General features: G+C 36.4%; 3 protein-coding genes and 2 pseudogenes across 3 annotated transcripts; 2 read left to right on the top strand and 3 right to left on the bottom strand.

The window, feature by feature from the left end:
- The first annotated feature begins 44,007 nt into the window (after nucleotides 1–44,007).
- LOC125821205 (probable serine/threonine-protein kinase PBL11) lies at nucleotides 44,008–47,892 on the top strand. The gene is made up of 5 exons (XM_049500625.1): nucleotides 44,008–44,207; nucleotides 44,695–45,370; nucleotides 45,773–46,030; nucleotides 46,199–46,318; nucleotides 47,077–47,892. Exons 2-5 carry the CDS (start codon nucleotides 44,714–44,716, stop codon nucleotides 47,698–47,700), a joined length of 1,659 nt encoding a protein of 552 aa, XP_049356582.1. The 5' UTR covers nucleotides 44,008–44,207; nucleotides 44,695–44,713; the 3' UTR covers nucleotides 47,701–47,892.
- Nucleotides 47,893–48,575: 683 nt separating this feature from the next.
- On the bottom strand, nucleotides 48,576–50,009 carry LOC125821196 (pentatricopeptide repeat-containing protein At5g41170, mitochondrial-like). The gene has a single exon (XM_049500612.1). It carries the CDS (start codon nucleotides 50,007–50,009, stop codon nucleotides 48,576–48,578), a length of 1,434 nt encoding a protein of 477 aa, XP_049356569.1.
- Nucleotides 50,010–50,903: 894 nt separating this feature from the next.
- LOC125821185 (uncharacterized) lies at nucleotides 50,904–55,281 on the top strand (annotated as a pseudogene).
- An 822-nt stretch (nucleotides 55,282–56,103) lies between these two features.
- LOC125821176 (uncharacterized) lies at nucleotides 56,104–57,011 on the bottom strand. Its single transcript, XM_049500592.1, has 2 exons — nucleotides 56,661–57,011; nucleotides 56,104–56,544 (listed from the first exon to the last, which is right to left on the bottom strand). The coding sequence occupies exons 1-2, from the start codon at nucleotides 57,009–57,011 to the stop codon at nucleotides 56,104–56,106; spliced, it is 792 nt and encodes a 263-aa protein (XP_049356549.1).
- Nucleotides 57,012–57,626: 615 nt separating this feature from the next.
- LOC125821166 (uncharacterized) lies at nucleotides 57,627–59,062 on the bottom strand (annotated as a pseudogene).
- Between the last annotated feature and the right edge of the window lie 13,027 nt (nucleotides 59,063–72,089).

The raw sequence follows: 72,089 nt of genomic DNA, 5'->3' as shown, positions 1-72,089 counted from the left end.
GGGGTTAGGAGTTCCAAAACCCACATCAATGAGGTTGATGATGGTAGATAGGTGATGAGTCCACGATTTGTATTAATTTAGGGCTTTATTTTAATAGATTTAGTGTCCTCAAATGCACATTTTGTCTCAATAACTAATGTAAATCCTTGAATTTCAGGTACATGGATTGAGGGACAAAACATGGACACTATTGAGCAAAAAGAAACAAGGCAGCTGAAAGAACGAAGAAAATAAGGTCTGAGGATCGCGTAACCCATTAGGCGAGTCGCCAAATGGCCTTGGTCTTGCCTAATGTTCCAGTGTGACAAGCCCTCAAGGAGAAAATAAAGTCGGCGATAAAAAGGAGCAGTCGGCGAGTCGCCGAATAGTTATGCGATGTAGTGCCTTATTGCCCAAAGTTACAGAACTTCAAGGATGCTGAAGGCAAAAGCAAAACGGCGATACAAATGACCAAAGGGTAGATCGCTGAGAGGATCGGTGATCTCGACTTATTGTGCTGACTGGTCCTTCGCAGCACAATTTTTTGACAACTATAAATACTTGTTTGAATTTTTAGTTTAGTATGCAACTTTAGAATATCAAGTTTATTATTCAGTTTTAGAACTTAGAACCTTTTTTTGGAGACATTTCTCCTTAGCTTTGAAGATTTGAACAATTTTGAAGGACAAAGCATGGACACTATTGAGCAAAAAGGAACAAGGCAGCTGAAAGAACGAAGAAAAGAAGGCCTGAGGATCACCTAACACATTAGGCTAGTTTTCGAATGGCCTTGGTCTCACCTAATGTTCCAGTGTGACAAGCCCTGAAGGATAAAATCAAGTCGGTGAGTCACCGAATAGTTCCGCGATGCAGTGCCTTATCGCCCAAATTTACAGAACTTCAAGGATGTTGAAGGCAAAAGCAAAATAGCGATACAAATGACCAAAGGGTGGATCACCGAGAGGATCAACGATACCGACTTATTGCGCTGACTAGTCCTTCGCAACACAATTTTTTGACAACTATAAATACTTGTTTGAATTTTTAGTTTTGTATGCAATTTTAGAATATCAAGTTTATTATTCAGTTTTAGAACTTAGAACTTTTTTTGGAGACATTTTTCCTTAGCTTTGAAGATTTCCATTTCTAAGAAATTGGAAGTGGGTGTTGAAGATTATTCATCTTAGACATTTGTAAAGACAATATTAATCGTACCCAGTTGATGAAAACACATTTTGGTATCAATTTCTATCTTTTTACAATGTCTAGCTAAAACCCCAATTTTTGGGCTGTGATTATGTGATTATGGGTTGAATTAATAGTTGGATATTGCTAATTCATAGTTTATTTTCTATTTCAAAGTTATTTCGTTCAGTAGTTGTGGTTGAATTTAATGGGATTGTAGTTGCAAATACAATCTTAACTTTGTGTTTTTGGCTTGCTCAAGAGAGAAGTTTTAAAACCAAAATTATTGAATCGATGGTCTGTGGGTATTGGGTTGTCATGGGTCCAGCTCGAGAGAGTGAACCCTAAACCCTTTTCCACACATTTAGCTCGGGAGAGTTAATGGACTAAAGAGAAGGTTGTGCTTCATTGCGATTTATTGGTGTTCGAGAGAAACCAATTTGATTCACGGTAAATTGTTCGAGAGAAAGTTTACCCCCACTAAAGTCTAGCTTATTCACTTATTTGCAGCGGTTTACTATTAATTGCAATTACCCGGTTGTTTACCTTAACCCATAATCCTTTCACATCCCAAGAATCCCATCTCCATATTCGTATTTCCATATTATTTGTTGCTTTTTAGTTGCTAGTTGACTACAAACCCCCCATTTGATAATTGACACTTGTTTCAACCTTTAATGTATCATGTTTTTCTTCGTAAATATTTTTAGCTATGATTGACTTGAGCATGTTTATGCTTTTTTATTGATTCTCAATTACGAACAGCTCCCTTGGGACTCGACCCCAACTCACTAGTTGGGTTATATTACTACTTAATGATCGTTGGCACTTCGTATTGGATGAAGTGACTTTGATACGTTAATCAATAGGTCGGTGAAGCGATCTGTGGGAATCTTATGTGATGTGCTTGTAAAGGTGGACACTTTCATCTTTCCGGTGGACTTCGTGATCTTGGATTGAAAAGTTGATCTTGAGGTCCCCGTAATTTTGGGAAGACCATTTCTAGCCATAGGACGAGCATTGGTAGATGTTGAGAGTGTAGAACTGAAATTCAGACTCAACATGGAAGAGGTAAGGTTTAAAATTTACAGGTCGATGAAACAGCCGCAAGACATGAATGTGGTGTCTGCGATAGAGGCCTTTGATGAAGAAGGGATGGGAGCAACTATTGAGGAAAGGCTAGCTGTTGAATCATTAGCAGTTGTATTGATGAACTTTGAAGCTAATTTCCAAACTGACTATGTGGAGACCGTGAATCCTTTACAAGGCATGGGAGCACACTCTTGTGCTCCAAAGAAACTGGATCTGGATCTGAAAAATAGGCCAAGTCCCCCAGAAAAACCATCCATTGAGGAACCACCTGTACTTGAACTGAAACAATTACCCAGCTACCTGAGGTATGTATTTTTAGGCACTAACAACACTTTGACTGTGATCTTAGCTGCATATTGAATGATGAACATATTAAAGTTGTGATCAAAGTGCTGATAAGATATAAAAGGGCAATTGGGTGGACCATTACTGACATCATTGGCATACCTCCGGGTGTATGCACTCATATGATCCAACTTGAGGAGGACTGCAACCCAATCATTAAGAACCAGAGGAGGTTAAATCAACCAACGCAAGAGGTGGTCAAAAAGGAGATAATCAAGTGGTTAGACGCTGGGGTGGTGTACCCCATTTTTGATAGTCATTGGGTCAGCCCAGTGCAATGTGTTCCTAAAAAGGGTTGTATAATAGTGGTTGCCAATGCAAAGAATGAGTTGATCCCACAGAGACCAATCACGGGATGGCGAGTGTGCATGGACTACAGAAATCTAAACAAGTGGACCTTGAAGGATCACTTTCCAATGCCATTCATGGACTAGATGCTTGATAGGTTGGCTGAAAAAAGGGTGGTACTGTTTCTTAGATGGATACTTTGGCTACAACTAGATATCAATTGTGCCTGAGGATTAGGAAAATACCATTTTTACATGTCCTTATGACACCTTTGCATTTAAATGCATGCCATTTGGACTATGTAATGCACCATCAACTTTCCAGAGGTGTATGATGTTTATCTTCTCGGACATGGTGGAGGATACTCTGGAGGTATTCATGGACGACTTTTCAGTGGTAGGTGATACTTTTGATGACTGTTTGTTCAATCTTAGCAGGGCTTTATAGAGATTGGAGGAGGCCAATCTAGTGCTGAACTGGGAGAAGTGCCATTTTATGATCAAGGAAGGTATAGTCCTTGGTCACAAGGTGTTGCAAAAGAGATTGGAGGTTGACAAATCCAAAATTTAGGTGATTGAAAAGTTGCCTCCACCTATCTGTGTTAAGGGTGTTCGAAGCTTTGTAGGCCATGCCGGATTTTTAGGCACTTCATCAAGAACTTCTAAAAAATTGCACATCCCTTGTGCAAGGTTTTGCAGAAAGAGGTGAAATTTTCTTTTGATGAAGCATGCCTAAAAGCCTTTGAATGCCTGAAGGAGAAGATGATTTCTGCACCAGGGATTATTTGCCCAGATTGGGCTGAGCCATTTGAGGTAATGTGCGATGCTAGTGGTACTGCCCTCAGAGTTGTGTTGGGGCAGAAGCGCAACAAGATGTTCCATCGGATCTACTAAGCTAGCAAGTCACTAAATCGAGCACAATGAAACTACACAGTCACTAAACAAGAACTAGTGGTTGTGGTGTATGCTTTCAAGAAATTTAGAGCCTTCTTGATGGGTACTAGAGTGATAGTCCATATGGATCATGCAACTCTGAGATATCTTATGTCAAAGAAAGATGCCAAGCCAAGATTGATCAGATGGGCGTTACTGCTTCATGAGTTTTATTTTGAGGTTAAGGATAACAGAGGGTGTGAAAACTAAGTGGTTGATCACCTGTCTAGGTTGGAGGCTGAAAAGAAGGAGGAACTTGAGTTAGAAATCAATGATTCGTTCCCAGATAAGCAGGTATTAGCTGCAACTCTTGATCTTATTCCTTGAGTTTCTGATTTTTCTAACTTTCTTATTAGTTACTTGATGCTTGAGGGACTAACATTTTAGCAAATGAAGAAGTTCCTGCATGTATTTTTGGGATGAACCTTATTTGTACAGGGCGTGTGCTGATAATATCATTAGGTGATGCATCCCTGAAGCTGAGATGTTGCATATTCTAGAGGCCTGCCACTCATCTCTAGTGGATGGCTATCATGGAGGCGCTCAGACAGCCCACAAGGTACTTTAGAGTGGGTACTACTGGCCTACAATTCATCAGGATGCAATGGATATAATAAGGAGTTGTGATGTGTGCAGTGGCAATGAGCTATCTCTCAACGTAATGAGCTACCCATGACACCTATTCTGGAGGTAGAGCTATTTGATATGTGGAGAGTTGATTTCATGGGCCCATTTGTGAGCTCCTATGGGAAGAAGTATATACTGGTGGCAGTGGACTATGTGTCCAAATGGGTTGAGACAGTTGCTCTGCCTTAGAATGATGGCAAAAGTGTTGCTGGCTTTCTGAAGAAGAATATCTTCTCAAGGTTTGGCACACCTAGACTTATTATCAGTGATGGCGGTTCTCATTTTTGCAATAAAGTTTACAGTGCTCTTCTGGCCAAATATGGGGTTAAACAACACAAGGTGGCCACACCTTATCACCCACAGACCAGTGGCCAAGTGAAGGTGTCCAATAGGGAAATAAAGGCGATTCTAGCAAAAAGAGTGAATGCCAACAGAACTGATTGGGCACGAAAGTTAGATGATGCTCTATGGGCATATCAGACAGCTTTCAAGACACCTATTGGTATGTATCCATATCAATTGGTGTTTGGAAAGGCATGTCATTTTCTAGTTGAGCTTAAGCATAAGACACTCTGGGCTTTGAAGAAGCTGAACCTTAGTTGGAGTGAAACTGCAAACCTGAGACTGGATCAAATCAATGAAATGGATGAGTTCCATTTAAGAGCGTATGAGAGGTTTGCACTGTATAAGGAAAGGTTGAAGTTGTATCATTATAAGCATATTGATAAAAGAACCTTCACTTCTGGTGACTTTGCGTTACTTTTTAACTCTAGACTTCGTTTATTTCTAGTGAAGTTGAGATCCAAATGGTTCGGACCTTTTAAGGTAACTCATGTGTTCTCATCGGGTGCTATTGAGCTTGAGAATGACAAGGGTGACAGGTTCAAGGGAAATGGTCAGCGAATCAAGGCGTACTTGGGTATTCCTGAAGAAGTTAAACTAGTGGAGGAATGTAAGCTTGATGAAGTCTAAGTAATCAAGTAACCTGCGTTGCGTCATGACGTTAAATTGTGCGCTGCTTGGTAGGCAACCCAAGATTGTAATTGTAATAGGTAGTTTACTTTTTCTCATTTTTCTTTGTTTTTATAGAGTCAATGTGTGTTGATGTGTGCCGGAAGAATTTGGACTAAGAATTGCAGAACTGAGTGAAGATCTTCACAAGATGTCCCACGGGCCGTGGTGCCCTTCACGGGAAACTTCACTGCCCGTCATCCTCAACAACAACCAAAGGAGGCTACTGGAACTTGACATAAATTGGTTCATAGAAGGGTTGACGGTCCGTCAAGCTTTGTACGAACCGTTTTGCCTCTCGTGAACCTCAGGTAAGTTAACTCTCCCTAAGTCATGTTCACGGACTCCTCTATGCACCGTGGTGCCCTTAACGGGCAACTTCATGTTCCGTCATCTCTGACCCAACAGTTTTGAAACCCGACCCACGCGCATAAGAGAAGGTAAGTTTAAACGTTTATAAGCTATCCTAAGTGCCAAGGGTTAGGTTCTTTCTTTTTCCTCTCCTCTATAACAGTTCTTAAAGGCATAAAAAGGGTTCTTAATCTCTATAATCTCCATTCTTTATATAGGATTCAAAACCCTAGTAATTGGTTGTCAAGTCATCGAAGTGTTGTTCATTATTTTTCTTTGTGGGCGAAATTTTTTGTTCTCATTCAAAGTAAGTTTCCTAATTCACTTGTTATAAGTTTAATCTTATCTATAAACAAATTAAAACTACTTCTAGTTGATTGAATTTGAACAATATTTTGTGATAAATGATCTTTGAATGTATTTGCTTATGAGGGCTGATGAATTGTTTTGGGGTGGCTTAAAATTGGGTTAATTTTATAGGTGTTTTGTATGGGTTGATGAAATTGATGAGTAATTAGTGCTAAATATTGACATTAATATGAAGTTCTGCCCATCTTATAGATAAGCAAGCACCACCATGTGTATTCTACAATTTAAATTGTGGATCATGAGAAGTTGAAATCATTTACATATGGGTATGCTTGAATTGGGTAAGAGGTGGTCGTATGCGAGTGATTACGATTCGATATTGATATACATGCGCTAAATTGCCATGTTAGGCTGTGATCGTGTGCTAAACTTGTATGACATGTTGCATGATTTGAATATAGGGGGAATGGGTGCTGTAAATGTGTTAAGTGTAAGTTCACGATGGGATTCACGGACCGTGATGTCAATCACGGATCGTGAAACCACTCGTGGTCCACACTTAACATACGTCATATATATTGTCTTCGTTCACGAGGGCCATCACAAACTATGGTTCACTCCACGGCCCGTGAAGCCCTTCATGAACCTTAACCAGTGTGGTTCCCTGCTGCACCACATGCCAAGTCTTGTTCACGATGGTCTCCACAGATCGTGGTAACTGATTAACGTTTCAAAGCCAATTCATCCAATTCTAAGTGTCAACGATAGCTAGTCAGTATAATAACCCAATTAAATGAGTTAGGGTCGAATCCCACAGGGAGTGATACATGTTTAAGATTCAAGAGTAAAGTACGACTATGTTCAAGTCAATCATAGGAATAGACATTTTCGAAAGAAAAACATACTTCAAATGAAAGGGTGACACGAATGTCAAATAACAGGGGGGTTTTGGTAGTAATTACCAACTACAACAACAGCAAATAACAAAAAATAAACAATAATGAGACGGGTTCTTGGGATGTGATTCAATCATAGGCTAATATAGGCAAATGGGTAATTGCAACTATTAGTAAATAACTGTAAATCAGTGAATAAGCTAGACTTTAGTGGGGATAAACTTTCTCTCGAACAATTTACCCTGAATCAAGTTGGTTTCTCTCAAACACCAACAAGCAAACAAATAAGAACAGCCTATGCTTTAGTCCATTCACTCTCTCGAGCTGAATGTGTGACTAAGGGTTTAGGATTCACACTCTCGAGCTGAACATATGACAACCCAATACCCATAGACCATCAATTGAATAATCTTGGGTAGAACTACATTTGCAACTACAATCCTTTAATTTTAACCATAATTACTGATTGAAATCACTTCTAAACAATATTTAAACTAACAATTAGCAACACCCATCAACTAAATCAACCCATAATCACACCCCAAGAGTTGTGGTTTTAGTATCATAAAAAGATAAGAATCGTTACCAAATTGTGTTTCCATCAACTGGATAAGATTAATTTTGTCTTTACAAAGGTCCAACTTGAAGAACTCAAAGACCCACTTCCAATTTCTCAAAAATGGAAAACTTCAATTCTTCAAAGCTAAGGAAAATAGTGTTGTCTCAATACTCTGAGTTCTCAATCTCCAAAACTCATTAAAAAAATCTATATTTTGAAAACTGATGCTAAACTAAATATTCAAAAATGTATTTACAGTCGCCAAAAATATGTTAAAAAGGGCCATTCGGCGCAGTATGTCGGGATCACTGATCCACTCGCTGATTCGCCAAATGGTCAGTTCCCTCGGCTTTTTGCTTTGGCATTCAACATCCTCAAGTTCTATAACTTTGGGTGATCTAACAATGCATCACAGAACCACTCGGCGACACGCCTACTGCTCTTTTCTATCACCAAATTGATTTTCTCATTTAGGGCTTGGCGCATTGCAACTTTAGGCGTTCAAGAATCCATTAGGTGACTCGCCAAAGGGACTCTGCGATCGCTAGGCCTTCATTTCTTCGTTCTTTCAGCTCACTTCGTTCCTTTTTGCAAATTAGTGTCCATGCTTTGTTCCTCAATCTAAATACCTAGAAATCAAGAATTTTACATCAGTTATTGGCACAAAATAAACATTTGAGTACACTAAATCTATCCAATTAAAGCCTTAAATGTGTCCAAATTGTGGACTCATCAATACCCCCAACTTAAACTTTTGCTTATCCTCGAGTAAAACTCAAGTTCAACAGTTCAAAAAAGATGTCTCAAATAGTGCTACACAAGACTCAATCATGAATGCACACAAAAGGACTCAACTTACTCATGTAAGGATCAATTTTGCACTCAAAGATTCAAGTTGTGACTCACCATTATCAAAGATTGTCAAGTTCACAATACTTGCTTCAAATGCAAGTTTAAGTTCAACAAAAGTACTCAAATGTCCTCACACAGAATGATTCCACATTCACACACAATGGTTCAACAATTTATAGTTCCGGAATCACATACTACACTCACACTCACAAAGATGAACACAATGCATGATTTCACCTATAGGTTTGCCCTTATTTTCCAATCAACACTTGTTTCAGCTCACTCAAGATCACAAAAGTCTTTTGAAGGCTTGTAAAGGGCTTAGTGCAAAGGTTTGGTCATTTAGGCTCAATGGTTGTAATCCTCATGAAATGTGGTATGAACAATCATTTCTTCCGCTTTCTTCATCATTTTCCACTCATGCTCAAAAGTCACCCCATTATTCACTTTACATGGACTATTGGAGACCCCATTTTTTTTTTGCATTTTCACAACTTTTTCATTCTTTTTCTTTTTCATTCTTCTTTTCTTTTTCTCCTTTTTTTTGTAAGGAGGGGTTCCATCTTTTTCACAACAATGGCTCAAAAGGGGGCTTATTTGCATTTCTTAATTTGCCTTCTCTTTTCACCACACCCCTAACTTAGGGTTTTGGCTTAAGCTGGCTATTCAAACAAACCACAACTCATGAGGATTATGGGTGAAGGGATAAAGAAAGGTAACAATTGTATTAAGTTTCTTCCAAGAAAAGGGTTAAGGTTCAAAGAGTGTTCAAGCACGGTTCACACATCTCACAAGATAGGCCACAAAAGAGGTATAATGTCAAATTGTTTCACTTTTTAAAATTGTTGCCTAAGATCATTTCAAGAGCTTGCATCACTTAGTTAACTGGACCAACGGGGCAAATTCTAGGTGTCATCACACATGGTTCACGGTAAGCTCATCACCAAAGCATTGACAGCAATGTCAAACAAGACTCCACACTTTCGCTAGTGTGCAATGTTCATTACAAGAGACTCCATTTAATAATTGGCTAGTCACAACGAGATGCAAAAGGTTCACATATTGCCTATGCAACTTCATTTGGCCTCATTGTAGCTGCACATTCATTTTTGTTCGATTATGAACACTATTCAAGTCATCGGTATTGATCAAAACCGATACTCAAATTTGCAAAAGAACAGCAACATTCAAACACAATCAAGAGGTGGCACAAAATTTTCAAAATGGATAAAAAATCATTTACAGTTAAAACAAAGAGCCACAAGCTCAAATATCCACAAGATAGTGCCAAAACATAATTTATAGCACAAAAACCAATATATACAGAAAATGTCATCAAAACAAAAGGTAGGTATCAAAATACCTCGCCCCACAACAAACAAAAGCAATTTGTCTTCAAATGTAAGAAAATATCCAAAAGTCAATAAAAGAAAATAGAGAGAGAGGTAAAGAGGGATCATGTCTAAGCAGTCGCTCCATCTGTCTGGGCATCAATGCCCGGTGTAGCACTCTGATCTTGGGCATCAATGCCCGGAGTCACCTCAGAAGGACCGGCTCCACTGGTCCTACCCATGGTGGTGTATCTCAAAGAAGTCTGGCTTACAGTCTCAAACATCGCATCCTCAAGGTCAGCCAGATCATCATCATAAACCTCAACATCTCTCAAATCTATCTGCTCCTCGTCAGTCTCTCCATCCAACTCCTCAGCAGCCATAACATCCCGATGTACATCTCCGGTGGTGGCTGGAGGAATCTCAGAAGTCATCGGGGCATCAACATTATCAACTGTCTCTAATAGGGAAGTGAAGTCAGTGGACTTCAAGTAGTCCACTTCCTTCCTCAGATCCGCAACCTCGGCTTTCAAAGCCGTAACCTCAAAAGTCTCCCCATGTCTGCTCTCGCAAGCCTCAATTCTCGCAGTGAGAGTGTCGATGGAAGTCTGGAGGGGGGTCAGTGCAGTAAGGATGGCACTCTCAATCATCCATGGGATAGATGTCTCTAGTCGGGTGGCCCTCACATCAATCGAATGGTCCAGGTGCCCGATCTTCAGGATCATCGCCTGAGTAATCTTGGCTGACTGGGAAGAGGTAGAAGCACCCAGATCCTGGGAAGAAGAAGTAAGAGCAGATGTACCTGAAGAACCGAAGGCTGGAGTAGGCAAAAATCCCTTTGCAGGTATGGAGTCAATGTCCACCTCCATAGATGTATCCACCAGAGCTGCTCTCCTCCTATCGGCCTCCTCCCGAGTGTACTCAGCCTCAATAAGCCGAATGTCAGTGGAGGATTAAGGGGTAACCTCAATATCTCTAGTCGCAGCCCGAGGAACTCTAGCACAACTCAGTGATCAAGACTGGGAAATGGAGGGATGTCTGATGATGTTTGGCCCGCATGGCCATCTCCTGCTCTATGATCAGTCCCATGCCAATACTTTTACTGGATATGATTGACCCAAGGCAGGCCTCCTTAGGATGGCATAGGATGGACTCGTTCTCGAACGGTATGATGGAGCTGCTAATGATTCCAAACCAATATCGTACAGCTACGCTCAAGTCCTTCTCGATCGGAACTCTTACTTTAATCTACCTCGGGGTGGTATCAGAAATGAGGGGAGCCAACTAGCCTTTGAGCTCTTCCAATGATGCCGTAGTGGTAGCCACATTTGGGTAGTCATAGACTAACCCTCTATTAAGTACCGCGTTGATGTGGTCACGACTACAATGCACTACTTTTCCCCGTACTATGATGGACCCCATCGGTCTGAAAGAGCTGGCCTTCTTGTTGCCTTTAGGAACCAGATCACCATATGCCGAGCAAAACTCCCGAACCCATGTAGGTATCTATAGGCATCGGGGTCTAGTGAACTGCTCAAAACGGTGATCCTGGAGAGTGTCCTTCACTGAGGAGTATTTGCCCTCAAAACCTTATATGGAGAGTAGTTTCTCTTCAAGGATAGTCCATAACCCATCATCTTTTAGTCTGTTGAGAAGCCTGGGAGGAGGGACCACAGGTGGCACTGGAGCCACAAGAGGTGTCGGAGCTGACACTGTATCTGCTGGAGAATAGGCTACTGAGACTTAAGCTGAGTCAGGACGAGATCTAGCACGGATCTCCACTCTCCGGGACTATAAAGGTTGGTCATCTTCTGGCTCAGATAACATAGCTGGGGAGTTACGGGCTTCTCCCTCACTGTCAGAGTTTCTCACTATAGTCTCAGATACGGGCATCTTGCCCTTGCCTTTTCCTCTCTTTGGAGGCTCTTACCTTCCCTTTTTAGGAGGGTTGGCTCCTCCTTCATATATAGTTATACCCCGTGTTCTTTTACATAGCGGCATATCAATGTTGGTTCGTGCCATTTGTTCAAAAACATAAGAAAAAGTTAGAAATAATTCAAGCTAAGTTGCAGAAAATAATTGCAGACAGACTCGCCGATCCAATCGGCGAGTCGCCGAAACCTTTTGTCGAGCCAGATTAGGCTCGCCAAAAGGATTGGCTCAAAATTTCCCAGAAAATTTGGCATGTCGGTGATGGGATGGACCTTTCGGCAAATCATCGACAGCATCCGGCGAGTAAGGATTAGCCCACTGAAAGTTACAATACATTTTAGGGGTTAGGGGCGCAGAAAAGGGCAATCAAGGAACACCTTCGGCGAGTCACCGAGTGCACTCGGTGAAATCAGGCTTCTCACTAAAAGTTACAGAACCTAACTAAAGATTAAGCATGAAATTAAAGGCGATGAGGGGAGATCGGTGAACCGTCGAGTGGTTCGGTGAGATCGACCCAGCTCGCCAAACGGTCCAACGTGCCTACTTTCAACCCCAACTTCAAAATTCAACCCTACAGCCCTCGAAAACAAAATCAAAACATGCACTATTTCAAATAAACTAAGACCCATACTACCCATGCCCCCGGAATACTTAGACTTCTCCCGATTTGGCCAAATTTGGCCATTTGACGACTTTTGCCCTTAAGAATGACGTCAACTACTCCATCATTGGGTAAAATACGTCATTTGGCACAAATGTAGGTTACTAAGACTTCACCTGACTAGACCCAACAACAATTACGCAACACCCAACAATTTTAAGCACTTTTAAGCATGAAAAATTTGGGAATTTAACATTAAAGGCACTATAAGCGTGATATTCAAATTTAAATAGGCACACAAGCATACAATTATGATCAGAGAGGCCCAACACACATCACTAAGATAAGAAATCATTGCATAAGAGTAAAAGTTGCTAGATATAAATTTGGGGTTCGGAAAACCAACCTTATAAGCCGAATGAACAAGTTGTAAAGCTGGGCAGCAATGATATCCAACATCGAACACAAGCTTGACGACTAAAGTGCGATAATAAAGCAAAAAATATGGAAAATATTGTGCGGGTGTGAGTTTGGAAAGTTCAAAAGTGATGGAAAGTGAAAGATTTTGAAAGTTTAAACCTTTGGCCTTTAAAAACCGTCCATTTCTTGCCCATTCGGCGACATACATTTTACTCGCCGAACCACTTGGTGACACGCCAAGTGGGTACTTACCTCGCCGAGTTTTACAGGACCTCCAGTTAATATGGGGGTCCAAACGGCAGACTAAGTCATGATCGCCGACCTGGTCGGTGATGATTATTGTGACTAACGATACTAACCTACAGTACGAGTGTCTACGATCATCGATAATATAGTAACCCAACCAAGGGTTGGGGTCGTGTCCCAAGGAAGTGGTTTTGAGAATTAGTAGAAAAATAAAATTAAGTTCAAACTAGTCGTAGCTAAAGACATTAACGATTAAAAACATTGTACATTAGAAAGGGTGACACAAAGGTGTCAAATATCAAATGGGGGTTTTGTCACAAGTAGTAAAAACACAACAAAAGTAATAAGAAGATCAAGTATGGGGACAAGTTCTTGGGGTGTGACCGCAATACAAGTTGAGATAAATCGTTGGGTACATGCTTTCGATAAGAAATTTGCAAGATAATAGTGACTAGGCTAAGCTTTAGATGGAAATAAGTTCCCTCTTGGGTAACTTACCTCGTTTCAAATGTGTTTCTCGCGGACACCCATTTGCCGCATAAAGGCCAGCCTACGCCTTACCCCACTCACTCTCTCGAGCTGAGTGTTAGGATATAGGACTAGGTCTCACCCTCTCGGGATGAACCTCATGTCGACCCAGTCCTTAGGTCATCAGTCTAGTGGTATTGGTTTCGTGACCTCCCTCTTGGGCAAGCCAAAAACACATGGGTGGTTTGGTATTTGCAACTACAAACCCATTAAATTAAAACACAACCACTAGGTGAAATTACCATTAAAATACATCTATCCTATCAGAAAGCAAGACCCAACAATAATATCAACACATATTTGCTAAATCACACCCCAAGAATGAGGGTTTAGCCAGACATCAAGAAATAACAAAATACACCTAAAATGTTACTAAACTCAAATGGGTATAAGGAATTAAACCTTGATTTAAGAAAAGGAAGAAGAATGGAGAAGACCCACTTCCAATTTGGGGAAGATGGAATCCTTCTTTCTTAAAGTCTCCCAAAAACCCTCTCCAAACTTGAGAGAAATATCCCAAAAAGTACTATTCTATTCTGGAAATTAAAATAAATGTTTGACTCTCAAAAAATTAATAACAAGTTTAGTAATATATACTTCAGAAAATAGTGCTGGCGGATCTTTTGTCAAGGTTAGTCGGAATCGTTGATTAACTCGACGATTCTCCCTCTGGTGTAGTTCGTCACCGTCTTGCACTAGCCTTCAACATCATCGTGCTCTGTGTCATTGGGCGACCTAGTACTGCTTCGTGGAATTATTTGGCGAAATGCCGACTGCTCCTTTCATCACCTTTTTGATCCTGCTCCTTCAAGGCTTCGCGTACTGGGAAAAGGGCAGAGTGCGTCCCTTCAGCGAATCGCCAAGCGTCCTTGGTGATGCGCAGGCTTCAACTTCTTCGTTCTTTTCAGCCTTTTTGTTCATTTTTACGCCTAAGTGTCCATGCTTCCACTAAAACATCAAATACCTGAAACTTAAGAGTTTTCATCAGATATTAAGACAAAATAAGCATTTGAGGACACTATTCTTATCAAAATAAAGCCCTAAATGAGTCAAATTTGTGGACTCATCAGTCGGCGATTCGCCAATTTGCTCATGGGCTCGCCGAGTTTTACAAACTCCAATTTCAAATTGTCTTGAGTCCAACGACAGTCCAAGTCGGACCTTCCACACTTTAACCTTTGCAATCAACACACCATTATTTCAAAATAAAAAAGAAAGAAAATAAAACTTTGGTTGCCTCCCAAGAAGCACCTTAGTTAACGTCGCGACACAACGCAAGTCCCCACTTAATTTTCATTTGTGGGATTTGCCTTATTTCACAAGGCAACCCCTCTTCTGGCTCTGCGTAGAGGCAAGACAACACTTGGTCCATTTGGGACTCTAATAGCTAAATGAACATGGAATGAGAGGTTGTCATCTGATTTAGCATCAAGACATTCTCTTTTATCTCCATCAACACTCTGTCGTGTTCTTCGACTTTGCGTAGAATGAGTGAGAGAACCTCTTCAATTTACCCACCCTCTTGCTTCTTCATCCTTCGATACTCGTGTGGGGGAATATACCTATCCTTCCTTTTGGACACTACCTCCAATTCCATGACTTTCTTACCCAAGACATCCAGCTGAGTCAATAATGTGGCCAATTCTTGGTCTTTTTCCGTCTCCTTGTTGGTCTTTCCCATGTGATCAAGGAGTTGGGCTGCTATTGCATAAGGTAGTCGGATGAGACCACGTTGAGAAATTTGGTCAGCCACTATTCTATTTTTTGGGCCAAGACCCCTCTAGAAGCATTTCAGAAGCATCTTATCTGGAATTCCATGAGTTGGGCACTGCTGCAATAGGGCCTTGAATCTCAGCCACAACTCATGGATTGACTCACCTTTCATTTGCCTGAAACTTAGGATGTTGTCCCTAAGAATCATCATTCTCAAAGGAGAGTGGCCCATTTGGTCACCGTCATTACAAGACATGCCCCGGTAGAGGCTTTATTCTGCTATAAACAAGCAACGTGAATACCAAAACTAGAAATAAGTAGATTCAACTATAACTAACAAGAACAAAATTCAACTTAACTAAAGAATCTTAACCAACACCACGCCCTGACAGCGGCGCCATTTTGATTAATATTTCAAGACACTTCATCCAATTCTAAGTGTCAACGATCGCTAGTCAGTTTAATAACCCAACTAAATGAGTTGGGGTCGAATCCCACAGGGAGTGGTACGTGTTTAAGATTCAAGAGTAAAGTACGATTATGTTCAGCTCAATCACAGGAATTGATATTTTCGAAAGAATATAATTCAAATTAAGGGGTGACACAAATGTCAAATAACTGAGGGGGTTTTGGCTGTAATTATCAACTATAACTGCAGTAAATAACAAAAATTTAACAATAATAAGACGAGTTCTTGGGATGTGATTTGATTATAGGCTAATATAGACAAATGAGCTCAAAGGTTTTAAAGATGATGTTAGCTTGCATTGACCATGTTTTATGAAGGATATTTTCTAACTCCTAATATGTTATGTTTTAACTTGGTCAATTGCATGTAATGAAATGAAATGTCCCTTTTAGCATGTTTTAAATGTTTTTATGCATAGCTATCATACTTCGTGCATTTTTGTACTAACTCATACTCTTGCCTACATTTCCCCATATGTAGGGTGCAACAGACAGGGTTCCAGTTTTGTGGCTAGAGCTTGGATTTGATTGATTCCTGAGCTTGGTGAGTCCTCATGGTTCGAGGACGAATTTCCATGGTTTAGTTTCGTTCATGTATTTCTCTTTGGACATAATGTATGGGCTAGGACTAATTTCATTCGATTGTAATAGATGTCTATGATGAGACAAAGTGCCTAGACTTCCGCTTTTCATTTTATAAAAATGTTTGGACTTGAAATGTTGTTTTACTCTTGTTGTTCTATTTCTTATGTTATTAGAGTTAAGTGGCTTGTATGGAGTCCTTCGGGGTTCTATATGCCATGTTACATCTAGGGTGTACCCTTGGGTCATGACACCAAGCCAACCTATGTTCTTAACTGTGCCATCTCCTCACGAATATATCCATCGAATTGGTTCTATGTGGCTTGTATTTAAAAAGTACTGCCTGCAGTAGCCGACGTTCTAGTGCTCCATACTTTATTATTCTTGAAGATCTTTTCAAGTTTCTCAGCAATCTCTTGAAACGTGTTTGCTCCATAAGATCCTCCAACAATAGTATCTAGAACAATTTTCCCATTGTCATCTAGCCCTCGGTAAAAGTAATCCTTGAGCGACTCACCATCAATGTAGCGGTTCACCACACTTCTCATTAACCCAGTAAATCTATCCCCTAGAGTCACTGACTTACTCCCAAGCTAAGGCTACGATGTTCTTGAGTTTATCCTTGAGCTTCAACTTCTTTGACAGTGGAAAGTATTTCTCCAAAAACATTTTATGCAGCTCTTCCCATGTAGAAATCAAATTATATGGCAGCTCAGACAACCACATGGTAGCATCACTTTTTAACGATAGTGGGAATACACGCAAGCCGATTGCATTCATATCTAAGTCTGGTCTCCCCACATTGCTTTTGCACACACTGATGACTTCGCTCAGATGAGCAAAGGCATCCTCCAAAGGTAACCCAACAAACGACCCTCTGGATGTAAGCATTTGCATCATGTTGTTGGTCATCACAAAAGTATGTCCAGGAGGTAGTGGAGGAACAACTATAGCACCAGTCAATCCCACAACATCAAAATTTACTCTGTAGTTATCATACACATCAGGTGCTTACTGATTTCACACTCTTTCGGCATGTTCAACTTGAGGGTTCTCTTGAAAATGTCTAGGAACTTCCACTACTCTAGGAGGTTGCACTCCAGCAACAACCCTATGACCCTCTCTAATTGGATCATCATGTAGTCCTAGATTTTGGCCTCTTCCAGTCATTCTTGTCATGACCCAGGGGTACACCCTAGATGTAAATGGAGTACAAGACCCCGAGAGACCTCATACATCCACTTAGCATATCATAACATAAAGTTGTAGAAATGAGCGGGAATTTAAAACATTTTCAACAACATCAAAGTTTTCATAAAACGAAGCGGAAGTCTATTACACTTGTCTCAAACCATCTAAAACATGAATATCTTTGGGACACAGCCCATATAATAGTTCAAAGCATAAAATAAAAGACATAAGGAAATGGTGGTTAAATCCTTGAATGTTATGAGGACTCACCAATTTTCAAATCTTGCCTCTACTAAGATCCTATCCACAGGGATGAGAATTGATATCGCCAGACACTATTTTTTGAAAAGAAATATAGGCAAGAGTATGCGTACAAAAATGTACTAAATATGATAGCAGGCATAAACATCAGCATAGCATTACTCAACATAAGACATATACCATAAGCATAAGAGATAACAACATAAGTCATAAGCATCATCAATGCATATAAATCATCATACCATAAGAGGTTACACTTCTTAAACTAACCTCAACATATCCTTAGTCAAGACTTGGGTAATCCACATCTAGTCATACATATCAACGAAGGCAACTCAAGAAACAATCCATGCTAAACTATCATCATAATAAGTAAATCTCATATTAAAACATACTTACGATACTTCTTTGAAGTAACCGTGTTTCATCATAACTATGCTACTTTGATTAGGGACTAGTCCCTCTTTAGCTATTTCTACAATCCATGGAAGGCATAGCATCTTACCAATCCAAAATAATCATTATACATTGAAGAGTACTACTTTACTAATCCAAGCTAAGTCATTCTCCATGAATGGTTACTATTTACCAATTCAAGTATACCAAGGAAAATCACTTTATTATGCTAGACCAAGCTATCATGGAAAGAACCTTACTATGAAAGTCCAATCTATCCAGGGAAGGGTACTATTTCTCAATCCAAGCTTACAATGAATTGGTATGGCCTTACCAATTCAAGCTACCATGCAAGTATCTCATCATGCTAGTTCAAACTATCCAAGGAAGGTTACTATTTCTCAATCCAGGCTACCATGAATTGGTATGGCCTTGCCAATACAAGCTACCATGTAAAGCACCTTATTGTGCTTAGTTCAAGCTAACCATTAGAAGCACACTATTTCACAATCCAAAGCTATCTATGAGATCTACTAACTCATACTACCATGAAATGGTCTTGTCTTACCAATTCAAGCTTCATGAAGGGATCTCATATCACTACTTCAAGCCACCATGGATAGCATCTCATTATGCTCACCCAAGCTAAGTCTTATCTATCCTAGTTCATAAATTATTTGATTCATTTTAGGAGAGCAAGCCCTTCAACCTAGAATCATTCTATGTGAAAAACCTTTCACATTTATACATTCATACATTCATAGAGCAAATCATGTGGGTAAACCCCTTCCACAACAATTCTATCTAATAATCAATATTCATCATATAAGCTTTACTCTAAAAGCCCTACTAATCATACTTCCTCATATAAGCTTTACTCTCAAAGCCCTAATAACCATAATTCGTCAAACATGCCTTGGTCTCAAGATAATTCTAATTTTAAAGCCTACAAGCCCTAATTCACCATGTATACTTGATCTCAATCAATTCATGTCTATAAGCTTTACTTTCAAGCAATTCATGTATATATGCTTCACTCTCAAGCAATTCATGTTTATATGCTTCACTCTAAAGCATTTTACAATGTATCTCATCAATCCTAGAAGAATACATCTAAATCCTCAATTTCCCCTTTCATGGAATAAAACTCACTTACATCAATTTTATCTTTCTAGACATGGGTTATGCATGGGTACATGTAAATTTATCCTATAAACATGTAATTCTATCAATTCAATCATAAACAATCATAATTGATGACTCCACAAATTGGACTCATTTAGGGCTATATTTTGATAGAATTAGTGTCCTCAACTGCATATTTTGTTTCAATATCTTATGAAAACCCTTAAGTTTCAGGTATTTGGAGTTTGAGGTAAAGGATGGACACTACTTGACAAGAAGAAACAAGACGGCTGAAAAGAATGAAGTAATGAAGGCCTGAAGATCGCCAAGCCTAGTTGGCGAGTCGCCAATCGGCCTGGAGATTGCCTTTTGTTCCAGTGTGCTGAGCCCTGAAGGGAAAGATCAAGTTGGCGATGAAATGGAGAAGTCGGCATGTCGCCGAGTAGTTCCGTGAAGCAGTATCAAATCGTCGAACGACTCAAAGTGCGAGGAGGCTGAAGGCTAAATCAAAAAGGCGATTAAATCGACCAAAAGGGGGATCGCCGAGTGTATCGGCGATCCCGACTAACTGCGCCGAGTGATCCGCTGCAGCACAAATTTTCAAACACTATAAAGACTTGCTTAAATTGTTAACTTAGTATCAAGTCATACACAATTTTTATTCAGACTTAGAATATTTTCAGTTTCAAGTTTTAGAGGGTTTTGGAGATTTTGTTCTAAGACCTTGAAGATTCAAAGGGTTTCAACTCCAAGAAATTGGACATGGGTCTGGAAGATTCTTCACTCTTAACGTGTTTTTAAGACTTAATTCTTCATACCTAGTTGATGGAAACTAATATTGGTATAAATTTTTATCTCTTTTACATGTCTAGCTAAAACCCCAATTCTTGGGGTGTGATTTTGTAAATATGGGTTAGATTATCTGTTGGGTCTTGCTTGTTGATGGTTTATTTGTTGTTTAAATGCGATTTTGTTTATTAGTTGTGTATGAACTTAATGGAATTGTAGTTGCAAATACGATTTCATCTTAGTATTTTTGGCTTGGTCGAGAGAGAGTTCGTAAAACTAAGCCTACTAAATTGATAGTTGGTGGTATTCGATCGACATGGTTTCAGCTCGAGAGAGTGAATCCTAGTCCTTCTCCCACACATTCAGCTCGAGAGAGTGAATGGGCTAAGGCGAAGGCCGTGCTTTATGTGGCAACTCGGTGTTCGAGAGAAACCGAGTTGATTCGGGGTAAGTTGCTCGAGAGAAAATTTACCCCCACTATAGTCTAGCCTAGTCACAAATACTCAACAATTTACTATCAAAAGCATGTACCCGATAATTTAGTCTATCCCATATTCCTATCACATCCCAAGAATCCCATCTCCCTATCTCGTTTTCTTATATTTTTACTATTTTTGTTATTAGCATAATACAAACCCCCATTGATAATTGACGTTTGCATCACCCTTTTTAGATTTAGTATGTTTATATTCGATAATGTCTATAGCTATGACTAATTAAAACTTAATTTTATTTTTCTATTAATGCTCAAAACCACTCCCTTGGGACTTGACCCCAACCCTTGGTTGGGTTACTTTACTATTGTACGATCATAGACACTTGAATTGGAAGTTGTGTCTTGATTACGCAAACATCAAAATGGCGCCACTGCCGGAGAGTGGTGTTATTTGAGAATTCTTAGTTTAGTAAAATTTTTGTTCTTCTTAATCATAGTTTACTTAATTTTTAGTTTTGTTTTCTTTGGTTTTGTAACTATTTCAGGAAAAAAGAGTGAGAATGAAAGCTATGGGAATCAAACGGATCACCCTCTCCTGAAATTGTTGAATCTCAGGAACAATCTCCTGACATTCAAGTAAGTGGGTGATGAAACCATCCAAGAGATGTGGCTGAAATTCCAGGCAGTGCTACATCCATGCCCAAATCATGGGATGTCTGATAAAGTGCTACTAGAGTGCTTTTATAGGGGTCTTGGACCCAAAAATAGAAGTACCGCTTTTAGAGGGTTGCTTGCTACAGCAACCCTACGAAACAGTAGCCAAACTCCTCAACGGCATGGTTGAGACCAATGAGGAAACAAAAAGAAAATAAGAGTGGGCTACAATGTTAACTCAGCTGAATTTCTTAAACAAGAATGTCACGGAATTGGAAGAGTAGTCCACGAAAAAGGATAAGCACTTTCCCTTTTACAAGTGTGAAAGGGGAAAGAATCAGGAAAGTGGGCAAAATGAAAAAGTCCTCTCACTCATTCAACACAAAATAGAAGAATAAGATAAGGTGTTGAAAGAAATAAAAGAGAACATCGAAATGCGGAATCAAACGACAACCTCTAATTCCATGTAATTCAGCTACAGGATGCCCAAATAAACTGACTAATATCAGGTCGCTATGCACCATTTGCCGACGAGTCGCCTAGTTACACCATGGCCGACTCCGAAGATGAGGACTAGGTGTTAACTTGCGTCGTACCACGAAGTTAACTAAGGCGTTGTTTTAGAGGCAACCGAAAACCCTGTTTATTTCTTTTCGTTTGTTTTAGAAATAATAGTATGTTGATTTTGCAGGATGAAGTGTGGAAAGCATTTGGAAAGAAAGAGAATGGCAAAGGAAATGATCAGTTGGCAAGTTGCCAAAGTATTCGGTGACCCGACTCATACCGCCATTTGATCCAACCCAATTTGGGTTTGAGTTCTGTAAAACTCGGCGAGTACGATAATTATTGGCAATTCGCTGACTTGATCCGCGATTCCGATCTTGTCAGCAGTTTGGAACCCCTCCATAACTGGAGGTCATGTAAAACTCGGCGAGACACATGACCACACGGCTAGTCGCCGAATAGATTGGCGAGTGCGACTAATGTCACCAGATGGACAAGAAACTGGATGGTTTTTCAAGCCAAAGGTTTAAGAGTTTCAACTCCCTTTACTTTCCCTCATTTTCAAACTTTTCAAACTCACACCTAGCTCGTATTTTCAATATTCCTACACTCTTAGAGTTTTTTAGTTGTTGATTTGTGCTCGAAACTTGGATTACATTGTTGCCTAGCGATTCAATTCCATTTTAATCAGCACGAAAGGTTGGTTCCCAAACTCTGAGTTCTTTCTATCGATTTTGTACTCAATGCAATGATATTACCTTGTTGATGTGTGTTGGGCCTCTCTGGTAGGACTAAAAATTTTGTTTTCTTGTTAGATTCACTAATTTTGCCCATACCGAGTTAAATAGTTAATTCCTGAAAATTGTACCTTGAAGGAGATGAAAATTTGTGGGTTGTGCATGAGTGTCATTGGGTCTAAGCCTAATTTAAGTTGTGCATGCCTTGATTTTGTTTTCGAGGGTTGCGGGGTTGAATTCAGGAAGTTGGGTTGAAAATAGGCACATTGGGTCGGTTGGCGACCTGGGTCAAGCTCACCGAACCACTCGGCATTTTTCCTAATGTCCCCATCTCGCCTTTAATTTCATGCTAAATGTGTTGTTAGATTCTGTAACTTTCGGCAAGAGCCTAAGGTCACTGAACGCACTCGGCGTCTCGCCGAAAGACTTCTTGTTCGCCCTTTGTTTGCACCCTTGTATCCTCTGTGCACTGCACTCGGCGCATCGTCTAAGTGGGTGCGTGGTTCATCAACTAGTTTGGTGGAGTTTTTCTACAGCTGAACTTCTATGCTTTTGTTGGAATATTTTCTAACTCTTTCTCGAAGCTTTGCAGTTATGGCTAGACCAAAAGTAGCTGGAAGAAATAGGCCACCCCGACAGATAAGAGCAAAAAATTTCAGGAAAATACATAGCGAATCCTCCCAAGACGGGAAGTGAGGGCAAAAATCCTAGTTCCAGCAAGAGATCTATCCCCCGAGATCCCACTATCCCTTCGTGGACTCGTGGATTCTACAAAGCTATACATTCTTTTTTAGAGGCTTATGACTTAGACAATTTTAGCAAGTCAGTTGCCGCTGAACCTTCTGAAGTAGCTCCGGGGACTATTATCCAAGTCTAGGCTGACACATGGGGCATTGATGCCCAGACAGATGGAGCGACTGTGTAGACAGGATTTTTCTCTACCTCCCTCTCAGTTTTACTTTATTTTTAAATTTTGGATAATCTTATTTGCATTTGAGGAAAAATATTTTTATTTGTGGTGGGGTGGGACCCACCTTATGTGCGACTATTATTTTTTGATGTTTTGTTGATACATTTGGGTCGTTATGCATTCAATGTCACTTTATACTGCTTTTTTTGGATTTTTGAGCTTGTCACTCCTTTTGCTTTGAATAATAAATGATTTTGACCCTTTCGGAAAAAAAAAAATTAAAATTTTTGCCACCTCTTGTACGTGTGGAATGTGGTTGTGCTTTAGCAAATTTGAGTCTCGGTTTTGATCAATATCGATGACTCAAATAGTGCTCATAATCGAACGAACATGAATGAACGGCTACGATGAGACCAAATGAAGTCGCATAGACAATATGTGAACTCTTTGCATCTCGTTGTGACTAGCCAATTATCAAATTGATTGTCTTGCATGAACATTGCACACTAGCGAAAGTGTGGAGTCTTGTTTGACTTTAGTGTCGATGCCTTGTGTGATAAGCTTAATGTGAACCATGCATCATAAAACCTAGACTTTTCCCCGTTGGTCCGGTCGACTAGGTAAGGCTATCTCTTGATATGATCTTAGGCAACTTTGAAAAGTGTGAGCCCATTTCACATATACCTCTTTTGTGGCCTACCTCGTAAGTGTGTGAACCTCTTTTGAACATCCCTTGAGCCTTATATTTCTTTGGAAGAAACTTGATGAAAACTAGACTCTCTTAATCCACTACCTATAATCCTCTTGATTTGTGGTTTATTGAATAGCCAACTTAGGCCAAAAGCCTAAGTTGGGGGTGTGGTGAAAAGATAAGGGAAGTCAAGAAGTGCATAGAAAGTCTCATTTAACCCATGGTGTTGAGAAAAATGGAACCCCTCCATATGAAAAAAATAATAATAATAATGAAAAAGAAAAGTTGTAGAATAAAATACAAAAGGAATGGGGTTCCAAACAATCCATGGAGAGTGAATAAAGGGATAACTTATGAGCACTAGCAAACTTGATGAAAAAAAAGGAAAGGGAGTGTTGTGAGCACCACATTTCATGAGGATGAAAGTCACTGAGCCTAAATGAGCATACCTTTGCACTCAGCCCCATTACAAGCCTTGTAAACACCTTTTTGATCTTGAGTGAGCTGAAACAAATGTCGATTGGAAAATATGGGCAAACTTATGGGTGAAAGCATGCATTGTGTTCTTCTTTGTGAGAGTGAGTGTTACATTTGATTCTGAAGCTTTATATGATTAAACCTTTGTGTGTGGAAATGGAATCATCCTTTGTGTGGGGGCATGCGAATATTTTTGTTGAGCTTGAACTTGCATTTGAAGCAAGTATTGCGAGCTTGAAAATCTTCGGTAATGGTGTGTCACAACCTGAATCTTTGGGTACACAATTGATCCTTACATGAATAAATTGAGTCTTGTTGTGTACATTCATGATCAAGTCTTGTGTAGCACTGTTTGAGACATCCTTTTTGAACTGCTGAACTTGAGTTTTACTTGAGGACAAGCAAAAGTTTAAGTTGGGGGTGTTGATGAGTCCAGTAATTGGACTCATTTAGGGCTATATTTTGATAGAATTAATGTCCTCAACTGCATATTTTGTCTCAATATCTGATAAAAACCCTTAAGTTTGAGGTATTTAGAGTTTGAGGCAAAGCATGGACACTACTTGGCAAGAAGGAACAAGGCAGCTGAAAAGAAAAAAAAATGAAGGCCTGAAGATCGCCGAACCCAATTGGCAAGTCGCCAATTGACCTGGAGATCGCCTTTTGTTCCAGTTTGCTGAGCCTTGAAGGGAAATATCAAGTTGGCGATGAAATGGAGAAGTCGGCGTGTCATCGAGTAGTTCCGCGAAGCAGTACCAAATCGCCCAACAACTCAAAGCGCGAAGAAACTGAAGGCAAAAGCAAGAAGGCGATGAAATTGACCAAAAGGCGGATCGCCGAGTGATCCACTACAGCACAAATTTTCAAACACTATAAATACTTGTTTAAATTGTTAACTTAGTATCAAGTCATAGACAAATTTTATTCAGACTTAGAATATTTTCAGTTTCAAGTTTTAGAGGGTTTTGGAGACGTTGTTCTAAGACCTTTAAGATTCAAAGGGATTCAACTCCAAGAAATTGGATGTGTCTCAAAGATTCTTCACTCTTGACATGTTTTAAGACTTAATTCTTCATACTCAATTGATGGAAACTGATATTGGTATATATTTTTATCTCTTTTACATGTCTAGCTAAAACCCCAATTCTTGGGGTGTGATTTTGTGAATATGGGTTAGATTATATGTTGGGTCTTGCTTGTTGATGATTTATTTGTTGTTTAAATGTGATTTCGTTTAGTATTTATGTATGAACTTAATAGAATTATAGCTGCAAATACGATTTCATCTTAGTGTTTTTGGCTTGCTCGAGAGAGAGGTCGTAAAACTACGACTACTAAATTGATAGCCGGTGGTATTGGGTCGACATGGTTCATCTAGAGAGAGTGAATCCTAGTCCTTCTCCCACACATTCAGCTCGAGAGAGTGAATGGGCTAAGGCGGAGGTTGTGCTTAATACGGCAACTCGGTGTTCGAGAGAAACTGAATTTATTCGGGGTAAGTTGCTCGAGAGAGAATTTACCCTCACTATAGTCTAGCCTAGTCACAAATACTCAACAATTTACTATCAAAAGCATGTACCAGATAATTTAGTCTATCCCATATTCCTATCATATCCCAAGAATCCCGTCTCCCTATCTCGTCTTCTTATATTTTTACTATTTTTGTTATTAGCATAATACAAACCCCCATTGATAATTGACGTTTGCGTCACCTCTTTTAGATTTAGTATGTTTATATTCGATAATGTCTATAGTTATGACTAATTAGAACTTAATTTTATTTTTCTATTGATTCTCAAAACCACTCCATTGGGACTCGAATTGGAAGTTGCGTCTTGATTACTCAAACATCAATAACCCACACAATTGGATCAAAACCCATAACATTAAAAGAAACTCTAACTAGAATTGGGGAATTCTTCTTCTAAATTGGGGAAATCATAGGGGCTCCATGGATGAAAGGATTCCATGGATAAAGAGCCATCATACCTTGATAACAAAGACCACAATTGCTTGAGGAATGGAGACTTGAGCTTGATCCTAGGTCCAACTCTTTCTTCTTCTTTAAGTTCTAGAGAGATAAATATTTGAGAGAAGAACTTTGGGATTTCTTTTGGGGTTTTGGAAATAATGACTTGAATGGTGAGTTTAAAGGGTTAAAATCACTTATATATGTGTACTAGGCTTGGGTAATATGACCTAGCTTTATTGTAATGAAAATCGAAAAGACCCAATTTACCCTCCACTTAACAGTGGTCTACCACCCTTCACGAGGGGCTCCACGAGCCGTGGTGCCTACCACGAGCCGTGGTCCCTCTCGTGGTCACCAACTTGTGTCTTGGAAGCCACTCCTCGACCCCTAAAAGACTAAGGCACCTTCACGACCTCTCCCACAGCCCGTCAAGGCCTTTACGAGCCGTCTAGTGGCTTGTGGGGAGGAGGCTAACTTGGGGCAGCTTGGTGAAGCTACTGCCTCACCACCACAAGTGGTCCCATGATCCGTGGTGACCACCATGAGCCGTCAAGTCTCTAGTGGGAGGTGGACTGCATATGGTTTTCTACAGCATATGGTTTTCTACTGCCTATGGTATACGGGGACCACTATGACTCGTGGTGCCCTTCACGACTCGTGAGGGCTTCCATAAAGGGTTCCAAGGCTAAAATATCTAGTTCATGCCTTGCACTTAGCCCCTAGCTTGGCCTACTAGGTTCCGAGGTGTTACATTATCTCCCCCTTGGGAACATTCTTCCCTGAATGGAATTCTAGGCACCTCTTAACAAGAACGACTCAAGACTAGCAGCCCATCATGCATGCAACTCATCTAAATGCACACAACTAAGGAGGAAACATCAACTCCAAGCTAACCATACTCAATGCATCATATGAAAGGTAGGAACTACATCTAGCAACCCAAAATCCATGAAATTTCAACATCTCTCATGTTCAAGGAGGAACTGTTATCTCCAAGCTAAAAGCATGCTCAACACAATCTCATGAAGCCTATATGCAATATATACTCAAAGCATATACCCAAGGAAGAATCTCTCAACTCCAAGCTAAGGCATGTTCATCAATTTATCTCATGAAGTCTATAGGCAACTCATACTCAATGCACTACAACATGAGGAAAATCAATCACATAAACTCATTTTCTTGCAAAACACAAGTTTTTCCTCAACATGCATAACATAAGAAAATCATGGGAACATCTAAAACATACAACTACCTTGCTATCTAAGCACACCATCTCCCTCTTGGGAGAAAGCCTAAACGGACTTCCTAGGCACCGCTTCTTTCAATTTAGCTAAGGTCGGATCAAGACATCACTAAGCTTTCACATCCGTCACACAAGACGATTCTAAACCATGGTGAACTATAACACCACCCTTGGAGGAGTCTATTAACTAAGCATATCTAGGCATTATCTAAATACCATATTCATCAAATTCTTACATGTCGTCGGGGCATTAGTCAAACCAGACGACATTACCACAAACTCATAATGATCATATCGGGTTCTAAAAGCCATTATTGATAAATCATCATCCTTCACCCTCAATTGGTGGTAACCCAACCTAAGGTCAACTTTTAAAAGGTAACTAGCTTCTTAGAGTAGGTCAACACTAAAGTCTATCTCTCTCACTCTAACTAGGTGATAAAGGCAACCCTTAGAAATCATCCTTCTAGCTTTCATATAAGACATATACTGACCTATAGGCATAGAATTTTCCCCCTTCCACTCTAGGATAGGCTCGTTCGGGAACTAAAATACGACTACACATGTTCTACAATCAATAGAAACATAACAATAGTGCAGCCAATCCATACTAAGGACAACATCAAGACCTAACATATCAAGTCCTATCAAGTCACAAAAGAAAAAGCAGCATCAGAATCTAATAAAGCATATACATCAAGCTAGGAAAACATTCAACATACTGATAGCCACATCTGGAGGACACTTTTGTTCACCTCGAGCCTAGAGAGCGTAGAACCTATTTTGGCTTGGAGCATTTGCATATGAACCACTAGGAAGAACTTTCTTACCCTCTCTTCTCTTAGCCTTCATCATTGGACATTCCCTTATTTTGTGACCACTTTCACCGCAACTGAAGCAACATTCTGTGTCGGCTAGACACCTACCCTCATGCCTCTTCCCACACCTAACACAAGTAGATAATAGGGATTCACTACTAATTCCTTGAGGTTTAGGGTTATACATCATGTCTTCATTATAACTAGAAGCATTGGAGAAACCTTGCTCGGAAAACCTTAGTCTATACCTAGGACGACCATGTCCATCGGACCTTGCATGAGAGGAATGATCATCATCACTTCTAGGCCTCTTTTTCTCCCTAGACCTCCATTTAAGCTTCTCCTCTTCAATCTATTAGGCATGAGTCATAAGACGAGCAATATCCATGTCATGAACAAGCATAGTCGTATGACATTCTTTCACTACTAAATCAGACACACCCAACACAAACTTACTCATTCTCGACCTAGGGTCGGCCACTATAGATGGAGCATATTTTGACAATTGAGTGAACCTCAAAGCATACTCCTTAACACTCATATTACCTTGCCGAAGATTAATAAACTCAAGTACCATAGCCTCTCTCATCTCAAGAGGGAAGAAACTATCAATAAAAACATTTTTAAATTTTTCCCACTCTATGGGACCTGCTTCTACTGACCTTGCTTCTTTCCATTGGTTGAACCAAACTTGAGCAATGCCCTTAAGTTGATAAGCGGCTAATTCCGCCTTTTCTACCGGAGTCACTCCCATAATGTCCAACACCTTATAGATCTCATCTATGAACTCTTGAGGATCTTCCTCAACTTTTGAACCATTAAATTCTGGAGGGTCCATTCTAGTAAAGTCTGTCACTCTTGATGTCGTTGTACCCACATTTGGGTTCACGGGGTTCACAACTTCCCTATTGGCTTGAACTGTCACGGCTTGAGCCAACACTTGAAAAGCCGCCCTAATCTCCATATTTGTTACATTCTCAGCCATAGGGTCAATCGGAGCTTGAGGAGAAGCTTCTTGGTCCACATTGTCTTCCTTATTCCTTCTAGCATTAGCCCTGTTGACACCCAATTTTGACCCTCCCCGATAGGAATTAGTTTTTAAGCTTCTTTGATTCCCAATAGCTTGCAACAATTGGCTTTAGGAGGTTCAAATATTTTTTCAAGTTACTTTTAAGGATTTTAGTTACTTTCCATAATATTTTAAATATTTCAAATAATAAATATATGTATATTTTATATATATAATTAATATATCTTATAAACAAAAATCACCTCAAGATTTTACTTTTTTAGATAAGTACTTTATTAATTTAGTTTAAATCATGATTGCTATTTCGAATATTAGTTCGTATTTTAAAGCAATTACTTTGTAATCAAGTTGATTATTTTATATCGTTAGAATTAAGAAGTTCATTAATTAATTTCTACTAACTCGTCTTTTATTTAGTTTTTAGCCCAATCACCAATTAATTCAAATTGGCTATGTCCTTAACTTCACTTGGCCAAATTTTAATCTATTTGGTTATTTTTCAGAGGTCAAATCTAACTAATATATTGCTCCACTTCTTGAACCAATTCAGACTAATTTTGAGCCCATTCCAAGCCCAATTTATTCACTTCAATCAGCAACCCACAACACTCTTTCAACCAACTCTAACAATACATTACATACAACAACAAACAGCAATACCTGACCCCATGCGTATCTTCTTCTTCCAGAAATTCCAGAAGTTTCAGCAGCCCAGTGAACCCAGAAAATCAAAACCCATACGCCCAAGATCAGTCCAGAATTAAGAAACACGAAGCCCAGCAACCTCGCACGTGATTCTCCATTGCTCTCCGTACAAGAACGTTGGAGAGTCATCCAATGTGTCTGCATCTCATCGCTCCTTTATCCTTGCTCTTCAAATCAAGCGGCTCTCATGTTGAATCCGTTGGGAATTCGTGCTAAAGGAGCTGGCCAGCCTTATCTCTTGGGAGATTTTTGAATTTCAAATTTCGAATCCCAATCTTTCCTCTTATAAATACTCATCCCTTTTACTGTTTTAGGGGGGCTTTTCTTTTTTTTTCTTTTGGAGATGAACTAAGGCACGAATTTCTTATTCCAAGAACGACAATTTCACGCTCTAATACCATAAGCTTAGAAAGGAGAAATCCCTAGAACAACTTAGTTAATTTTTTTACAAGTCCTGGTTGATCGAATTCGAAGGCATTTCTGGAGAAATTCCGTTAGTGGTGAGTTAGTCGCCTCGAAGCTCGTTGTCTCAATCCACTGCGTCCAGAAAGGTAATCTCCATTTATTTTATTGTTTGGTGCGTCGATTGCTCGATCCTTGGCTGTAAAAATGTTTAAATGAGGAGATTTTGGGCGTATTTCGATTGATTGTTGGCTGTGAATCAGTAGCATAGATGATCCGTTCATTCATAGCTTATTCGTTCTGTTTTCAACCCTTTCTGCTTGAGATTTGATGATCCTATTTGACGTTGAGTTGGCTTTTTCCGGAATAATTTTCCCTTGTTCCTTTCTATTAGCTTAGTTGTTAATTTATGAATCTAGTTTATGTGGTTTCTCAATATGATATGCGGAAGTATTCAATATGTTTTCAATAGTATAAATTGTGTGAGTTTGAGTAATTTACTTTTTTTTATGGCATAGGCTCCTTCTACATGCGAACTAACGTCTTAGTACATGTGTTAATTGTTCACATCTCTAAAATCCTGATATGTTTACATCTCTGAATTCTTACTTCTAGCTGTGTTGGTTGTGTATTCTTAATTATCCTTCATGTCAAAATTAGTAGTTTCAAGTATATGAAGATAAGCTTACACATAATAAATGAGTTAATGGCCACATGTGACTATCTTTGTTGTTAATCCATCCGTTATGCTTTCATATTAAATCTCTGTTTCCTACTCCAGTTTTTGCTTTAATTACCTCTAGTCATGTTATACCTCTATGTGGTTCCTAGTCTAATTATTGTTTTAAGATGTGGATTATTATAATATGTCGATTATTTCTATATTTTTTAATTGCCTAGATGTGTGATAATGAATAGTCTTGCCATTTATTATTACTGTCCAATATGCCGTTGTGTGATTCCCTTTTGTAGTATTGTATGTTAGCGTGCACTTTTCTTGAGATAATGCATATTTTCCAGTAAGTTAGCTTCCTTCTTCCTATGTTATATTAATTGGATTATATATTAACTCATTTCTTTTATTTATGTTGCATGTAAATCTGCCCGAGTTCATCATGAACTCCTATTTTCCTCTCCTCGCATTTCGAGAGAGCCCTAAAGCCTCAAACTCCTTTATTGAGTCAACCGGCCATTGAAAATCAACGTACAGGTCCCGAAGTCGAAAAACTATTGGAGCACATTGGAGAACTGAAAAAATTGGGCCAAAGGCCCACTCTTAATTCCAAAATTGTATTTTGTTATTTATTGGGCCTAAGCCCATTTAGTCGTTACTCTTATTTCTGTTAGATATCTAGGACAGGTGAAAGAATTGGGCCTAAGACCCAAATATAAAAATACATTTCTTTTATGTTAGTTTAGGACAGGTGCAGATGACTCAAATGGGCCAAAGGCCCAAAACGAAAATAGGCCCAAGTATTGGCCCAGGCGGACAGAAAAACCAAACTTGGGCCCAAGTCTCTTTCCCTATTCATTCTTATTATGTTTATTTACTTGTTAATATTTGTCGTTAATCTTAAGGTCGAAAATATTCAAATCCCCGAAAGACACCCATTTTGAATTAATTACTTAACTAAATTACTCATCTTTCACTTGACTTAAAAAATAAATAAATAAGTTTATGAAATATTTCACTTAGATAATATTTCATTATTTTTTCTATTAAAATAGGTCTCAACTATAAAGTAGTTCACTTTCGCAATTTAAGATAAGTTGAAATATTTTGGCCAAATAATTAGTTGCCGGATAACCGTATATTAGCGGGCATTTCGGGTGCCTTCAAACCCTTCCCGAAATGCTAATAAGAACCCCCGAACCCCCCTTAAGTATTTTCAATTGATTCCCTGTTTTAATCTATTGAAAATTAGTTTTCTTGATTTTTCTTTCAAATTAAGTGGCGACTCTTAAAACCAGTCTTAGTATATTTTTAAATAAAACAAGCCCTTGTAGTAGTCATATCTTGTAGACCAACGGGTAAAGATTAGGAGAAAGACCTTATAGAGTTAAACTCTATGGCACGACTTAGAGTAATGAAGAAGTGAAGTTTCCTAAGCATCTAGTATCCTCTCATTCATAAATGTGGCGCGCTTTACACTTATGAACAAGACTCTATTTGACGTGGTTTTGAGACATCTTAGAATCATTCTAAACTTTGTGCTCTGATTACTAAGTTTGTCACGACCCAGGGGTACACCCTAGATGTAACATGGCGTACAACACCCCGAGAGGCCTCATACAAACCACTTAGCATATCATAACAAAAAGTAATAGAAATGAGCGGGAATTTAAAACAATTTCAACAAAATCAAAGTTTTCATAAAACGAAGCGGAAGTCTATTACACTTGTCTCAAACCATCTAAAACATGAATATCTTTGGGAAACATCCCATACAATAGTTCAAAACATAAAACGAAAGACATAAGGAAATAGTGGTCAAATCCTCGAATGCTATGAGGACTCACCAATCTTCAAATCTTGCCTCTACTAAGATTCTAGCCACGGGGATGAGAATCGATATTGTTGGACCCTACATTTGGATAAGAAATGTCGGCAAGAGTATGTGTTAGTACAAATATGTACTAAATATGAAATCTTGCATAAACATCAACAGTGGCATAACATAGGCCTTAGTAACATATACCATAAGCATAAGAGATAACAACATAAGTCATAAGCATCATCAATGCACATAAATCATCATACTATAAGAGGGACACTTCTTGAAGTAACCTCAACCTATCCTTTGTCAAGACTCGGGTAATCCATCTCTAGTCATATATATCAAGGAAGGCAACTCAAGCAACAACCCAAGCTAAACTATCATCATAACAAGTAAATCTCATAGTAAAACATACTTACGATACTTCCTTGAAGTAACCTTGTTTCATCATAACTATGGTACTTTTATTAGGGACTAGTCCCTCTTTAAATATGTCTACTATCCATGGAAGGCATATCATCTTACACTACTAAAAAACTGCTAAAAAACGACGGACAAAAAAGCGATGGACGGTGTCGCTCCAAAAAGTGACGCCATTTGCCACACTGTCCGTCGATTTTTAATTAAAATAATTCTTATTAAAATTATTTTACAAAAAGCGACGGATGGCATCTCTTAGTCTGCTGCTTTTTTTGGCAGATTTTTGCACCAAATAAATAAATATATATATATATATATATAAGTATATAATTAATAATTATTTATTTAATATATATAAAGATGTCGTCCATCGCTTTTTATTAAAAATAATTATTTATAAATTAAACAATAAATAGGTCCATCGTTTTTTTTATTTTTTTATTTTATTAATTATGTTTTTTCAAAAGCGATGGACGACATCTCTTAGTCCGTCGTTTTTTTATCAAAATATCTAGTCAAACATTTTTAACAAGCAACGGACACCGTCTCTCAATCCGTCGCTTTTTGGTCAAAATGTTGGTCAAATATTTTTAAAAAAGCGACGGACAAAGAGACATTGTCCGTCACTTTTTTAAAATTATGTTGAACCAAAAGCGGGTTTGTCCCCATTTTCCCATCTCTCTTTCTCCCTTCTCTCTAAAACCATATGTGCCACCGCCACCCCACGCCGCCCCACATCATTGTCGCCCTTCTCTCCCCGAGCACTAGTTCCATCATTGCCTTGCCCCGTCGGTGCCGCCACCCGTCATCCCCGCTGCCTCTTTTTCTTAGATTGTTAAGGTTAGGGTTAATTTTAGTTTTTTTCAATTCTAGTAATATTTGATTTGTTATAAGTTAGTATATTATTTTAGTTTATTAAATTTTGGTATTCAATTGTTAATTTGTATATTTGATTATTGTTAGTTAGGGAGAGAATTGGGAATTTTTTATTTTAGGATTTTCATTTAAATTGGGGATTTTTTTAATATGATTGTGAATTGAGTATTAGAAGTTAGAACTAACAATTAATTAGAAGTTAGGTTAATTGCATTTTCCAACTTTGAAATTCTTAAATTTAGTATTTTTGAAAGTTAAAGTTAGAAAAATATTGAATTGTATATGAAAGTTAGATTATTTTGACGTTAGAAAAATATTGGATAGTATATGAAAGTTGAAATTAGATTAGTTGAATTTTCCAACTTGGAAATTCTTGAATTTAGTAAGTTTGAAAGTTGAAGTTAGAAAAATCTTAGATTGTACATGAAAGTTAGATTACTTTGAAGTTAGAAAAGTGTTGGATATTATATGAAAGTTGAAATTAGGTTGAACTTAGAAATTCTTGAATTTGAAGTTTATATAGAACTAATTTTAGAAATTAGATATGAACTTGAATTTTTGTAGAATTTTAGAACTTTAGGTTGTAAACTTTAGATATCTTGAATTATTTTAGGATTTTAGAACTTAGGTTGTGAACTTTAGAAATCTTGAATTATTGTAGGACTTCAGAACTTTTGAGAACTTCAATTTTTGTAGGATTTTAGAACTTTAGGTTGTGAACTTTAGAAACCTTGAATTATTGTAGGATTTTAGAACTTTAGGTTGTGAACTTTAGAATCTTGAATTATTGTAGGATTTTAGAACTTTAGGTTGTGAACTTTAGAATCTTGAATTATTGTAGGATTTTAGAACTTTAGTTTGTGAACTTTAGAAATCTTGAATTTATTGTAGGGTTTTAAAACTTTAGGTTGTGAATTTTAGAAATCTTGAATTATTGTAGGATTTTAGAACTTTAGGTTGTGAACGCTAGAAATCTTGAATTATTGTAGAATTTTAGAACGTTAAGTTGTGAACTTTAGAGGACTTGAATTTTGAAGGATTTTAGAACTTGAATTTTCGTTGGATTTTAAAACTTTAGGTTGTGAACTTTAGAAATCTTGAATTATTATAGGATTTTAGAACTTTAAGTTGTGAACTTTAGAGAACTTGAATTTTCGTAGGATTTTAGAACTTTAGAAAAAATCTTAAATTATTGTAGGATTTTAGAACGTTAAGTTGTGAACTTTAGAGAACTTAAATTTTTGTAGGATTTTAGAATTGGGAAAAGGTAAAAGAGACTATGACTCAAATACCAGAGACACACCTTAACTAAACTAAGGTCCTATTACTCCCCTGAACTCATTTTTTTTTTGTAATTTTGTACACCTTTTTGGCTTATGTGGCATCCAAATATCTCCCACGCGCCTCAACTGCGTGGAGTCACGGGGTGTTGCACATAAGCCAAAAAGGTGTACAATATTATATATAAATTGAGTTCGGGGGGTAAAAGGACCTTAGTATAGTTAAGGTGTGTCTCTGAGATTTTGGTCATAGCCTAGGGAGGTACTTGTGCCTTCTCCCTTTTAGAATTTTAGGTTGTGAACGTTAGAAATCTTGAATTATTGTAGAATTTTAGAACTTTGAGTTGTAAACTTTAGAGAACTTGATTTTTTGTAGAATTTTAGAACTTTAGGTTGTGAACGTTAGAAATCTTGAATTATCGTAGAATTTTAGAACTTTAAGTTGTGAACTTTAGAGAACTTGAATTTTTGTAGGATTATAGAACTTTAAGTTGTGAACTTTAGAGTACTAGAATTTTTGTAGGATTTTAGAAATTTAGGTTATGAACATAAGAAATCTTGAATTATTGTAGGATTTTAGAACTTTAGGTTGTGAACTTTAGAAATCTCAAATTATTGTGGGATTTTAGAACTTTAAGTTGTGAACTTTAGAAATCTTGAATTATTGTAGGATTTTAAATTTTAGGTTGTGAACTTTAGGAATCTTAATTTATAGAATTTATGAACTAATTATTAGGTTGAACTTTAAAAATCTTGATAAAATATAATCTTTATGAACTATTTAATTAATCTTGAACATAAGTTGAACTTAATTAAGACTTTGAACTTAATTTGAAGTTTAAATTACTTGAAATCTTATTGACCTTGATATACTTGAATTTAATTAGAACTTTGAACTTTATTTATAATAACTTGAACTTAATTAGGAATCTGAACTTAAAATCTTGTTGAGCTTAATTGGAACTTAATAATTGAACTTTATTAGAACTTGAACTTAATTAGAACTTTAAATTTAATTTGAACTTTGAAGTACTTAAAATCTTATTGACCTTAATATATTTGAACTTACTTTATAATAACTTGAACTTAATTAGAAATATAATTAACTATTTGAAATCTAAAACTTAATTAGTGTTTATGAATTAATTAAGCTTGAACTTTGTAGCTTCTTTATAATGTTTTGTGTTTGATTGGGACTGAATTGAATTGAATTACTTTTGCAGGTGGGCAGCAGAAACTACCACAGAAACATGTAGTTTTTGTTGTTAAAAAAATTACAGAAAAAGCGACGAACAGGGTGGTTTTGTACGTCGCTTTTCTAGATTTTATTTTTTTAAAAACCCAGAAAAGCGACGGACAAGGTCCTTTAGTCCGTTGCTTTCATGGGTTTTATTTTTTGAAAAACCCATAAAAGCGACGAACAGCGTCGCATTATTCAAAAAAAATCTTTAAAAAAGAATAAGCGACGCAATCAGTCGCTTTTGGAAAAGCATCGAGCCAAAAAGCGGCTAGTTTTTGACAGTTTTTTAGTAGTGTTATCAATCCAAGCTAATCATTATCCATGGAAAAGTACTACTTTAGTAATCCAAGCTAAATCATTCTCCATGAATGTTTACTATTTATCAATTCAAAACTACCAAGGAAAGCACCTCATTATGCTAGACCAAGCTATTATGGAACGCTCCTTACTATGCAAGTCCAAGCTATCAAAGGAAGGGTACTATTGCTCAATCCAAGCTACCATGAATTGGTATGGCCTTACCAATGCAAGCATCTCATCATGCTAGTTCAAGCTATCCAAGGAAGGGTACTATTTCTCAATCCAAGCTACCATGAATTGATATGGCCTTACCAATAGAAGCTACCATGCAAAGCACCTTATTGTGCGTAGTTCAAGCTAACCATTGAAAGGGTACTATTTCTCAATCCAAGGCTATCCATGAGATCTACTAACTCAAGCTACCATGAAATTGTCTTGTCTTACCAAGGCAAGCTTCATGAAGGGATCTCTTATCACTACTTCAAGCTTCCATGGATAAAGCATCTCATCATTCTCACCCAAGCTGAGTCTTATCTATCCTAGTTCATAAATGCTTTGATTCATTTTAGGTGAGCAGGCCTTTCAACCTAGAATCATTCTATGTAAGAAAACCTTTCACATTTATACATTCATAGAGTAAATCATGTGGGTAAATCCCTTCCACAATAATTCTATCTAATAATCAACATTCATCATATAAGCTTTAATCTAAAAGCCCTACTAATCATACTTCATCATATAAACTTTACTCTCAAAGCCCTAATAACCATAATTCATCAAACATGCCTTGGTCTCAAGACAATTCTAACCTCAAAGCCTACAAGTTCTAATTCATCATGTATACTTGATCTCAATCAATTCATTTCTATAAGCTTTACTTTCAAGCAATTCATGTATATATGCTTCACTCTCAAGCAATTCATGTCTATATGCTCACTCTCAAGCATTTTACAATGTATTTCATTAATCCTAGAAGAATACATCTAATTCCTCAATTTCCCCTTTCATGGCATAAAACCCACTTACATCAATTTCATCTTTATATACATGGGTTAGGCATGGGTACATGTTAATTTATCCTATAAACATGTAATTCTATCAATTCAATCATAAACAATTATAATCCACTCAATTGGATCAAAACCCATAACATTAGAAGAAACCCTAACTAGAATTGGGGAATTCTTCTTCTAAATTGGGGAAATCATAGGGGCTCCATGGATGAAAAGCCATCATACCTTGATAACAAATCCCACAATTTCTTGAGGAATGGATACTTGAGTTTGATCCTAGCTCCAACTCTTTCATCTTCGTCAAGTTCTAGAGAGAGAAATATTTGAGAGAAGAACTTTGGGATGTCTTTTGGGGTTTTGGAAATAATGACTTGAATGGTGAGTTTAAAGGGCTAAAATCACTTGTGTACTAGGCTTGGGTAAAACGACCTAGTTTTATTCTAATGAAAACTGGAAAGACCCAATTTACCCTCCACTTAGCAGTGGTTCACGAGGGGCTCCACGAGTTATGGTGCCTACCACGAGTCGTGGTCTCTCTCGTGGTCACCAACTAGTGGCTTGGAAGCCACTCCTCGACCCCTAAAAGACTAAGGCACCTTCACGACCTCTCTCACGGCCCGTCAAGGTCTTCACGAGCCGTCTAGTGGCTCATGGGGAGGAGGCTAACTTGGGGCAGCTTGGTGAAGATGCACCACCACGAGCGGTCCCACGATCAATGGTGACCACCACGAGCCGTAAAGGATCTTGTGGGAGGTGGGAAGCCTATGGTTGTCTACTGCCTATGGTCTAGGGGCACCACTATGACTCGTGGTGCCCTTCACGACTCGTGGGGGCTTCCATAAATGGTGCCAAGGATAAAATCTCTAGTTCATGCCTTGCACTTAGCCCCTAGCTTGGCCTACTAGATTCCGAGGTGTTACAATTCTTCTCAGAGTTCTTCTTAAATTGGGGTCGTAGGGGTCAATGGATTGCCTTGAATCCGTCTATTTAGCATACCTGTAGAAAATAAAAACAAAACAAAACATAAATCATGAAATAATTGAATAAAGTTCAATAACAAAATTAGTCTAATCTAAAAGCTTTATTCCTTTCCAACGGCGCTAAAATTTGATACGCCCAAATTACACCTCTCTAGAGAAGTATAAGCAGTTGTTGTCAAATAAAGAACCTAACTGAGGTTAGGGTCGATCCCACGAGGAATATGGTCTAGACTTAGGCTAATTTATTGTTTATTGTACTTTTAATCATCTTATTTCCGTATAAAGGGGGAATTTTAAACACAATATAATTGTTGATTGATTTGTAGTAACGAGTAACAAGTAACAGGATTCGCAGTTTGTATTATCAATATGAGATGAAACTAGGGCATATGTGTTCCCCACAAGTTCTTAATGCAGTAATCTTAATAATAGTAACTCTTTCCTAGTGTTAACATGCAAGGTTGGTAAGTTAGGCATCTCCTAAGTGATTGATCGTCCAAGTAGGAAATTTCACCACGCAACTTGGTCGGTCTACGAGTGTATGCTTTACTAACCCTTACCTTTAACCCCATATTAGCCCTCGTGTATTTGGGTCAGGCTATTAGATAGCGCATTATCACTCTAAATCTCCATCATTTAACCTATTTCTCATTCATTACTTCCTTGGTCAGACAAGTAGGAATGATGCGAGTTCTAAAGTTGCACACCGTTAAAAGCATTCAAAACGAAGAGACTAACAATACATGCATAAACACTATTCGAGCATTACTTAAATTATTAGCTTTACGTTGTTAATTACTCATGGTTCCCACAACCCTGGTTGTGGATTTAGTTATCATGCTTGAGAATTCACAATTCATATTAGAGTTAATAACAGAAATCATGAACTTACAATTAGAATAGATGAAATTCGAAATCTTGAATTGAAGAACAGATGCAAATTTCATAAACCAAACTTCAAGAATTAAATTCCTAAAGTGTTTGCAAAATAATTCTCAAAGCCAAAACAAAGTATCTCAAAACGTCTAACAACCCAAAAATGGAAAGTATAACTAATATTTATTGAAAACAAATCCTAAACCAAGTAGGAAAAGGAAGACTTAAGGAAATTTGACTTGGGCAGTGTCATCTACGGTTGGCAACCTACGGCTTGTCGTAGAGATAACGGCTCGTAAGTGTCTTCCGTCAGTCAACAGTTAATCAAATCTCTAGTGAGTTCCACCTATGGGCATGACTTACAGCTCGTAAGTCTATGCACGGCCCGACTTGTTCATCCGTCGTTCATGTACTGGAAGTCATCCTTTCTGAAGTTTTCTATGACTCCACATGTATGGCTCATAGTAGTAACTACGGCTCGTTGATATGCTATCATTATTCCATACTTAACTCCAATTCTCAGCACTTCAACCTACGGCTCGTCGAAGAAATAACGGCTCGTACGTCCAGTCACCTATCACCAAAATCCTTTTGCTACAACACTTTTAACACCAACTGCTCCAAAAACCTATTTTCTGTAAAATCAAACCAAAATACCATCACATATAATAACAAAATGCCTAAGACTCATGCATAGCTCTAAGTTTAATGCATCAAAAGTACCGTAATTTCAAGGTACATCAAAGGTATGAGTGAAGACGTCAATGGAAAAGTTTGTGTTGTAGAAGGGGCCTTTTCCAGAGTTTGGGTCATAGAACTGTCGGTTACCATGCTATAGCGAGAGGAAGCTCGCTATAGTAGAGTGTGAAGACCGCTATAGCGAGATAAGTGTTGCCATAAAGTGTCGCTTTAGGAACTTAACCACACAAATTCCCCTAAGAAATCTCTCTCAAAATATCTCTCCCCATCTCTCAAGGTGTTGAAAATGGTAAAATAATGAAAATGGGAAAGAAGTTTTGTGACAAAGAGAGCTACTAGCGAAACAGCGAGTCCAAAAAAATATCAATAGTAAAAAAATGGGTTTGGTCCTCAAAACTTATTTGAAAACCTGTATACATGATCCAATAGTGCAAATTGATTATAAAACATGTTCCGAAGCCAATGGAATAATAAAAAATTTTAGAAAAAAATAATTTACTTAAAATTACCCCTGGGGACGCTTTTAGGAGTTTCATCCTATGCTCATTCCACACAATTAAAACTCGGGATCCAAACTAACCCTTTACTAGCCTAAATATGACATTCTCCGGAACTGATAAAATCACCACCCGACACTCAGATCTCGAAATGTTGACTAAATCAACTCTCTCAAAATGAATCACCTAAAAACCCGCTAAAATCACTCCCCCAACACTTTGGGAACCATGTCAACCAACCCTTCATCACAAATAAAGCATAACAAAACTATGGAGAAGGACAAAATAATTATTTTATAGAAAAAGTTTTAAAAAATATGAAACTGGATATCACAACTAGGTACTTGCAACGTTTTTGTAAATAAAGATAAGATGAATTTTATTATTTATTTATTTATTTATTTATTTATCTTTATCACATATTCTCTTTAAAAAATCTACAAAATAAGGAATGGATGGTAAGTGTTCGCCTATCGAATTAGAATCGACTAGGTATCCACATGATCCAATAATTTAAATTGTAATAGGTAATAAAAGTGGGCTCGCATTTTGAGAGAACGACGAGAAGCGTATGATTGCACCGCAAATTAAAAGGACAAAACATAGATGTCAGTGGGGCCCAAAGAGTTCTTTTGAATTAGCAACGTAAGTAATGGATCTCCCTGCCATAAGACAATCGCGACAAATGTATGAGAGTCAAAAGTCTCATCACTAATGTCTCTTTGACCGCCAAGAAAATACAAAAAGAAAACCATCTTTCATCCCAAAAAGAAAAAATAATTCATTCCTTTTTTTCATGTCACATTTCACTTTATAAAATTAAATGGACTAATTTTTAAAGTTTATTAAATTATTTTAATTTAATAAATTAAATTTTAAATTTTAAATTTAAATATTAAAATATTATAAAAATATTATAACTTATTATATTTTACATTAATATTATAAAAATATGGATTAAATATCATTTTAAAATTCATATAATTTAATTTTCAAAAGGTAATATAGGGGATTAAAAAAATACAGGGAGTAATTATTATTACTCTGTTGCTGTTCTCACTAATAATTTTCCAAACTTTGACTGGGGTAGTCACTTTAAACGAGGGCTCCTCTTAGTTGAATTTCGAGGTACTTTTTCTTTTGATAGCACCGTTAATTGACAATCATGCCCCTACAGCCTTTTCATTTTTTAGTGTTCTTAGAATCCATTTGATAAAATTATTTTCATTCATTCGTTTTTAATTTATTTAATTTTTGTTTTTAATTGATTTACTTTTTAAATTTCATTTTAATGAAACTATTTTCTTAATTTTAATTTTCACATGATATGATTAAAAATAAAAGATTAAAGAATTGATATATTTTAAATTAAGATTAGAAGATTAATTTTTTTTTGTTTTCTTAAATGTCATGTCAAGTTGAAATATTACAAACAAATTAAAATGGAGTTTAAAATTACTTTTTCTCTTTAAAAAATAGCATTTAAATAAATATTTCTAAATATATGTGATTGTATTTTGAATTTAGATAACAACTTATAACTTGTTTTTCAACTCACTTTTCACTTTTGAAATTATATTCACATACATTAAGCATGAACATTATTCCAAGTAAGCTTCAACACCAACTGCCCTTCTATTTTATCGGGAGAAACGAGCCCAGGCACCTCCCATATTTTTTTTTTACAAATATTCTATTTTAAACTTCAACTTCATAAGTTCAAAATAAAATAAAAATATTTAAAATTTATAGTATAACGCCTACTTATCCTTCCAATCAATTTTAGTGATACAAGTAAGCTAAAATTATCAAGGTTTATTGACTAATAAATCATTTTAAATTATTAGAGTCATGATCATAGTTAGTTATCTTATTTAAATTGTACTAGTGACATGTTATTGAGCGAATAAGTCAATATTTGGCTATATTTTTATTGTGATATTAAATTTACTTAATACAAGATTATCCACAACAAAATTTAATAAAAAATATCAAAGATGAAATGAGGCAACAATCAACATTATTTAAACTATGTTTTATTGTAAATCACAAATTTAAATTTAAAAAGTGTATGGATTTTCAATAAATAAAAAAAGAACAAAAATGAAAAAAAAAACAACAACAATAATAATATATATAATATTTTATAAGTAAAATTCAAAAATGATATAACAAATGCAAATTTTACCCAACTTTTACGGAAATGAGTAAAAAAAATAAACTACTTTTGGTATAGTCTAGCTCAAAATAGGATTGAATGGAAAATGAAACGTTTTTATGAGGGAACATAATTAATACTCCATCTGTTCCTAATTATTTGTCCATTTTTGAATTGACACACATATTAAAAAAACAATTATTGACATAGTGAGTTTACTATTTCACCCCTACTAATTATGAAGTGAATGAATTAAAAATATAAGATTTTCAAGAAATTATACATTTTTCAAAGTAATTAATTGAGGATATAATAGGTAAAATTATTTTGACATTTCTTGATTTGTCAAAATGGACAAGTAATTAGGGATAACTATAAAAAAAAAAATAGACATGTAATTAGGGACAGAGAGAGTATTAGGTGGGGTGAATTTTCCATTAATAAAAAAGGAAAAGAGCATTAATGATTTAAATTGAAATATTGGCTAGTTTATTTTTATGGAAAAAATAGTTAATAGGGGCAAAAGAGTCTTTATGATGAGATAAGAATAAAGTGGCATGTTTCTTAATTGAGAAATTTACTCATGGGGGTTTGAGTGTTTGACTACTGCTTCTTTCTACTCCATTTCTATCAACCTTTTCTCTCTCAAAAAAATCAATCTGCCGTTTCTCATTTGACTCTCCTCTCTCTTTAGGGTTTCTTAGCTCATCGAAACGTTAAACCTTACAATACTTCAAACATCAATCAATACAATTTGCTGAAGCACGCAATTTTTCAAGGTTCGTTTTCTATGAATTGATAATTTAGTTTGTTATTATGAATCATTCTTGTTGTTGCCAAAGATCTTTGTGTTTGCTGTTTAGATAAGTTTATTATTATTTCTGCTTTTCCAAGAAAAAAAACACAATTTCTACTGGATCATCCTATTCAATTTGAATGTCAAATTCAGAAGAACAATTTTGGCCTTTTCTTTTATTGTTTTGAAAATTCACAGCTTATATGTTTAATGCCAGTATGTTGTAATTGATTGCGTATCACCTTTTGTTTTGTTGGAATTTAGATAATTTTATTTATTTAGTATATCCGTTTGTTCGCTTGTTGATTTTTTGCCTCATGTGTTTGGAACCTAGGAAGTTATGTTTATATTGGAATTATGTAATTCTCTAGATTTGTAATTTGTAAAACATGAAGGTTAAATTGAAATTGAGTTGTGTGGTCCTATTTTGCGATTGAATTGTAAGTTTGTTTATGCTACTGATTTGGCAGGACTGTATAAACAACAAAGATGGGTTGTTTCACAGTTTTAAAAAGTAAGAAGAAGAAGTCTGAACAGAGTATTCACATCAAACGTGTGAATCCTCAGGAACATTCTCCTACTGCATTGCCCGAGCCTCAAGTGCAGACACGGTCGTTGCAGTCGGCACCTCCAAGTTTTAGAACTAGAGTAAAACCTGTACAGTCGAGTAATAGAGTTACAAGCAGTAGGGCGCGGGCACTCTCTGCCCCATCTAGCCTGGACGCAGCAGAACAAGATGCGCTAGCATCAAATGAATGTGAGGAACATGATGAGTTCAAGAGTCGTATTGGTTCTATCAAGGAGTACCAATCACCAAGTCCTCAGCCTCTTCCTCTTCCATCTCCACAGAGTGCCGCTGCCACTCTCAAGACTATGGGAAGCTTTAAAGTTGGCAATGCCAGCAGTCCTTTAAATGCCTCTGGACCCCTGCCACTGCCTCCTACACTGCCTTCAACATTGCCTTCTACTGGAGCACTCAGGAACTTCTCATTTGAAGAACTTGCTGCTGCCTGCCACCGCTTCTCTCCTGAACGGTGTATGTCAGAAGGTCTCTCTTCTGTTATTTACAGAGCTTCTTTTGGAGATGATGCAACTGGTACAAAGAAGCTTGAAGCCACTGTAACCCGGCTTCATCCTTCTTCGCAGGTATGATTTATTGACTTTGAATTATCTTGCGTACGTACTTATCATTTTTTGGCCCCCCTCTCTTTTTTCCTTTTGATTGGGTGAGGAGGGGGTCGGCATCTTTTTTCTGATTGCCATGTGATATCTAATATTAGGAAGGCTCATACTTTGGCTAGATTAGTGGTTTTGTTTCTTCATCATCTCACATATGTAATTTTAGAGAAGCAAGGTTGCTATCCAGAGGTTGAATTTCTGGGATGCAACTCCTGCGTCACACTGTATTAAAAATTTTCATTTGTAGATCATGTCAGGGAAAAAATGGTCTGAATTTCTTGGTTTAAATTTAGGATACAATTTGGCAGGTTACTTGCTTCTACAATTCTTTATGAGTTTTGTAAGAGTCACTATCTTTTGGCTTTTCAGGGGTTGAAGGAATTTGTGACTGAGGTGAACACACTAGCTTCTTTGCAACATCCATCACTTTGTAAACTGATTGGTTTCCATGCACGGGAAGGTTCCGAGCACAGAATGTTGGTTTATGAAAGGCTTTTTCATGGAAGCTTAGACCGGCTTTTGTTTGGGAGGTCAGATGGTCCCCCGATAGACTGGAATGCTCGAACGAAAATTGCTTTATGTGCTGCTCAAGGTCTCACATTCCTGCATGAGGAAGGACCTTTTCAGGTGGCAATGCTGCTTCCTAAACCTGTAGTCTAATCATGGTTGCCTTCATTTTCTCTCTGCAACCTTGTATTACTCCATGTTACCTTTGTGTCTCTTTATTGATGAATCTCCATTTTTTTATATAGGGGTAGGCCTATATATTGCTAAGTTTTTTATTTCCTGTGACAGGCAATGTTCCATGAATTTTCCACTGCAAATATACAAATTGATAAGGATTGCAGTGCAAAGCTCTCGGGATATGGATGCATTACTCATATACAAGAGACAGACATATCATGCAGTTCAGCTGTAAGTTCTCCTATGTTAACAGTTACTGAACACGCATCTCTCTCTCTCTGTTATACACCCTGGTCTTAAAAATTCCACTAACAATTGGGGTTGCCTAGTAGTTGCCTGGGCATAGTGACCAGTGTGATATCAGCATATCCTGTATACTACACCACTAATTGGTAGTGTATATGAATAGGATCTTTGCAACTATGCAGGTTCTGTGTAATAGTTGAGGCTCATGTTTATTGGATGTGGCTCTTAATAGCTGCATATAGCCATGGTTTGTGTCCCATTTGGCCATAAAAATTGTTTCACTAGTTCAACTTGAACCTGAAATAAACCAAAGTTTGTGTTTTTACTATTTTGTCCATTATATTATCTCCAACTTGAAATAGAGAATTTGATATCGAAAAACTTGTTTGAGGAGTATTTCAAGTGAAATAATAGTTCACTGACAAAACATGACTTCAACTTCCAAATTCAACTGGAAGTCATGATTAAACATGACTTTGACTTCCAAATTTTATTTATTTTTTCAATGTAAACTTCAATTACTTCTTTCTTTTTTCAACTTCAACCAAATATTGTCCAAACTCCTACCTAGTATTTGCTCGATGTATATTTCATCTTTGTGAATTTTAAAAGAAAAAGAGGTATTTGTGCCACTCGCTAGGTCTAATTGGCATTTTAGCATGTGTTCTGCTTGAAGTTGTTCACACTCTGTGACCTCTTCAAAGATCCTAGAACTTTCTTGTTAATAATATTGAGTTTTTCAGGCCCTGGCAAATCTCTCTGAGGAGACTCTGGAGCGAGGATTGGTAACTCCGAAGAGCAATGTTTGGAGTTTTGGGATTGTTCTTCTTGAGCTGCTGACTGGCCGGAAGAATTTTGACAGTCGGCATCCAAAGGAAGAGAGGAATTTAGTGAAGTGGAGCAGGCCTTTCCTAGCTGATGACGGTAGATTATCGCTAATCATGGACCCTCAGTTAAAAGGTCGGTTCCCTGCCAAAGCAGCAAGAACAGTGGCTGATATTGCTCAAAGATGTCTGCAAAAGGATCCATCTGAAAGGCCCACCATGAGAACTGTAGTGGAGCAACTCAAGGCTGTACAAGTGATGAAGTACCCTTCTAGGTTTCCTCTTCAAGAGCCAAGGGCAGTTGGTGTAAAACACATGTCAAAGTCTCCGAGCCTAAATGGAATCATTACCCCAACATCAAGATTGAGCTTCTCCCCTTCACCACCAACCCACCCTTTATCTATTTCTCCGACAAGGACAGCTGCTCCACTGCTGTCTCTACCTTCATGTTCCTCCATCCTCTCTATGGAGGACTTTGATCGATTGGAAAACCGAAGGCCATCATCTTCATCTGTTCGGAGGTCTAGTGTCGAAGGATTTTGATCGATTGTAGAGCATTTTTTTCTTCAAATTGCTTTTTTTCTTTTTTGGGCCCTTCCCTTTTGACAAGTGATTACATGAAAAGATATAGAAGATAAGCACATGGTTTTCCACCTTCCCTTTCCTCATGGGAGAAGATGTGGGGAACGCCATTTTGTAAATATGGTATCCATTTGGTTTAAGTAGTGTTCCCTAATCGAGATCCTGAGGGAGATATTAATGTTGCTTTTTATCGTTTTTCTTGTTTGCATACAACCGCCGCTGCCTGGAAAAGAAATAGAAAAAGGAAAATGAAAGAGAAGATGATTGGAAAATCCAGGTTAGGTGCTGTAAAAGAACGTAATTTGCACAAGAAGGGTATCTTAAAGAGCAATTGTTGTTTCAGTGCTGTAAAAGAAGGTAATTTGGATAATAAGGTATCTCAAAGAGTATTTAACAAGAATTTTGCGATAGGCATGAAAAGAGATGTTTTCAGCTTGACAGCAGTTAGACTGGTGCAAGCATGCTACTGCTGTATCTTTTGAAGGGGAGTATTAGTGGAATTGGTAAAGTTGTTGCCCTGAGTTCAATTTGTGGAAATAGTCTCTCGTAGAAATGCAGGGTGGTGTCGCGTACAATAGACCCATAACGAAAACTTAGTGCACCGAGCTATCTTTTATTTGTAAGCTGGTACTGTGGTGAATGTTCAAGAGTCCTTGTATCATTAAGTTTCTAAAACTTGGAAAAACAGGACCATTAACAAGGTGAGGAAGCTATACATCTCAATTTTCAATTTCAGCAGATGAGACGGTAATTGCAGCAATTTTCCTATACTACAGTAAATATACTAAAAACCTCTTTACAACAAAGCTTGCCATCAAAATAAACTAAGAATTAATTCAAACAAGTTCGAGTTGATTATATGAATCCTCAATTCGAAATCTCATCCCCAGGCGAATATACCTCGGTTTATTTCTTGTCGCCACCCCACATTTCAGTGCTAAACCATACAAGTAACAAGCATTCAATATCATTCCTTTTTGATTCAGCTCATTGATCAACAAGTTAAATGGAACTTTAGTAGGAGACTTTCCATCTTTCATCATAAGAACAAAAACTAACAACGCCTTCTCAACTTCTCCCTCCAAACAAAGTACACGAATGAGATTAGAGAAGGTGAATGCCTTGGGAGAAAACCCAATTCTAACAATCTCATACAAATTCTCCAGTGCTTTATCCAGCTTGTTACCACTACAAAAAGCTTCAATAACCAGCTCATAACCAACAGGGTCTACAACCAGTTTTCGGCTCCGCATTTTTACAAACACTTGATATGCATCTTGTAAGAGTTCTTTCTGTTTCCTAGATAGCCTGCATAACCCTCTCAACAAGGTATTCATCATCCTCTCATCAACCCCAAATTCAAGTTTCAACATCTCCTTGTAAATCGATAAAGCAGCTTCAATTTTCCCCCATTTCAACAACCCATGTAACAATGTGCTGTAAGTGATATGATCAGGCATACATTTTTCCTCTTTCATTTTCCTCAACAAACCAATCCCATCTAAAGGTCTGCCTTCTTTAAAATACCCATTAAACAGAGTATTGTAAGTAACTACATTAGGGGTCAACCCCATTTCCATAGCTTCTTCAAGCAATTCCAATGCCTCATTGGACCTACCCACCTTACAGAAACCATCCATAACAGCAGTATAAGTATACAGATCAGGTTTTATCTTAGATTTCTTGATATTCATAAGCAAGTCATAGGCTTCCTCTACTCTACCAAGAAAACAAAGACCTTTAAGCAAGCAATTGTAAGTATAAATTGTGGGTTCACATCCAATTTGACCCATAACATCAAAAACCTGATGGGCATGTTGTAATTTTCCAGCTTTGCAGAATGAATTGATGAGAGTTGTAAAAGTTTCAACTTTTGGTTGAAACCCATGTTCCAACATGTGACCTAAAATGGATTTGGCTGTTTCAGGGTCATCTTTTTTGCAGTACAAATTGACCCAAATTGAGTATGTGTATTCATTGGGTGTCAATGCATAAAATGATGAAGATGAGGTCAGTTTCAAAGCTAGCTCAAACTCATCTTCTAAAACTAAAGATGTAAGTTGATGATTGAAATCAGATATGGTTTGAAACCCACCATTTTTTGAAGCTTGAACAACATCTGGATTAATAGTATCAAGAAATAGAGGAGTGCAAGTTTGTTTGTGAGCAAAGTGAATCTGGGTTCCATTTTTGTTTAGAGAAATGGACAGTAGAGGCGTAACAGAGAAAACCAGGTGTTGCTGGCTAGGGGAGAGAGCTGAACAAGGCATAGCAGTTTAGCAATAGCAAAAACTTTGAGCAATTTACAAGACTTTTATTAAAATAACTTAAATACACAACTTTAATTTCCTTATTATTTATTTTTCCCTACTTTTTAAAAAAATTACTTAAATCTCTTATTTCACTTAAATATCAAATCTGTCAGATACCTGATTATTTTTTACCTCACACGTTTCACCACTCCCTATGTCACTCCTTTTTTTTCTCCCTAAATTCACTCCAATATTTTTTCAGTTACAGATCATTATCCCAAATTGATTTTCAAAAATTTTCTCTTTCAAGCCAACCCTTTTCAAACTTCGTCTTCTCCGTACTCTCTCCCAAAGTCTGCCATTGTAGCTTACATCTTCTTCCTTCAATTTTTATTTTGTTTCGATTTCTTCTTCTTGATACATATGAATCCTGATCCTACATCAAATCTTTCTAATACTAATCGAACAATATAAAATTGGGCAGAAATTAGATCAAAAAGTTTGCATGACCCATTAAACTTGATTAATCAGTCGACCAAAGATGTGCCAAAATCATCTAAACCAAAGGTTGCAAAAACCCCCCCAAAAAGGGGGAAGAAAAGCAGCACCCGCTATTTCCAGACCTGCATTGCCTAGAGTATGTGTTTTTAATCTTTATTAAACTTGTTTGTGATTTGTATTGCTTTTGATATCTTAGACTGAAATTGACTGATACATTAATTGGATGTATTATATTGTTTATTGGGTTAAATCATGATACATTCAAAAACCCTACCTTAGTTTGATACATACTGATTTGAGATTTAGTCGAAACTTATAAAACCCTTGTTTTATATGTGTATCGAAAAAAATGATACATGACAAACTCCAATATGAAATAGAGACTTGTCAAATTTAACAAAAAAGTCGTTGATGTATCAGACAGGGCATCCTTCTGTATAATGTATCAAGTTTTATAATACGACTCTGTTGAAGTCTGGTAACATGTATTTTTCTATGTATCAACTTGTTTTTATTACGTATCATTACTTGTTGTGTAGTGTGATTTGGTGTTTTTATTTATGTATCATAAGATGTCATTATAAATAGTATCTGGTCATTTTGCAGTCAATCAGATATGTTATAAAAAAGGCACTATTAATAATATATCATACAAGGCATCCTTCTGTATAATGTATCAAGTTTTATAATACGATTCTGTTAAAGTCTGGTAGCATGTATTTTTTTATATATCAATTTGTTTTTATTATGTATCATTACTTGTTGTGTAGTGTGATTTGGTGTTTTTATTTAGTATAATTTTCTTTTTCATTTTGCAGTCAATCAAATATGTTATAAAAAAGGTACCAACACATGCCATAAGGTTTGGTGTCCCTTTTAACACAATTTTTTTGGAGTTCCAGAAGTCTATAGGGGATGATGTAATTGAACTGTTTAGAGCTACAATTTTTGGACCCTATTTAGACATTCCTAAATGTAATTTTCAGGGTCAAATCAGTAAATGTTTGTTGTTGTTAGAATTGGAACAAGGCAACTCAAAGGTGTTGCATATTAGACATGCAAACGGGGGTATCTTGAAATTTGGTATCAAAGAATTTGCAATAATAACTGGTCTTAAATGTAAAGGCAATACCAAAGACTTTGAATACCCAGAATCAACTCCCTGTAGGCTATTCCAAAAATATTTTCTTGGTGCAGTTAAAAGTGTAAGCAAGAATCATCTAGTCCAACGATTTCTGATGGCAACTGGGAGAATAATCAGGATGCACTCCAGATGGCTATCCTGTACTTTCTCCATACATTCATTTTGGCTCAAACTGGTGATTCTTCAATATCTGTTAACGAATTCTTAATGGTTGAAGATGGTAGATATCAAGTATATCCTTGGGGACGAATTGTATTCACAAAGCTCATGGATTCACTCCGACAGGATTTCAATCTTAACAAACAGTTGTATCGGTTATATGGCATGTCTTATTCACTTAACGTATGGACATATGAATTTGCATCCCAATTAAATCCTGAAATTGATGTCAAAGAACGGAATGTCATCCCTAGAATTTGCAATTGGAGGGTTGTGGCTTTAAAGCCAAAGTTTGAAATGCTTATGACTAGCATTTTTCAAGAGGTAACATTGAATCCCATTTTATATTACATTTCATACATAATTAAGTATATAGTTGTAAGGTTGCAAGTTTGTCTTTTTAAAATCATTTTTTTCTGTGTTAGGATACATAATTTTATCTCTTAATATTAAAAAAATTATTTTTTTCAGAATGCATGTTCAAACATTGTGCCAACACCGGAGCAACTTGCAACTTTTGATTTACCTGAAGATGAACATGATCCTCCTTCTTCACCCACCACAACATCTATCAATCCCAAGATAGTTCAATTGAATGACATTGCTGATTTCGATGATTTCTCCACAAGACCTCCCGAACAGTTGTTAAGGAGATCATCTAGAGTGTCTGATACATCATCTCCACCACCACCAAAAAGAAGAAAGAAAGTGGATACACCTCAAACAAAGGTGTCAGAACCCAGTCAGCCAGATCAGTCCAATGTGTCATTAAATCAGTCATTTCCTATTTCAGATGGTCCACCGACACCGACTGCTAATGTACACGGTTCTGCAGATGCTCAAAAAGTCAACTATGTAATTCCAGATATTGAAGAACTGAAAGATCATTTGAAGAATTATGTAAGTAATTATTTCGATTTTATTATTTTTTCTTTATATTGACTCTAATTGTAGTTGTTTTTTTATAATTTTTTGATAGGTTGACAAGAAATTTGAGGAACTTGTAATCTTGATAAAGGAAAAGCACTCACAGTTGATGCTAACTCGACACAAGGAAAACAACAAAGTCGATCCTCAATCAAGCAATAAACAACCATCTTCACATATACGGACTGATTTTGCTGATGCAGTTGGTGTAGCTGATTTTGAGGTTGGTGTATCTGTTAATGAGGGTGGACATCAAGTTAATGTCAATGCAGAGGTATGTATCTGATACATTGTTTGTAATTGTCGTTATACCTCATACATTAAGTATGTATTAAGAATCATAATCATATGTATCAGCACATATGGATCATATATATAGTTAAGGTGATTCACCGAATCTTCTATCTCATTAATCAGTTATATATTTCAACTTTATATTCATCACTTATGTTAAATAATGTTTCAGTAACAATTATGCTAACACCTTTTTTATTATTAAAAATTCAAATATAGATTGATCATACTATCAGTAACCAATAACAAATAAAGCGTGTTTCAGAGCTCCAACCTACATATGAAAGTACTCATGTTGATACTGAAGCAAATGATCCTAAGAAAGTATCGGTATGATCAAAACTTTAAACATTACAATTTTCTTTGATACATTATCCTCTTTTTTATATATATATATCATACATAATTAGTATAATGGATAACTGATACATACAACATTCTTATATTCAGGATGATGAAGAACATCAAGCCCCACAAGCTTTAAATGAAGTAAACATGGATGAAGATGGTGCTGACACAGTTCAACACAACATCCGTCATTATATGCCTTTTAGAATAAAAGTTGATACATCGGTATATTTATCAATTATGCATCATGACACTAATATTCATTATATGCAATGATACTAAAAAAAATATAATATCTTCTAATACAGGATTCTTCCACATCAACAACAATATCGCCCTCAACTCAAGCAGCAATAGATGCACTTGTATCCGATCTAGGAAAAGTTCTTATTCCTGCTAAACCATTGTGTGTTTACAATCCACAGGATTTAACTGGCAGTCGTGATTTGTTATCTGATAGTTAATTACCCACTGATATTCCAACCACCGAAATTGTTGTTAGAAGTCATTCAAAGACTCCTACGCCTAGAAACAGGATGCCTTCAAGAATTATTCAATCTCCATACGTGACTTCTTTTGGGTCAAGTGATATGGGAAAACAAAAATTGGATAACGATGTTCGTCTGTATTTTCCATTTGAAGGATGTGGGATTACATATCAACCTTTGTCTAAACTAATTGATGAGTATATGTAGTGGTTAACCAAGGGGCTTCTCAAAAATCATGCCAATAAGTAAGTTTTATACATATATTTTGTAAATGTTTGGATTAACTTATTTTGATGTAACCAATTAATAATACAAATATTATCACAGGAAACCATCGGAGGATAAATACAGATCAAAAGTCTCTTCTTTTGAATTTAAGATGATGGATTTTGTTGTTGCATTTCCAATTAACAAGAACTGGTTCTATGCCATGTCACAACCAAACAAATGTTGGACTGATCAGGTAAAGTTCTTAATGAAACAATTTAAGCATGTATCAGATACATTGATATAGAACAACATGCTACAAAAAATCATCTCGGATACAATCAAATAAACTATCAAATTAGTATTTGTTTAGATTATCATTTAATGTATCAATTCTATCATAGACCCTTTTTACAAGTTTCTAATTTCGTTTATCATGTTTTTTATAGCACATCGATGTTGTTTTTTACTATCTCCGTAAAAAATCAAAACTCTGCAGCATGAATCAATACAGATACACAACAGCCAACTACTTGTTCATCTCACACATCAAAAATACCTATGAAAGGTATTACCTGGCTAATGATGATGATCTTATTAGTACCCAAGAACACATTGATCGCGCTTCAGCTGTATCTGTATATGAGAGGTCAATCACTAACATCATCAAAGGTTTTGAAATCCCAGCTGCTTTACCATGGCATCTTGTAGACGATGTTTACATCCTGATTAATTGTGGTGGATAATTTCATTGGGTGATGGCTGATATTGTCTAAAATGCTTCCTTTTTACCTCATGGACAGTGGATTCTTTGAAAAAACTGAGCAAACAAACTTTGTTGATTGTGATGCGTACAAGGACAATAATCCTGGTTCACTTTTGGAGGCACAAGTTCCTTTCATAGTTGAATTTTCCCAAGACATTATGCAACAAAAGAGTGACAACTTGTAAGTATTGTGCTTTTATTATTTTTGAATCATGTATATTTAAGTTTATAATTGATATTCTGCATTTTTGTAGAGACTGTGGGTTATATGTTGCTACATTTGCGGAGTATCTGAGCGACCAAATCGAAACATCATTAGTTGATTTTCTTCCTGAATACCTACGCAAAAGATATGGAGCATTGTTGTGGAGTTATGATAGCGAGAAGGCTAAGGGTGCATACGTTAGTGAGAATGATGATCCACCAAAACCTAAGAGTGTTTTTTGGTTCACGTAGTGTAGTAATTAAGTATCTATGCATAGACAGTGTTTTTTTTATCCTTTTGACAATTTCACTCATGTTTTAGTCTGTTTTGATACTGTATGGATCAACATACTTTGCTTATAAAAAGTTAACTTTCAGACACATTATTGCATTACATAAAGAAAAAGTGCAGTATATAACATATATAGTAGCTGATACATGTTTTCATTGTTATTATGTTATTATGTATCTTCTAAGTAATCAGATATAATAACATATTACTAACAAATAGATTTTTGAAACTTTAATGTATATGATTCATTATTTATAATTAATATTATACGTGCAACATAATATATATAGTATATGATACACGATTCATAACTATTGTGTTAAATAAACTATTTACAAACTTAATTGTTTAATGTATGTATCATAATATATATAGTATATGATCCACGTTTAATAGCTTATTGCTAACATATAGGTTGTGTATGTTTTAATGTAAATGATACGGTAACCAATTAATATATATGATACAACAAACGTTATATAATTTGATGTAGGAATTTACATTACTGAAATTATTTATTATTTAATGCATATGATACATTAGCTTATAAGTTAACCAACATTTTATTTATAATTGCACCTTAAAATTTATTTATCAGAATTAACATTGATACACAAATCATAACAAATTATTTTTTTGAACAACAATACTTATTAATAACAAATATGAACAATACAGTTTAATTATATTTGAACAGCAATACTGATTAATAACATTGATAACTGTTTACGTGAAAAATTGTTCAACAAAAACATTAATGTCATATAAATATTATGATGATTTCACTTTTCTTTTGGAAAGAAAGTACAAGTTCTTCTGTTGTGACCTTCTTGTCCACATTGTCCACAACAATTTGTGTTCACTGTAATCTTTTCATCTGTATTCTGTTTTCTTCTATTCCTTGGTCGTCCAGCTAATCGTCTGTATCTAGGTGGATACACAGTTTCAGCTACAACATCCTCAGGAGCTGACCAATCTTCCTTATCTGGCATTGGAACCATTGGAATCTCATATGTTTTTGCTAATGCATCAGGCTTGTAGTAATCAGAGCAATATAGATGCATATCTTTAACATTCTTTTCCTTTAAAACAACGATTGCATGTGCGCAAGGTATCTCATCTAGGTGAAATCTTCCACAAGAACATACTTTCCGCTCAAGACAAACAATGTATCTTCTTCCAGCTTCATAAACCGAGAAAATAAATTCAGATGATGGAACAACCTGCGTACATTAAAAAAGGCACCTATAAAATTATTTCAAAGAAATCATGTTCAAACAGCAGAATGATACACCGAATTATATACATAGAATATAAAATAATGTATCATGACACATACCTCCATCATCGAACTTTTAGACGCGTTTATAATCAATACCTCCTCAAATCTTCTCCCCAATGTGTCCTTTGTATAAGAGGCTATTTCTCTGTTTTTGCAATGCCAAGAACCAAATAGAATTTTAACTTCTTCCAAGAATTCTAATATAGACAATTGTCGTGCTTCAACAAGACAACCATTGATAAATTCCGCAATGTTCAAAGTCATCATTCTACCTCTATTTACTGTTGAATGAACTCTCGACCACTTCTCATACCCTGCATCCTCAATGTACTCCTTAACCCTGTGATCAATTTTATCAACCTTAGCCATCAATTTATCAAAATCCTCTTTTCTGTATCCCTTGGCCATAGAGTAAAATAGATCACTTAGGGTGTTTCTACTCCTTTTGAAGTTTTCACAGACATTCTTCCAAAGATGCCATATGCATGCATAATGAGGTATATTTGGGAACACAATCCTTACACTCTTCATAATACTCTCATTCCTATCTGATACAACACACATTTCTTCACGCTCGCCCAATGCATTTTTGAATTGTTCGAAGAACCATGTCCAAGAACAGTCATTTTCAGTGTCCACAACACCATATGCCAATGGAGATATGCAACCTAATTACAGAGCAACACATATTATTTCATTTGATACATAACATTTACAAACACCTTACAACTACAAAAAATACATACCTGCCCCATCAAGTGTGCTTGCTGATACAAATGTCCCTTTGTAAGCTTCGCCCAAATGTGCACCATCGACAACAACTATTGGTCCGCAGTAATTGAACCCCCTAATCAATGGTCTTAAGGCTACGAACAGATACATAAATTCATCTTCCTCAGTCTTCTGCATCCTTATATAAGAATTTGGATAAATAGTATTTAGCATGTATATGTATCTCGGCATCTGTCTATATCCAGCCGATGGTTTACCCCTTATCATTTCTAGTGCACGTTCTTTAGCACGTCATGCCTGCTGGTAAGATATTTGAACCCCATAGAATTCTCTAATATCAACAATTATATCTTTCGGAGTATGAATTCTTTTATGATTGACCAATTTGGGAGCAGTCACACCACTTACAAACCCGATTGTTGCTTGGAATTTGGTTAGTACCCTATCCCGCATTGGACACGTATGTTCACTATTGAAGTATCTAACTTTGAAAACATCATTTTTTTTTGCAGAAAGCCTTCATAGTCCAGCCACATTCATCCGAAAAGCATACCAACACATAACTGTACAATTTTTTTCATCATATTAATACATATAGCAGTTACATGTTATAATATATAAAACACTAAAGTTCAAAGTAACCAAAGAATGATGTATTTTTTGTATCAGATTCAGAAAATAATAATTTATCCACGTATCACAATTTTTTTGAATGTATCAGCTACATGATTATTTACTGTTTCAATAGTGTTATCTTAATGTATCAACATTATTAACTCAATGTATCAATAATATTAACGACCAACACAATTATTTTTTATCAGATTCAAAATAAAATAAAATAATGAATCATGTATCACAAAATGACGGAATGTATCGGCAACATGATTTTTGCAATTAAATTCTTTAATGTTTAAACAGTCTAATCTGAATGTATCAACAATATTAACTTAATGTATCAACAAATAATGTATCATTATCAATCTACCACAAATCATATTCAACGAACTAAACAAAAAATCAAAATCAATGACTTTCTATTTAATAATGTATCATACATTAAAACAAAATAATGGTATCACCATTTATAGATCTAATGAATCCAACCACAGTTCTTCACAAAACAAATCAAATACTCGCATACCTTTGTCTATTAGATCTCTTTACTTTGCAATTGAAGTTGTTCTTTATCTTATATTTCACCATCACATCTACGAGTGTTGGTTTATCCTTATATAACTGACCTGTCTTCACCTCTATTCTATTTGAATCAATTATGTAATTTGTAACTTCCAATTCTGGAATATAATACGAATCACAAATTCTTGATTCAACCACCGCAAGAGCTTCTGTATCCTGTGTTGTGCCTTCTACACACGTAATTTCTCTACATGTTCCATCAAAGTTATGTACATCACCGCCAATCTTTTCATTTGTGTCAATGCATAATGGATACATTGCAAATCTTGGCTCACTTTTTTTCACTTCTAAATAAAGTTTAACACCCATGTCGTTCTTAATTTTCATCGGAGACGAGTTACCTTCTACGATGTAACTAATTTCAATGTTTTTCCTTGATACATCGATATCCAACTCGGCTGAAATTGCTGCTTTGAGATTCAAAAACGAATTGATTGTCCAACAACAATTTTGTCACTTTTGTAACTTTCATATTTCACTTCGCTGACCCAAATTCCTGAATGCATCAGTAAAATTGATATATTCATCTTGTATTAGCAAAAAATCAGAGTTTTATTCGTATTTCTAGCTTTTTCTAAATCGATGGATGTTCACAAATTGTTCTTCAATATAGAAGATATAATTTTGAAATTTGAAATTTTGTAATGTCTGAGTAGATTACCTATTAAGATAAGGAATGTTTAGGATCAGTTAGGCGTAAATTAAGCTAATTAAATTAACAGAATTAATTATTACATTTTTTTCCTTTTTTAGCGCGACATTAAGTTATTTAGCGTGTATCCGTGATAATGTATCATAACGGTAGCTATGTATCATTCACCTACCTTTTTAAGGGATTTTTTGTAAAATGTAAATTAGTTGGGATAGGATGTAATTTATATCCTACACTATGGGATTCCTTTAATTTTTACTAGTTATTATTATTATCAAACGGATATTTCATATTTATAAATATTTTCTAAATAAAAATTATCCAAATTCATCGAATGTGAAATTTTGGTTTGGGAGCTCATAGAGGCTAGAGGGATCTTTAATCTTCTCTTTTTTCTATATGCTTAACATACACTCCCACTATCTCAATTTATGTGCCAAGGAGGCATGGATCAGGGAACGGAGGGAGTATAAGAAGAAGAAGAAGAAAAAGAAGAAGAAGAAGAAGACGAGAAAATGTCATAAATAGTCCATCAACTATACTTTTTGTCGGATTTAATGTTGTAACTATTCAAAAACTTATTAACTTTGGTCATTGAACTATACATTCACCGATTTTAGTCATTTAAGTATTCAAAAACTTATCTTTGGTATAGTTAATGGACCAAATCTAATAAGTTTTTGATTAGTTGAAAGACTGAGTCTAACAAAAGTATAGTTAAGGGACTATTTATGGCATTTTGTCTATGCAGACCTTCTAAATAAGAATGTGAACAATGCAAATTTTAAATAAAAAAAATATAATATAAAATTAGAAATAATAAAATTTGACTCAAAATTTTGAGAAGTTGATATAATGATAATGAGATAGTGTTACGCATAATTTGATAAGTTGATACAATGTTTTCGAAATAGTGTTGTTGAATTTGATATAATGATATCGAAATAGTGTTGTGTTGCTTCAACATAATGATAACTTGTTGAAATGCTTTGCAATTTTGAAGAAGACACCAAAATCTATTTTTTTTAAAACGACAACAATAATTTTTACAAAATGCAGAAGCGAAGGTTTGACTATATATTTAGGAGACTTCAGTCAATAATAAGAGAATAAAAATAGCGAAAGACGGAATGGAATAGATAAATATAAGAATAATAATGTGTTCATGTTAGTTGTCAAGATATAAATGAGGCAACAAATAGATAGTCATGATAAAAAAAATGATACCACAATTATCTAAAACCTATTACATTTTATTACAATAATCCTTATTAAAAGGAAAAAAATTATTATGTTTTATATCCAACAATTTCTTTTCAAATATAATGTTATATATATATATATATATATATCATAGTCATAGTTTATTTCATACCTGTAAAAATCTGCGTTTGATTTTCTTAGGGTAATTATGTTTATGATTTTTTCTTTTGAATCCTCATTTAATTTTTTGATTACCTGTAATATAGTTACTAAGGTTTTTTCTTCTATATACCATAAAGGATATATATATATATATATATATATATATATATATATATATATATATATATATATATATTTCAGCTACATTTATCAAATTGTGGTGTCTATGATGGATTTTGATGAAACAATTATGTTGACAACTATGATTTATGAATTATGATCAAATCAAATTTTGCGAACAAAGATAGTTCAAACATATGAAAATCATTTGTTTTGACGAGTTTTGGTTTGGAATAATGGAGGTACAATCTTAGGAGCTAAAACAAAGAGACTCTAACGATTAGGGGGAATAAGCAGTAGTATCGATGTAATTTTTTCTTGAGAGTGCTTATATGAGGTCTACTATTTTCAGTTGCTCGACAGTTTCGGTATTTTTCTTGTCTGTTCTAGATCAATGAATAATATTTAAATGGTGGGTGATGTAATGACTTGCATGGTAGGTTTTTCCTTTTGAAACTATTTTTTCAACCTTTTGATAGCTTCATTATGTTATTTATGACTTGCAAGAATGGGTGACACAATTTTCAAGGTGATAAAATAATGATTGATTGAGATTTTCAAGTTTGAAATTTAAGAAGTTTGACTATAGTCATATTTTAGATAAGTGAGGTAGATTTTGAGTTCTGATAGTTCTGTTAGGTTCCAAAAATGATTTTTGATTTAGTTGAATGATTGATTCGGGTCATGATGTATGTTCGGGAGTGATTTAGGCCTTTTAATTGAATTTTTGAGTTTTGAGGAAGTTAAATTTGACCATGATCAAATTTTGGTCAAGAAAACCTCAAATGAGTGATTTGATGATTCCAACAAGTCTGTAATATGTTTTATGATCTATTTGTACTATTCATTTGCGTCCAGAGGATCTCAAATGAGTTTTGAATGCTTGTTCGAAGATTGATGTTTAAACGTGTTAAGGTTTAATGGTACCACTTAACGTAAACCAACTTCAAATGGTGTTTGTATTGAACCATTAGATCTGTATCGTAATTTGGAAACCATAGCAAAAATAATTGCCGCATTTCAAGTTTGTATAAGGAAGTTATGATCTTTTTATTGAAACTAGTCGTTGTTGGGGCTTCATCGATACGAAGGAGGGACCGCAACAGAGGACCCACAAGTCTGGAAGTGGATCCACAGGTGTCGCGCTAGAGCGAAGAGCGGCCCATGGAAGTGAAGGTCCCTGAAGGTTAAATTTTATATTGATTTTAATTACTAAAAAATAAATTTTAAGGATAGAGAGCTCTGTTTGAGATAATTTTTATACCTTTTTCTCATATAAACGTTGGGTATGTGTGTAGATAGTAAAATTCGCGTCGAGAAAATAATAATCAAGAATGGAAAAGTATTGCAACAATCGTATTTATTAATTTCAAAGTGCGAGTGTTACAATCTCTATGATTCCTCTTAATTCGCCTTTTCAGATATAATTCAAGGGCTCTTGAGCTTGATCTTGAATTTGTTCTTGGGATTCAAGGCCCTTTGGAGCTTGTTCCTAAATCTTTGATAAATCGAAACTTGATATTGATCTTGATCTTGACTTCATACTTGAATTCAAGAGTTTAGAGCTTGATCTTGAATCTTGTAGTCTTGATCTTGATTTGTGGATCTGATGAACTTATTATGGACTTGAACTTGATCTTGGATTCAAGAGCTTTGGAGCTTGTTCTTGAATCTTTGATGAACTTGAACTTTATCTTGACTTTATACTTGAAATCAAGGGCTTCGAGCTTGATCTTGAATCTTGTAGTCTTGATCTTGATTTGTGGAATTGATCATTAACTTGATGATCTTGATCTTGAACTTGATCTTGGATTCAAGGGCTTTGGAGCTTGTTCTTGAATCTTCGATGAACTTGAACTTGAACTTTATCTTGATCTTGACTTATAGTTGAATTCAAGGCTTCGAGCTTGATCTTGAATCTGGTGGTCTTGATCTTGATCGCCTAAATTCTTGAACTTGTAGAGAAATCTGCTACTTTTGAAACCACGAGCTTTCTCTAGCTTCTAGTTAAAAATTCTTGGTCCCTTTTTTGAATTATGAGGACCCTATTTATAATTTTAGAATGGATGAGTTGTGATAGGAACAGGAATCCTGTAGCGATCCTTTCGAAAGGATACTACCACTTAAACAAGAAATCTAATTAAATACTTGCGACATTTAAAAGATGTTAACTATGCCCATATTGATTTTAATCCAGTAGAGGGATTAGGTTCATAACGAACAATTTAGTTAAGGATATACATCTTTCCCATTTAAACATTTATTTGATGTTAAAATTGACATGGTGCGGAATTTAACTTATGACGGAAAATCCCTCCCTGAATAATTTAAGCAAATAACTGACGAGCTTTTCATGCATATATTATCCTCACACTTAAGGATGAAATAACAAGAATATTACCAACTTTCGAGTACCGAAATCAGCCAGTTCATGCTTCACACAAACATTCAAAACTAATAGTAAGTTTCGTATATTACAAGACTTGGATTTACACAGCCCATAAGAACAAAACATATAGACATACTTATATTATAGCCCATGGTGACATGATCAAATTAGTCCTCAAAATTTCATGTAAATAAACAACAGATAGATCATGTACAAGTCCCAAGGTTTATACAAAATATAGATGCCTATATACAATGTGATCTTCCTTAAGGCTCTCAAAATCTCCATCTCCAATGGCCAACTTCATGCATCCTCTCGAACATTCCCTACGATAGAAACAACTATCGCTAAGCATATAGCTTAGTGGTACAAAAACTATAGGTTCGGAACCCTCAGATCATCAAATGACCTTTCTCAAGTCATGGGCAGCATAATTGAACATAATAAATAAATCAAGTAAACAATATATAAAGAGTATCAAGTTCGATATTTAAAGATCCAAATGTCAAAAACGCTCATAGCACAGTTTTCTAAGAGATTCAACAATAAGGCTCGCCCATTATATACATCATGTCGTCACACCAAGCACAAGCAGGTATCAAGAAGGGCCGACACCCTGTATCACGAAGGGTCCAAACCCAATAATCAAGAGAACCAAGAACCATATTTAAAATGGCTTTCTAGTTCGTACTTAAAATGGACAACTTCCATTCTTAAGACGGACTAAAAATCCAATGTCAAGATGGCAAATGATCCAAATCAAGAGGCATGCCAATAGTTACAAAGTCACAGCCACAAGAAGGACAAGGTCCCAACAAGAGTGTCAAATGATCAAACAATCCATACAAGTGGGTGAGTTACACAAGAGTCTTTAACGTCTTAAATGATATAGACACGACAAGGAAAAGTGACAAGAGGTAACCAAGGTACCAAGATCAATTTTCACATATACCAGCAATTAAAAGAGTGCAGGTACAAGTTTATACACAAACCTCAGTGCTTAACTTAGAAACAGTCCAACACAACTTCAAGAGTTCAAACCGTAGACCAACCAATGTATCAAGGTCCTCAACTTGTTCACGAGTATATACAACCTTAAAATAAAATTAAATAACTTCTTTAATCCCTAGTAGCTCAATAATTTTAATGTAAAACAGGATTATCGTCACAAGTAAGCTTAGCCTGTACAAATACGACTATGCTCCCAAAACAGTAATTCTGGCTAGCCTAGTACCTCATGTCGCAACTTAGATTTGAAAAGGAAAACGGCAAAACTGGACTATATATCCTTCATGAAAGATGTAGGTACATCTCTTAAGGTTGCAAACAATCAAGAAGAATCAATACACTAACAGTTGTTCATACAGGATATCTAAATCCGAAATCTGGACAGAACTTGTCCTATGTTGCATCCCATATTTCGAATTCATAACAGCTAAATTAGAGTTTTACATAAGCATAAGAGTTGTAGGTATACAAATTAGCTTTCCAAAACATATTTATTCACTGAAAAAGGAGTTCTAGAGAACGACATATTCCAAAAGTACTAAACACTACTTAGCTCAAAAACAGATTTCGACTACTCACCAAAGAGAAGGGTGTATCTCGAATTCCAGCCCAAAGGTCCAAGTTTTTCTCTTGTGATTTTGAGAGTAATATGGTTAGAGAGAGTACACCAGGTTTCTTAGAGCTAAGGAAAACGAATTTCACTAGAGAGGAGGTGTAAACATATAGTCTCAAGAGTGATGTTTATCACATGCACAATTGCCTCCAAAAAAAGGTTGGCTGCCCAAAATGTATACATATATACCTATATGTATATCCCTCACCTCCCTTTCAAGTTATACATAATTCTAATTAGAATATTACGCAAATACCCCAATACAATACCTTAAATTACGATCACAATTTATGTTAAGCAAGTTTGCAAATATCACAACATTTCAAGTTCCCAAAATGAGAGTAAAACATACAGTAGTGATTAAGCAATGGTGTATCGACACGTGACTCTTGGTTAGCATTTCAGGGTGTTACAACTCTCTCCCCCTGAAAGAAATTTTGTCTCGAAATTTACCTAACACTAGTCCCGAAACAAGTGCGGATACTGGATCCTCATGTCTTCTTCTCGCTCCCAGGTAGCTTCTTTTCCAGAATGGTTTCTCCAAAGTACCTTTACTAAGGGGATTTTCTTGCTCCTAAGTTTCTTTACTTCTCGAGCTTGAATTAGAATAGGTTTTTCATTATACATCAAATCAGGATTAACCTCAATAGACTCAACTGGAAGAATATGAGATGGATCAAAACGATATCTTCTGAGCATAGAAACATGGAAGACATTGTAGATCTTGTCTAACTCCGGTGGCAAAGCTAATTTATATGCAACTGGTCCAACCCTTTCAAGTATCTCATAAGGTCCAATAAATCGGGGACTAAGTTTTCCTTTTTGGCCAAATCTCATAATCTTTTTCCGTGGAGACACCTTTAAGAATACTTTATCTCCAACTTGATATTCAATGTCACGCCTTTTAAGATCAGCTTACGACTTTTGTCTATCCGAAGAAATCTTTAGACGATCCTTGATAATTTTTACCTTGTCCTCTGTTTGTTTCATAATTTTAGGACCAACAAGCTTTCTTTCACCAACTTCACTCCAACAAAGAGGGGTCCGACATTTCCTTCCGTACAAGGCTTCATAGGGAGGCATTCCAATACTCGATTGGTAACTGTTATTGTAAGACAATTCTATCAAAGGCAAGTATTTGTCACAACTACCCTCAAACTCCATAATGCAAGCTCGAAGCATATCCTCCAAAATTTGAATCACTCTTTCGGACTGGCCGTCTGTCTGAGAATGGAACAAAGTGCTAAATTTCAACTTAGTACCCAAAGCTTCCTACAAGCTACCCCAAAATCTAGATGTAAACCTTGGGTCTCTATCAGATACAATAGACACAAGGATCCCATGTAGTCTTACAATCTCATTAATGTACAACTCGGCTAAACGCTCAAGTGAGTAATCCATTCTGATTGCTAAGAAGTGAGCACTGTTGGTTAGCCTGTCCATAATCACCCATATTGCATCATGATTCCTCTGAGTGCGAGGAAGTCCAGAAACAAAGTCCATAGTTATTCTCTCCCATTTCCATTCCGGCATCAACAAGGGCTGTAGTAAACCAAATAGGACTTGATGTTCTGCCTTTACTTTTTGACAAACCAAACATTTGGAAATGAACTCCGCAATATCTCTCTTCATACCATTCCACCAATAATGTTCTTTAATGGTCTGGTACATCTTTGTACCCCCAGGATGCATTGCATATGGTAAAGTATGTGCTTCATTTAATATTTCTCTCCTCAATTTGTCATCACAAGGGATGCATAACCTGTTTTGATAAAATAAGCCACCATCCTCCGTTATTGTAAAATCAAGCTTTTCCCCATTTTGAACTTCTTTGGTCAGTTTTACAAGTTTCTCATCTAACTTTTGTGCTTCTTTTACCTGTTCAAGTAATATTGGCTTTACTTGTAAATTAGCAATAACTGCACTATTTGAATCAAGTGTGAAACAAACATTCATGGCTCTTAACTCAAGGAACAATGATAAAGGACTCAAAGAAATGCTTGCAAAGGATTTTCGACTTAAGGCATCTGCAACCACATTGGCTTTACCTGGATGATAATCAATGGTGCAGCCATAATCCTTGATGAGTTCAAGCCATCTACGTTGTCTTAGGTTTAGCTCCTTCTGAGTACCCAAGTACTTTAAGCTCTTGTGATTAGTAATTATATGACATTTCTCTCCATGCAAATAATGCCGCCATATTTTTAAAGCAAAGACTATAGCAGGAAGTTCAAGATCATGAGTAGGATAATTCAATTCACGCGGTTTTAATTTCCGAGAGGCATAAGAAATAACCTTCCCTTCTTACATCAAAACGAATCCTAGACCATTGTGAGAAGCATCACTGTATACTACATACTCTCTCTCCCTTCAATTGGTAGAGTAAGTATAGGTGCTTGAGTCAACAAGGATTTGAGAGTTTCAAAGCTCTCTTGGCATTTGTCATCCCAAATAAACTTTACTTCCTTATGCAAGAGCTTAGTCAAAGGGGAGGCGATAATGGAAAAGCCTTTCACAAACCTTCTGTAGTATCCTGCTAAGGCCAAGAAACGTCTTACCTCAGTTTGACTTTTGGGAGGTCTCCAATCAACAACTCCTTGTCTTACTAGGATCCACCTTCACGCCTTCGGTTGATACAACATGTCTCCGAAAAGCTACTTCATCAAGCCAAAATTCACACTTGGAAAATTTAGCATAAAGTTCTTTCTCCTTCAAAATTTTCAAAACAATTCAAAGGTGTTTATCATGGTCTTCACTACTTCTGGAAAATATTAAAATATCATCTATAAAGACAACTACAAACTGATCAAGATAAGGCTTGAATACTCGATTCATTAGATCCATGAATACCGCAGGAGCATTTGTCAATCCGAATGGCATCACCAAAAATTCATAATGACCATACCGAGTTCTAAAAATAGTTTTAGGAATATCTTTTTCTCTAACACGCAGTTGGTGATATCCAGACCTTAAATCAATCTTTGAGAATACTTTATAACCCTTCAATTGGTCAAACAAATCATCGATCTTGGTAGTGGATATTTATTCTTGATTGTTATTCTGTTCAATTGTCTATAGTCAATACAAAGCCTAAGAGTGCCATCTTTCTTCTTTACGAATAAAACAGGGGCTCCCCAAGGAGAAACACTAGGTCGAATAAAACCTTTCTCAAGAAGTTCTTGCAATTGAGATTTCAATTCTCTTAATTCTGCTGGAGCCATTCTATAAGGAGTGATAGAAATAGGGTTAGATCCAGGAATAAGCTCGATTGTAAATTCAACCTCTCTTTCCGGGGGCAATCCAAGAAGGTTTTCTGGGAAGACTTCTCGGAAATCACATACAGTAGGTATGTCCTTGATACAAGGACTCTTCAACTGTGTATCAACTATGTGAGCAAGGTATGCCCCACAACCTTGACGTATCAACTTTCTTGCCAAGGCCGCAGAAATAATACTTGATGTCAATGATCTTTCACCTTGTACAATGATGTGTGAAAATGTAGGATCTTTAAAAGTCACATGCTTAGACCTACAAAATACCACTACATGATATTTATAAAGCCAATTCATCCCAATAATAACATCAAAATCCTTGAAGGGTATTTCAATCAAATCAGCAGGGAAGACTAGGTTTTGAATCACAAAGGGACAATCACGATAAATTTGACTACACACAACTTGATAACCCAAAGGACTTTCAACCAGCACATCATAATTAAGTCTCACAGATTTCACGTTTTCAGGAAGAACAATTGATGAACAAATATAGGAATGTGTAGAACCAAGATCAATCAATGTAAACACACATAAGCCAAATAAGTAAAATTTACCGACAACCACGTCTTGTCCATCTTGATCATCCCTCTGCCTCATAGCATAAGCGCATGCAGTAGCCCTTGGTCCACTAGCTTTATTAGCTCCACTTGCACTTGCTGCTTGGGTATTTTTAGGTCTTGCACCTCTATTAGTTTGAAGAGGATTAATAGAAGGATTATGAACTGAGCCTTCAGTTTTCAAGAAAGGAGCATTATTAGGATTAGGACAGTCCTTCACTTTATGAGAAAAGTGGGAACATGAGGCTTACCTTGGCCATAATTTGGAGTGCTAGCTGTAGAAAATTCTAATCTGTTTTGCCTTTGTTGAGGTGGCCTGTTATCACTACCAGCCTTAGAATCATCAAACCTTCCCCTTTTGGATGGACCTCCAAAGTCTGGTCTAGGCTTTCAGAATTTGTTTTCATTTCTACTAGATTCTTCTTTATCAAGTTGTTCCCAAGTAAAAGCAGCAGACACTAACTTACAAAAGTTCTCATGTTGCAGGATCGCCACATTCTTCTTAATGGAATCATTTAAACCATCTTCAAATTTCCTGCACTTGTCTTTTTCCTCTTTAATAATGCCTCCATCATAGCGAGAGAGCCTTAGAAACTTCTGTTCGTATTCAAAAATAGACATGCCTCGTTGCCTTAGATTCAAAAACTCCTTTTTCTTTGCATCACAATAAGCAGGTGGGACATACTTCATTCGAAATTCCTTAAGAAAATCATCCCAAGTAAGAACCGGAGGTTTTACCTTGGTATTCGGAACACTTACCCACCAATCATAAGCATCCTTTTGTAATAGTTAAATAGAATACTTAAATTTGGCAACATCTGAACACTCCAACTGCTTAAATACCCTTTCCATGAGCTCCAGTCATTGTTCAGCATCAGTGGGATCAATAGTGCCTTCAAAATCCACTCCACCCATTTTCCTCATTTTCTCAAAGTTAACCCCGTTGGTATCATGCATTGATTCAACCATGTGGTGGAAAAATTCAGCCATTTGTTGAAAAGGAGGATTCATGGCTTGAGTACCACGACTCATGTGAGGATGTGGACCAGCTCTTACACCCTGATGGTTTCCCACTTCAGACCCACTAGTGTGGGGAACATATTGGTTCGAGAGATGTTCTCCAACACCTTCCAGTGCATGAGGTTAGGAAACAGAGGCACCCAAACCTTCACAAGCAGCTTCCATAAGTCAATCAGAAGAAGAGGCCATAACTTAATTCCTTCAAAAGGGGAGATCACATTGCATTAGGGACATGTACTAGATGCATGTGCAATCTACATAAAATAAAAATATGATAAACCATGTAAGTGAACAAGAACCCTAAATAGAACCTTTTTGAAAGCGAACAAGTATACAGGTAATTCACAGCCAAAGTCCTAGAACCACAAACTTACGCTATGAAACCAACACTTGTAGCGACCCTTTCTAAAGGATACTACCACTTAAACAAGAAATCTAATTAAATACTTGCGACATTAAAAAGAGGTTAACTATGGCCATATTTATTTTAATCTGGTAGAGGGATTAGGTTCATAACGAACAATTTAGTTAAGGATATACATCTTGCCCATTTAAACATTTATTTGATGTTAAAATTGACATGGCGCGGAATTTAACTTATGACGGAAAAACCCTCCCTGAATAATTTAAGCAAATAACTGACGAGCTTTTCATGCATATATTATCCTCACACTTAAGGATAAGATAACAAGAATATAATCAACTTTCGAGTACCGAAATCAGTCGATTCATGCTTCACACAAACATTCAAAACTAATAGTAAATTTTGTATATTACAAGACTTGGGTTTACACAGCCCAAAAGAACAAAACATATAGACATACTTATATTACAGCACATGGTGACATGATCAAATTAGTCCTCAAAAGTTCATGTAAATAAACAACACATAGATCATGTACAAGTCCCAAGGTTTATAAAAAAGATATATGCCTATATGCAAATGTGATCTTCCTTAAGGCTCTCAAAATCTCCATCTCCAATGGCCAACTTCATGCATCCTCTCGAACATTCCCTACGATAGAAACAACTATCACTGAGCATATAGCTTAGTGGTGCAAAAACCTTTCTCAAGTCATGGGCAGCATAATTGAACATAATAAATAAATCAAGTAAACAATATATAAAGAGTATCAAGTTCGATATTTAAAGATCCAAATGTCAAGAACACTCATAGCACAGTTTTCCAAGAGATTCAACAACAAGGCTCGCCCAATATATACATCATGTCGTCACACCAAGCACAAGCAGGTATCCAGAAGGGCCGACGCCCTGTATCATGAAGGGTCAAAACCCAATAATCAAGAGAACCAAGAACTATATTTAAAATGGCTTTTTAGGTCGTACTTAAAATGGACAGGTTCCATTCTTAAGTCGGACTAAAAATCCAATGTCAAGATGGCAAATGATCTGAATCAAAAGGCATGCCAATAGTGACAAAGTCACAGCCACAAAAAGGACAATGTCCCAACAAGAGTGTCAAGTGATCAAACAATCCGTACAAGTGGGCGAGTTACACAAGAGTCTTTAACGTCTTAAAGGATACCGACACGACAAGGAAAGAGACAAGAGGTAACCTAGGTACCAAGATCAACTTTCAGATATACCAGCAGTTAAAAGAGTGCAAGTATAAGTTTATACACAAACCTCAATGCTTAGCTTAGAAACATTCCAACACAACTTCAAGAGTTCAAACCATAGACCAACCAACGTATCAAGGTCCTCAACTCCTTCACGAGTATATACAATCTTAAAATAAAATTAAATAACTTCTTTAATCCCTAGTAGATCAATAATGTTAATGTAAAACATGATTATCATGACAAGTAAGCTTAGCCTGTACAAATACAACTATGCTCCCAAAACAGTAATTTTGGCCAGCCTAGTACCTCATGTCGCAACTTAGATTTGAAAAGGAAAACGGAAAAACTGGACTGTATATCCTTCATGAAAGATGTAGGTACATCTCTTAAGGTTTCAAACAATCAAGAATCACCGCAAAATATATTTTTTACAAAAGGATATCATCGATACACTAACAGTTGTTTATACGGGATATCTAAATTCAGAATCTGTACAAAACTTGTCCTATGTTGCATCCCATATTTCGAATCCATAACAGCTAAATTAGAGTTTTATATAAACATAAGAGTTGTAGGTATACGAATTAGATTTCCAAAACATATTTATTCACTAAAACGGGAGTTCTAGAGAACGAGATATTCCAAAAGTACTAAACACTACTTAGCTAAATAATAGATTTCAACTACTCACCAAAGAGAAGGGCGAATCTCGAATTCCAGCCAAAAGGTCCAAGTTTTTCTCTTGTGATTTTGAGAGTAATATGGTTAGAGAAAGTACACCAGGTTTCTTAGAGCTAAGGAACACGAATTTCACTAGAGAGGAGGTGTAAACATATATCTCAAGAGTGATGTTTATCACATGCACAATTGCCTCCAAAAGGTGGCTGCCAAAAAAAAGGTTGGCTGCCCAAAATGTATACATATATTCCTATATGTATAACCCTCACCTCCCTTTCAAGTTATACATAATTC

Source organism: Solanum verrucosum, unplaced genomic scaffold, assembly GCF_900185275.1.
Source record: "Solanum verrucosum unplaced genomic scaffold, falcon-dt-bn FXZP01000311.1, whole genome shotgun sequence".
Classification (NCBI taxonomy): Eukaryota; Viridiplantae; Streptophyta; class Magnoliopsida; order Solanales; family Solanaceae; genus Solanum; species Solanum verrucosum.
The sequence above is the reverse complement of the archived record's forward strand: the minus strand, read 5'-3'. Positions and strand labels throughout refer to the sequence as shown.

Coding starts and splice junctions, on each gene's coding strand:
- LOC125821205 (XM_049500625.1), top strand. CDS start 44,714: ATGGGTTGTTTCACAGTTTTAAAAAGTAAGAAGAAGAAGTCTGAACAG. Junction 46,031..46,198: donor ATGAGGAAGGACCTTTTCAG/GTGGCAATGCTG, acceptor TTCCTGTGACAG/GCAATGTTCCATGAATTTTC. Junction 46,319..47,076: donor ACATATCATGCAGTTCAGCT/GTAAGTTCTCCT, acceptor TGAGTTTTTCAG/GCCCTGGCAAATCTCTCTGA.
- LOC125821196 (XM_049500612.1), bottom strand. CDS start 50,009: ATGCCTTGTTCAGCTCTCTCCCCTAGCCAGCAACACCTGGTTTTCTCT.
- LOC125821176 (XM_049500592.1), bottom strand. CDS start 57,011: ATGGCCAAGGGATACAGAAAAGAGGATTTTGATAAATTGATGGCTAAG. Junction 56,545..56,660: donor CTAAAAGTTCGATGATGGAG/GTATGTGTCATG, acceptor TAATGTACGCAG/GTTGTTCCATCATCTGAATT.